General features: G+C 35.7%; 2 protein-coding genes across 2 annotated transcripts; both read right to left on the bottom strand.

Annotated features, from left to right (window-relative positions):
* Positions 1-16,967: 16,967 nt before the first annotated feature.
* Positions 16,968-20,880, bottom strand: LOC127138554 (protein YIP4b). The gene is made up of 3 exons (XM_051065025.1): positions 20,262-20,880; positions 17,607-17,681; positions 16,968-17,434 (listed from the first exon to the last, which is right to left on the bottom strand). Exons 1-3 carry the CDS (start codon positions 20,766-20,768, stop codon positions 17,174-17,176), a joined length of 843 nt encoding a protein of 280 aa, XP_050920982.1. The 5' UTR covers positions 20,769-20,880; the 3' UTR covers positions 16,968-17,173.
* Positions 20,881-31,586: 10,706 nt separating this feature from the next.
* Positions 31,587-39,690, bottom strand: LOC127138553 (mitochondrial outer membrane protein porin 6). Its single transcript, XM_051065024.1, has 7 exons — positions 39,459-39,690; positions 39,087-39,163; positions 38,528-38,595; positions 37,571-37,681; positions 37,236-37,322; positions 36,356-36,564; positions 31,587-32,171 (listed from the first exon to the last, which is right to left on the bottom strand). Exons 2-7 carry the CDS (start codon positions 39,133-39,135, stop codon positions 31,862-31,864), a joined length of 834 nt encoding a protein of 277 aa, XP_050920981.1. The 5' UTR covers positions 39,136-39,163; positions 39,459-39,690; the 3' UTR covers positions 31,587-31,861.
* Positions 39,691-72,089: the final 32,399 nt, after the last annotated feature.

The raw sequence follows: 72,089 nt of genomic DNA, 5'->3' as shown, positions 1-72,089 counted from the left end.
TCCAAAACAGGTGGTTTTTTGAATGATCTTCCATCTTTAATTGTGTCCATTTGAGCATAAAATATATTTTCTAGAGCTCACCCAACAAGCTAGGGTGTCTACTCTGATGCTAATTGACATTTTGTTCCTCAAGGGACAGATGTCGAACATGATGTCCTAGACAATCGTTTCAACAAGATAAACAAGAATCGTCACATTTAACATAGATTCAATTTTACAAGATGATAGAGCAAAAAATCAATAAAGAACATTGTAATTGCTAATCCAGTTTAATTCAACAGCACCTACGTCTAGAGGACTGGCTTCCCACCCAAGAAAGGAAATTCACTATTAGTAGTTTAGTACAACTAGTCTTATATGAACCAACAAACCATGTGTTATTCAAAGCATCTTATTAACACTACCTAATAACTTTCTGTTTGGGACTCCCCCTAAGTATGAGATCCCCTCTCACTTTATCTCAATCACTAAACCCTAGTGATAAACTTCAATTCACAATGTTGAATATTGATATACAACTCAACTAAACAAGCTTACAACTATGTCAAGTTGTTGAAACATAGTGTGGTGTACATATAGCAAAAACAAGGACTCAAATAAACCCTAGTACTCTAAATCTTCAACGTATTTCTTGCTTTCCAAGTAGGTTTTGAGCTCCTTATATAGAAAAAGTATTTTTGGCTTTTCATTTCGGATCTTTGATTTAATTTCTTCCAAAATCTTTGCACAATCTATATGATGAGATTTGTTTCATAAATATCTCCAACAGAGAGATGTGATTTGGTTTGTTTCAAATTCAAATTTAAACCACATTTAAATATGATTTGATATTCACAAATATCCAACATATCATATAATCATATTGCTAAATAAAAGCAATAAAATCTGATTGAATCTTCAATAGAAAATTCTCTCAAAATGCAGCAATTTGGCCTGTTGAGCAAGGCCCATATGTCATACCCACGTATTTTGACATTGCGTCTAGCATGTGTACCTTTTGCACCATAGAAACGTCTTGAAATAGCTTGGCAAACTTGAACACTTCTCCATGTTGTTGTGAGTGCAACTTTCCATTAGATGTATTTTACATGATGTCAAAACTAGGATACTTTAGCGTTAATGTATATTTGATGGTATCCTCTGATTCTCAATGTGCATCACAGAATTATAAAGCATAAAAGCATTTGGAAACAAGTTGGAAAAGGTTCCATGCATCAAAATGCATCAAAAATAACTTTATGAAAAAATTAACCTACAGGTCAACACATACATATTTCAGGTCGACACATAGAAGAAAAAAATGTATATGTGTCGACACATCCGTATTATAGGTAGACTCATGTACTACATTTTTAAAGCATGTAAGCTTTGTTAGATGTTCCACTTCTATAGGTCAACACATGATCTTTACAGGTCAACATATGACCTATAAAGGTCCGCACATGCGTCGAACAGGTCGACTCATATAACTAAATTTTCTTAAAATGCATAATTTTTTTCAAATCTTTTGCATACCTTTTGCCTCCAAACATTCATGCATATAAATATTTCATACATACATTATTTCTAGCAAGGTTTCTAGAGAGTAAAACCTATATGAAACCAGGATTTCAAAGCATTCTCATAATCTTCAACCTTATTCTATGCATACACACAAACACACTACACATAATCATTCTTTTTTTGGGCTCCATCTAGAATTAGGATTGATAGCGTCCAATTTAGGTTGATTGTACTGAAAATTGGGTTCAGATCTTTGAGGGTTTCAAATAAGAAAACCGAGATGGGGTTTTCCTTCAAGATCATTTAGGGTTTGAAGGTTTCAGATAAGATTATGCAATATGGATCTGATCGAGTGAAGTTCTTGAAGAACGGGAGGTTCTTGCAAAGGAGTAGTGTGGGACGATGAACCGCATTGGTAAATCTTGGGTTACAATATTTGCGTGTTAGGGATTCGATCGAGTGAAAGCTTTAAAGAACAAGGAGTTTCTTGCAAAGAAGTAGCGTGAGACGGTGAATCAAATCGGCATTGTTGGGTTACTTGATCAAGCTTTGGTGAAGGGAAGAGAAGGTGTCAGAATCAACATCAAACTTATGGTTTGTAATGTTGGATTGCTACATCTCTCTTGTATATGTATATTTTCGAAGTAAGATTAATAACATTATCTCAATTCAAGTTTGAATTGAGGGCATACATACCCATAACGAGGTCCATTGGAGAATTTCCTAAACAAATCCTTGTGTACTCTCTCTATCTATTTCTATCACTCTTTTATATTTGGTTTGCAAATTGTTGATTTCATCGATCGTGCGATCAACTTGTTTGGATAATATTTTTTATTACATTTTAAAATTGGTGTTATTGTGTTGGTCACCATTCCTTAGGTTGTGATTTGGTTTTAAGGTCAACAATACCACATAAAATTTCAAACAATATCGATTTCACACTAAGTGTTTGACAAATTGTCTTAATTGATTTTTTGTGTGAATTATCAGTAGAAGTAGACTATCCTTGTTAATTTGCATTCAACTGGTTATAATTAATTGTGTTTGGTAAATTTGTGATTCATTATCATACCTAGATTACTATTATGCATATCCGAGCTTTATGATAGCGGGTTTGGTTAGATGATTTATTCAAACAGTCATGCTTTGGTCCTACCAGATGTCTAGCACATCGTAGATGGTATCTTCCTTTCTAAAGATTTATTCTTCATATATGTCCTCATATTCTATATTATCAAAATATTATGTCTCCTCACTCCCATATGTATCATCCTTTTTAGGTTCTTCTTCATCAGATTCCTCTTCCTTTGTCAACTTGCTGAGTAGATCATCCATATTATTCCTCCTGAGTGTACTTGTTGCAATTGTAACTTGAAGGTCCTTGGATATCTCTTCTAGATCTAGCATCATCTCTTTTCTGGTGGCTTTGGACAGTGGAGAAGAATTCTCCCCAACAGCATGTCTTTGGTGCCTTGATAACTCAATGTCCAGGACATGCGTTCCCATAAACAATTTCTTATCAAAGGTTTGTGGTCCATCCCTTTTAATTACAACTTCTTGAGAATAAATTATCTCTGGATATTGACTTAAGATAATTCTATTCAACAAGAAAGGAAATGTTATGGATAACTTCACAGCATATTAGTTAGTATGTTTCAAGGTCTGGTTGAAAACATATTCTCCAAAGTTTAGCTTTGCCTTGGTACCTACATGATAGATTATTTTGGCCAAGCTAGTAGAGACACTGGACTTGTGATTTGCAGGTTCCCAATTAATTGCACCAATTCTATTCAGCATAACATACTTTATACATATCTTCCTACTTAGAAGTAACCATTGCTTAGGCTATTATTGTACATGTGTTGCAGTGAATTCCTTGGCTATCTTTTCAAAGGAAACTTTTTTGGATCCTGCATACTTACTTCTCTTCAATTGTTCATTAATGACAGATGGTGAGAACCTTACACATTTTTCTTTAACATACACCTTCCTATACTCCTGACTCCCTTCAATACTGCACTCAGGTGAGATGTTTACTATAAACTCCATAACTAGATTTTCAAAGCAAGGACCAATCTGTGTCACAGTATTCATTAGCCTAAGGCTTCTCCACTTAGTTCTCTTTCACATGAAATACTATTTTGTATAACAAAATTCCATTTTTGAGTGCTTTATTGGGAATAGAATGACACATTATCCAAAAGAGCAATGTCAATTTTTTGAGCAACCTTTTTTCCTCCAACTTTTCGTCTTTCAAAAGGCCTTATGTCTTGGGCATCTTCCTCAGCATCTGAATCACTAGACACCAGGAGATTTATCTTTAGAGTTATCTTTTCAGTAGCCTTTTCTTTTCCTTCCTTTATTTTAGTCAACTTCTTAGCATATTTCTTAATCTCCTTGTTTAATAATCCCTTTCGTTATGCTAACAAGAGGAAAGTCAACATCCTCACTGCTGATCACTTATTTATTTATTGTCTTCTCGTTAGCTTGATTATCTATTGCACTCTCTTTTTTTAACATATGTCCTTTTATTTGAGGTTGTTCATCACTTGAAGAATCAGATGTAACATCTTTTCTATCCATGGTTTCATTTAGACTTTTATCAAGAACATGTACATTCACAATGATATGGGAGGGTACAGAGAGTGGTACACACGTTTTACCATATGTTATACCAGAAGGTCCAACGTTGGGATCAACATGTTGGTCAACATTGATATCAACAACCTCAATATCATCATTAGTGGTATATGGATCAATATCTCTCATGACAAAGTCCAGATCACGCCCAGATTGCTAAAAAATAGATGAACTTGCCTTTTTAGAAGTTCTTCCCTTCCTGATCCTAGTATGTTTGACCCTATTATTTGGGAAATAAACATGAACGGCCATCCTAAGTGGTACAACATCTTGAATGGATTGATATTTGTCTACCTTGTTGTTGGATTCAAAAACCCTAGGTTTCAATGGTGCTCCTTTTTCTCCTAACATCTTGACTCCTTGGGTGTGAGTGACAGAATTGGGTTTGAAGATGTTGTTAGTATCATATTGTTGACTCGTTTTACTTTCAGATGTTAAATATTGAGAATGATCTTCCAACATCGTGTCAAACATTCTTCCTGTCTCATACTTATTGGTATCCCAGGCATTAATTTCCTTCACACTTATCTTTTTCTCAAGTATAAGTTCCTTAGGGTCCATATGATGTGATTCAAGAGCTTTAGAGGAAGAGAGATATTGAAACTTCTTATAGGAAATCTTGGCATGATTTATCCTTTGAAACTTATAACCAATTTTGTCCTTTTCAGTTCTGATCTTTTTTATGCTTTCCTCATCCTTGAATATTACACTAGTAGTTGGCTTAGATATCCACATGTAGCAGTTTTCTTTGGATCTTGAGACCTTCATTAATACTTGTTGATCATTGTTATCCACAACACACTCAACCTTGTTTAAGCTCACATTAAACCCTTGATCACTCCGTTGACTTATGCTGATTAAGTTTTCAACCAAGTCTTCTACTAGTAACATGTCATTACAGCAAGGAAATTCTAGTCTGACCATCTTATCAATGCCCTTGAGCCTTCATTTTCTTCCATCTACAAATGTTATATATCTTTGTGGGAATGGTTTTACTCCTTCAAGGAATGACTCTTCACCTGTCATATGATTGCAGCACCCACTATCAAAAAATTTAATCATTCTTTGAAGACACTCTAGCAGATGATTAAGTTATGAGGCATTTGACTTCAACCTTGGATTTCCACACTTTCTTAGCGTGATCATACTTCCCTTTTCTTTTGGTTCTTTGTTGACTGTAGGGTTAATATACAGTCTAAATCAGTAAAGCCTTATGTGCCCATATCTTCCAGAATAATGACATTTTATGTCTGAGTTCCTACTCTTTCCATTATAGGAATACACATGTCGTGCAGGATGTTATGGCATGTGGTCCAACATCTGGAACTCAGTTTTATTTTCAAAAGAAACAAACTTCTTAGGATGATTTGTGTCCTTCTTGCTCATGGACTTGGTGTCAAACCATATTCCCTTCAAGTTTCTTGACATTTTCCCAACTTCCAAAATTTCATCCAAGATATCAGACCCATTATTCAACATACGTATAGATTTTGTCAAGTTTTCCAGCTTGGAGTTTAATAGGGATACTTCTTCTTCTAGATCACTGATGGTAGTAGCTTGTTTCACCTTCTCTTGTAGGATACCATTTATAGTTTTCTTCTGATTTCCACTTCCATGCAAGCTTCCCACCACTCGGTGAGAATTTTTTTATAATTAGTAGCTAACTCCACATTTGTCATGTCTTCATCACTATACTTACTTTCTGCCTCATATTTTCCAGAGTAAGCTATCACATTGTTGGCATTTTCCCCTTAACTTTCATCATCAAAGTCAGACCAGATTATGGAAAGTCCCATGTTCTGCTTCTTTAGAAAGGTAGGACATTCTGCTTTAACGTATTCAAAGCCTTCATACTCAAAGCACTGAGTACCCTTGATACTGCTGAGTTTGTTTCATTATTTCCTTTCTCTTGGGAATTGATGTCATACCTCTTGTCCTGGACATTTGACCTCCACTTTGTGTACAGGTTTTTCAAGGATTGGTTTATTTTTTTTCCAAGAAGAGTTATAGCATCGAACAAGCTTTCTTCTTTATCACATTGACTTCCATCTTCTTCAGTGTTAGAAATAAATGTTATACCTTTATTCTTCTTCTATGACCTATCATTGACGGCCATCTCAAAGGTCTGTAGGGAACCAGTGAGTTCATCAACCTTAATATTGCTCAAGCTTGAGCTTTGTCAATAGTAGTCACTTTCATATCAAACCTCTTAGGCAATGATCTAAGAAATTTTCTTACAAGCTTTTCTTCATACATCTTTTCACCTAAGGCAAAAGATGTGTTGACAATACTGTAGCGGTAAATTCATGACCATCAAGCTATGGATAAGCTAGACGTCAATAAAACCAGAGTCGCCACCGCGCTTTTATTGTTTCCAAGGGAAAAGGGAAAATTACGAACAAAACCCAAAGATAAGAAGTTTTCAAATCAAAACTAATAAAATTCCAGAGATTACATGTAAGGGGGTTGGTTACACAGAGGGAAGGTGTTAGCACCCAAAGTATTCTAGGAACTCCTATGGAAGGTTGTACAAATGATGTTTGCAATAAATAGAATGGAGGGATGAGAAAAGAGTTCATTAATTATATTTTTATGTTTGACAAGACCTTCGGACTTGTGCCTACTTACCAACATAAAAATGAGGGATCAAAACCTCATAGTTCGTGGTATCAATTTCAAAGTGAGTGAATTGCTTTTAATAAAAAAATTAAGTTTGACAAGGGCACAAGAGGCCTAAAAATGTTTGAATGAGTGTTAGTTCTTTTTTATTTTGAAATTTTAAGTCAAGTATAGTTAGATTCATTTACATGTTTGATTTAAGAAAATGGGTTTGAAAATGCAATGGCATAAGACCAAAGTTTCTAATTTGCAATATGGTCTAAGTTTAGAAATAAAAAACAAAGAAGATTTTTAAAAGGATGGAGAGGTTTGAAATTAAAGAAGCGAGGAAGAGATGAAGAGACTAATCTTAAGCAAAATTTAAAAGTTAAGAGTTGAAAAGATCTGACCAATGAGCTGCAATTCAATAGACAAGAATGTCATATAGAAACCCAAATTTCCCTTGGACTTTAGAATCAAGCAACATCAATACACACATAGCAAGATGAAGAGAAAGGCATCAAATAAAGATAGCCAAATCCAAGCTTAATAACTCAATGATCTTCTTTATAATTCTCCATGTAGCAGATGACTTCAAAGATGAGCATTAGACACAGGTTCAAAATAACAGCTTCAATATGATCATGTTGTAGATGAACTCAAATTGATCTTCAATATTTGTATCAGATGAAAGCTCACTTCACAAGCACTTGGTTTCATGAAAGTTGGCATTGGCCAAGTCCTTTGCATAGGGAGTGTTGCCTAATTCTAAGTCCAATGTCTCAGATCAAATCCAACAGTCCATGCAAAATATCTTTTTGGGTTTTTATTCTTATTATGTACATTAAGGTCAAAAGACCACAAACACAAACAAGTATATACAAACACAATATATTCACAAAGTATGGCTCAAGTGAGCAAAGTAAAAATGACATTAAAGTAAATAAATTGAATGGTATGAATAATGGCAAATGAAATAAGACTTGAAATTAAAGTGCATAAAAGTAAATGGCGTGAAATTAAATGTTAGTTGTTAGTTGATTAGAAGTTAGTATTGCTTTTGCTTTTTGTTTTGTTTTAGTCATTCTTTGGAGAACACTCAACCCACTTTTCACAAGCATGGATCCTTGAACCAAGACACCTTTCAAAGGAAGGAAAAAAGGCAAAGTTTCCACACAATACCATGAAAGAGGGGAGACTTACAATCTCACTTACTAGAATGATATGCCTTTTGTGTCACAAATTTAGCGCTATGTTAAGCAATCGTAATTGGACTTATGTAGAAGTCACAACTATTTGAGATCGGGCCATAGAAATTTTGGTGTTAATGCATGTTAGAGACATAGTATAATGAACTATGCTCCTAAAACATACCACACACAAAAAAGAATATGCAAAAGAGTGGACCTAATCACATCCATACTCATGTTGATTTTGCAATCAACTAGCCTTAGGATATAAAGATATCATAGGCCCATGACATGAATGAATAGAGAAGGGGATTGAGATGAAGAGGGAGGGGAATGGAATCAACACAAATTGGTCTAAGGAGGACTTTTACCAAATTAAAATCATTCATTCATTTTGGGAGATGAAATGTACATTTCATCAATCCCCTAAATCTAATGATTTTAACTCAACAAAGTCAAATCAACCCTGACCAAGGCCCAACAACACAAGTCAAACTCAACAAGTCAATATTAGAAGCTCAACACAATTTATTTTGCATTTAAATAATTAAAATCAATTAAAATATGCATTAAATTAAATTATGGTTGGTCAAATTCCTAAAACCTCATCAAAACACCAAAGAAATGGCCATGAGATTTATCATATGTCAAACAAGGTCAAAGGACCTTGGAGAAAAAAATTCATAATTTTTGGAAACTTAAAAGTATTTTTAAACAATTAAAAATATTCACAAAATCAATAAAATCATGAAAAATATTAATAATGATCCAAAAAATAATTTTAATTCAGAAAATGAAAGAGGAATTTATTTAAAAAAATTTGGTGAAACTCTCATATTTTTTGGATCAGTATTAAAATTAATATGAATTAATGAAAATAAACCAAATAAAATAAAAAATCAGAAAATGAGAAAAAACGTGGACCACTTGATCTCCCTCATTAATTGGCCTCTAGCACGCATTCCACCATAGTCACGAGTCAATGTGTAACACAAGTGGTAATCAGTTTCAACGCGCGAGATTAGAACAATTCAAATGGATCTTGAGTCTCTGATGGATCCCAACTCACCACCGGAGCCAAAGCTCCGGTCTCCTTCTCTGGTGAGCTTCACTGGACTGGTTCATCCGCAACCATCACCAAAATTAAAAATAAGGACATGAATTTAAAGTAAAAATGTCACTTAGCTCGAATTTGGCCTCAATTTATCCTAACTCCAAGTATATTGAGAGATACAAGGAGTTGAAATTTGAGGTGCACGATCTGAGTTGCTTCTATTTGACCTTAAAGCAACTCAATCTTGTTGCTTACATTGGTAGGACTTCATACAACCAAGGATCCAAGAGAATTATGGATAATTGAGTGAGAAACGAAGAGATGAAAATTGCTGGAAAATACCTTCAATGCAGGTCTGTGCTAGATTGATCTTGCTCTTGCTTGCTCTTGATCTTGTTCATGAAACTTGAAGGAGTAGAATTGAATGTATGAAAAGCTCCGGACTCATGGAGTTTCGAATCTCAAAATAGTGAGATTCAAACTCAATTTCTAAAGGAAATTATCAAGGTTATCCTTTCAAATGAGAGGGTTTTAAGTAGGGGTGGCAAAACGGGCTCAGCCCGCTGGGCATGCCCGTTTTGCCCGCACTTTTATACGGGGAAGGCCAAGGGTTTAGGCCCTCACCCTCAAATGTGTCCACCCCGCCCCGCCCCGTTTTTTTCGCGGACTTTTGCGGGCACATGTATTTACTTAAATTTTTGCATTTTAATGCTTAAAGAGTGCAGTGCCCGCGGGCTTTCCCCGCCCCGCCCTCACTTTTTTGCGGGGCAGGTCTAAGTTTTAGGCCCACATCCTTAACTATGACCGCCCCGCCCGCCCCGTTTTTTTGCGGCCTTTTGCGGGGCGGGCCTAAACGGGGCGGGCATGCCCGTTTGCCACCCCTAGTTTTAAGGTATGGATTCAAAGTTGGCGCACAAGTCTTTCTTTCTGAGCATAGAGGGCTCTATTTATAGCCAAATGGTTTGATATTTGCACACTTGAAATGGAATTCCAAAAATAGCAATGTGCATTGCATGGGTGCATGGACGTGTACAGGCACATGAAATCACTTCTTCTGATCCATAATGAGTACAAGCAAGGCACATGAAATCACTTCTTCTGATCCATAATGAGTACATGCATTGGTGTATGGAATGTTTAAGTTCAATTTGTGCCAAATGATCACCCATGTTCGAGCCATGCGCAACCCATTAAAATCTTGTCCAAAATGGATGAAATTTGACTTTTTGGAAAGGTTAGATCAAGAGGAACAACTTTCACGTTGAACACTTTTTCATTTGAAGCTTGTATCATGATTAATTTTTAGGTGGAAGTTGGGAAAATCAAACATGTCAAAAACATTTCTAAGTGTCAAGCCATATGTTCACTTATTCCACCTTGGCTAACTTTTTATGTGAGCTTCAAATCAGAAAGGTTCCTTCATAAAAGTTGTAGCTCTCTCAAATTAATTCGAAATGGTTACCAATTTGACCTTATTTGGATTTAATATGAAGGAGTTATGCATTTTTGAAGTTGAGGAAAATCATTTGTTCAATGGCATTGGTCCAAAATGACCTATAATGTATCCTCATATCACATGCACATAAAAGTTGAATTAGCTCTTCCTCCAAACATAAAATTTTAAGTATACATATTGAATTTTATTTTTCAACTTGGAAATCTTTCATATCATAAAAATTGATAAAGTTATGGCCTTGGGAACTTGACCTCCAAATTAGGGTTTATACAAAATGACCTATAATCTTTCACCATAAAAAATGACTTTCCAAGCAAAACTAGCTATAGACCTCAACATTAAAGTTGTTTATAATGTCATTTAGAGTAACTTTTATCTTGGAATCATTTTCATATGACAAAAATTGTAGGATATAGGGTCTAGGGAACCCCGGTTTTGATAGGATGAATTCCTCTGGTCAACCACCATCAACCAACTTGCTAGCTTGCAATTATCTTGGCTTTTGGGACTCATGGAAGATCATATATGCATAAAATAATTAAATTTTAAGTATCCTTTTAAATATTTGATCAATTGTTGAAGAAGCTTGTTGAAGAAGTTACATAAGATACCTAGATGAACTAGGGTTTCCAAGGCAAATCAATTCCAAACTCTTGATGAATTCTTGACCAAAATAACATGTGAAGCTCATGGGGATCCATATATGATACTTATATCCATATTAGATCAATTCTTGATTGAGCTCCTTGCAATGATGGTCTTAAACCCTATATATGAGCTTGATAGATCAAAGGTGAGCATGTGTACTACCTACAAAAGAGTTAGACAAATGCAAAGAGATATTTTTGGTATTTTGGTTAGTAAATGATAAAATACAAAGTATGATACAATCAAATAGCGCTTGGTGATTTCTCCCAATGCAAACCCAATGAATGAGGGGTAAGGAGGATGCCAAGGTGTGATCCCAATGCCAATGCTTATTATGAGATAACATTAGGGATCTTAGGGTCAAAATTGGGGTCTTACAAATACCATGCAACCTGATGTGGAATTCACAAGTTGATTTATCTTCATTCATCCTTAGATTCTCAGACTTAGTTGTGAGGAGCTATAACCTTGACATATGAACTTTGGATGTGCCTTCGTGTGCAGTTTTGAGAATCTCTCATGCTTCTTTAGCTTTTGAACATGTTTTGATTAACCTGAACATGTTCTTATCCACACCATTGAAGATATCATTCAAAGCCTTGGAGTTTCCAAGAGCTTCATTATATTTAACATTAGTCCATTCAACTTTTGGTTTCAAGCAAGTAGTTCCATCTTCAGAAGTAACCACTAGATGTTTTCACCCTTTTATCACAACTTTACATGCTTTGTTGCCCATAGATTTGAGAAAAGAAACTATCATAGCCTTTCAGTAATCATAATTTATGCCATCCAAAACAGGTGGTTTGTTGAATGATCCTCCATATTTAGTTGTGTCCATTTAAGCAGAATTTATCTTTCCTGGAGCTCACCCAACAGGCTAGGGTGCCTACTATGATGCTGAACATGATGTCCTAGACAACTGGTTCAACAAGATAAACCAAAATCACCATATTTAACACAGATTCAATTGTACAAGATGATGGAGCAAAAAAGAAATAAAGAACATCGTAATTGGTAATCCAGTTCGATTCAACAACACCTACGTATTGAGGGTTGGCACCAACCCAATAAAGGAAATTCACTATTAATAGTTTAATACAATTAGTCTTATATGAACCAACAAACTATGTGTTGTTCAATGCCTCTTCTTAACACGGCCTGATAACTTTCTATTTAGAACTCCTCCTAAATATGAGATCCCCTTTCACTTTCTCTCAATCAATAAACCCTAATGATCAACTTTAATTCACAATGTTGATTGTTGATTTACAAGTCAACTAGACAAACGTACAACTATGCCAAGTTACTAAAACATAGTGTGGTGTACATAAAACAATAACAAGGACTCAAATAAATCCTAGCACTCTAAATCTTCAATGTATTGCTTGCTTTCTAATGTAGTTTTTGAGCTCCTTATATAGCATATTGTTCTGGGCTTTTCTCATTAGATCTTTGATTTAATTTCGTCCAGAATTTTTGCACAATCGGTTGGATAAGATTTGTTCCATAAATATCTCCAACGGAAATATATGATTTGGTTTGTTTCAAATTAAAATTTAAATCTTATTTAATCTTCGCAGTTGTCCAACAAATCGTATAATCATATTGCTAAATAAAAGCAATAAAATCTAATTGAATCTTCAACAGAAAACCCATCCCAAAATGCAGCAATCAGGCATGTTGAATAAGGCCCAGATGTCAGACCCACATGTTGTGCATCACATTAAGCATGTGTCTCTTCTGTACCATAAAATCATCTTGAAGTAGCTGAGCAAACTTGAACACTTTTTTATATTGTTGTTTTTCAAAGTACAGTCAATCCAAAAAGAATAACAAATTAACTTAAAGCATAATGTTTGTACTCAAACGTAAACACTGTGAATTATGCGTGCTAAAACACATATCAAAAATTTGATCCTTAAAGATATGCAATTGAAGAGGAGACTCAAATATAAACTTAGTTCAAAGTAACGCTTAAAATACAAGCAACAAAACCATATGGGATTATCCCCCTTAATGTATCAGAGACATGTAACTTCAGGAGATGTTGATAAGATATTTGTGGAGTACCTTGATCATCTGGTCACAGAGGATGCACATAGTGTGTTGGCTCCTCGGTCATGGACTTCGAGATTCAGCTACATCCTATCGTTTTTCAAAGTGTCACATTCTTACATGACATTTGATGCATAGGGAGAGCAACCTAGATCAGCTCATTAAGAGATAATATAGGAGGAGCAGGTTGGGGCATACCATGTTATTGATGTGTTATTTGAATGTCAATGTATTGTGACTATTGGGAAAGAGAGTATAGAAAGAGGAAAGTTTTAGGAAGGCACTCCTGAGAGGGTCACTGTAGAGGCCATGATAGCCGAGGCACGTAATGCCTTGCAGTACAATAGGAAGAAGAGGAATTTGGGGGTTAGGGATACCCAATAGTTGATTTTTCCTTTGTATTTTTATAATTTGTATTTTACGAATAATGTATGATTTTCATTTTGACTTAATATATGGTATTTTGATTGAACTACATAAGTGTATTGTTTGGTGAATTATGTATGGTATTTTGATTGTATTATGTGATCAATGTAAGGTTTGATCGAATTATATATGATTTATTAAAATATGTATAATTTATAACAAAAATATTGTCCATGAGAGAAATTTAATGTCTTGAGGATTAATACAGAAGTTAACTTCCGTAATATTCGTTGAGTTATGAAATAAGCACACTATCACGAGTTCAAAATGTGTTTTATGAGTTAGTATGGAACTTAAACTACATACTCACCCTTCCATCAACACACGTAGGTTAACCTCCGTATTAATTTTTGGCAAAATAGGGGTAGCTCACTTACGAAGTGTTTTGGTGTGGGGGGCCTTCGGAGGTTAACTTTCATATTATTGCGTGGGCATTTTCGGGTTTCATAATGGTGGATCTTCACCACTAAGGGTGGGAAGAGAAATCCCCAAATTCGGAAGCTTTATAAGAGAATTGGGGTAATTCAATGTGACCTATAAATTAAGGCATAGTTCATTATACCATATGAACTTTTGGTGGTGTCCATTACAATTCATGTAGTGATCACACACTCTATAGAAATTCAAAAATATCTTTTACACAGTTCGAAGATTAAAATTTGGATGCACTTATTTTACAACAAAATCACTTCATCAAAGAGACACCTCATTTTTCCCAAAAAAAGGAAATTGTTCGGATTTTAATTGCCATATATACCCTATTAAAATATGGTTTTCAATCTCCGGAAGAAAAAAAAACTGCATTGGCTTGGGTGTGTGTTTTGGAGTGAATATGGAGTTTGAAGTTTGAAGAACCCCCCCCCCCCGACAGTTTCACTCTTACCTGAGTGTTTATTTTATAAAAATGGGGTGAATCTAAATTTCAAAATTTGGACAAACCCCAAGATAGTATTTTCACCCCTTGATAGTAACTTTGAAGAAATTTTTCATTATTAATAAACCATACATTATAAGTTATTTATAAATCATATCCAGAATAGACCATACACATTAATCATTCATTAATAAGATCAAATTGTCAAACAAAATATTGGTTAATCATACATTAGTGTTCATAAATACAACAAACCATGCAATATTTCAAAATGTTAATATTAAAATACAAATAAAAATACAACTACTGCGTACATCTAACATCCATATTCCTTCGCTGCCTCCTATAGTGCAATGCGTGTCATGCATCTGTTAAGATTTTATATAGAGTGACCATTTGAGGTGTGTTTTCCTGAAACTCTCATCTAGTTATGGCATATCTCCTATTAGGCATAATACGTTAACATAAAAACATTACATCCACGACATGTTCCGGTCTTGTCTGTTCCTCTTCTAGTATCTTCTTTTGTATCTGGTGTCATATAAGGATGTGACACTCTATAAAACCATTGAATGTAATTGTATATCGTACTTCATGGACTAAGATTTAAAAGTCCGAACTACGCAAACCTAGAACATGAACAGAAACAGAGCAAGTATTACGAACCCTAAGCTCAAAGTTCAAAATTTCAAACTAAATCTAATTAGAACAAAACAAATACAACTATATTGCATGTAACCTAATGTAGCATAATTATAACTTATTTAGAAAATATATGCATCACAAATCATTTTTAAAAAAATAAGAAAAAGAGAAACTTATCAAATATGAGAGATGTATGATCTTGACTTGAATGTACTAGATTAGAACTTGACAAATGTGCTACGTTTGAATGTAGTATAGTAGAAATTGTGAGAAAGATTGAAAAATCTCGAAATAAGAGTAGGCAAGTGGTGAGCTATATTTTCACTTGTGTTTAAATTTGATGAAATGAAAGAGAATGAAGAGTGAAAAGTCTAAGCGCGAATACATAAATGAAAACGTCTATATTTCAATCTCCGTAAGTTTAATCTAGAGATTGAAATCAGGACAAACATTTTAGTCTTTTTTGTATTTTTAAGTTTGGGTTTCAGTGAGATATGTTGAGGCGTGTCTGAATTTCAATATTCGTAAATTTTTAATCGAGGTTTCAATATCCAGACCTAACTTTAACTTAGATTTGACGCGCTTCAGAAAGAGTTGGTTGTCTATTTGGTGCATCTGAATATTGAAATTTAAATTCTAATACTTTTAGAATTTTATCAGGTGTGTGAGTAAGGCATCTGATTTAATAAATAATACCCTGAATATTTACATATTCTATGAAAATTCAAAAAAATATTGATATGAATAATGCATGTCTAAAAGTCAATTTTCAGATGTATTTATTACATTATTGTTCATTTGACTTACACGGTAAATGTTGAAAAAGTGTGTTCAGGAGACTTATGGATGTATCCATTATTACTCTTTGTTTGTTCATTTAATCTCAATCGATAAAGACAAATGAGTTTGTCTAGAAAATAACTTCTAAAAAGATTTTATAGATTGTCTTAAAAATATAAGTATTTAATCATTTAGAGATGACAAACGGGATATCCATCCATTTACGTTCGTACTGCAAAATTCAGAAAAAAAACCGAAACGGGACAGGGCGGACTATTTTCTGGGTGCGGGCCTAAAGTCTTACATTGCTTGTGCCCGTAAAAAATGGGATGGTCCAGTCATACTAAAGGATGTGGATTTAAAATCTTGACCCATCCTTAAAAAAAGAGCAGCCAAAACAAAACAGATATACCCAACATATCGGATTCATATTAAATATTTGGCTTATATTAAATATTTCACTGACGACAAAAAATGTCTATGAAGGTCTGATTGAAAGTTAATTTTTGAAGAATTTTAAAGGAAAATTTTTTGGAAGGTTGCGTGTATATTTTGGAATGTTATATTTTTAAAAAAAATTAAAAACAATATAGGGAATTGATTTTTTGGAGTATTTTGAAATATGTTTGATATTAAAAAAAAATAGTATACCACATTAACATTTAAATAATACTGTCTTTTAAACTTTTTAAAAATATCAAACTCATTTCAAAATATTTAATCATCCCTCCAAAAACCAATTTCCAAACATACCTTAAAAAATTAGGCTTCGGATACCTCGCATTTTTTCACCCGTAGAATTACAAATCAGACATAGAAATTAGGCTTCAGATACCTCGCATTTTTTTCACCCGTAGAATTACAAATCAAACCTATGTCGTATACACTTAAGACTTCGCATGCAAATATAAATTGAGGGGGGCTGGCCACATGCAACCCACTCTTAAAGCTAACTAGCAAGCTAACTAGCTTATTCAGCTAACTAGCAAGCAAATATATATATATATCCTTCTCCCTCCTATAGATCCTTCTCCTTAATTCTACCAGAATTCGTATTCACAAACTAAAGCGAAAACGAAATTTAAACGAGATGGCTTGCAGCAACTTTGATTCCATCATATATTCCATGTAATATTATACAACGTATGTCTCCAAATACTATATCTAGCAAAAATATCAAAAGAAAAGAAGAAGACATCAAGTACAAAAGAAGGGCAACAAAGAATAAAAAGGGTTGATCATTAAGCAAAAATTCCTATTTAGAAGGGAATTCCAAGTAATTATCTGAAACATTGATGCATTTAGTCAATAGCAATGATGAGAAAACCAACAGATACATACATGAGAAAAACTGGGTATAGAGCAAGAGCTTTTCTCCTGGGATTCACTGCAGCACTCATGAAAGGATATGCAGCCCAAGAACTCCACGCTAAAGTCACACATACCACTACCATTTTCAATATAACATTGTTCTTCAACATGCAAATTAATGCGCCAACATCAAGAGGGAATAAGCAATAACCCAGCAGACTCAGACTTTGGAAGAAAATAATGTGTCCACCCTGAAATGTAGAAGAGATGAAGACAAATATGCCAAGTCATTCGACTATTAAACCTTCTTTTAATCATTCTCATACATAAAAAATTATATTTTACAATACTTCAACAACAAATGACATTGAAAAAAATTAAAAGTTGATGCACATAAAATGACGAGATGAAAAGGGCTATTACCAGAAGCAGAACATTCAATGTCAAAATTACAGCACCAGCAGCAAGTAAGGCAAATGCAACTGCAAACACCTCAGACTGAGACGATAAAAAGGAAACGTTAGAAGGAATATATCTACAACTGACAAATTCATTTGCCAGGTTATGCAAATAAGGCAGAAATAAATAGTTCCAAGCTACAAAAATGAGCAGAACATAGTATAAAAGAATAAGGTGCAAGCTTATAATTTGAAGCCCTCAACAAAAATTAAGTTTCAAAGTATGTTGTGTAAAATATTAATACAAGAGCAATACAGGAGTGAAACTAGGTAAAATTATTTACCCTATTGGCTCCATGAACCGATCACTATATCATCCCACTCGACAAACTTAGAGATTCCTAGTCGATAGTTACGTTTGCATGGTCCCAGCAGAAGGGATAAAGGGAAAATAAGTCTATATACAGGCTAACTCATGGAGAAGAAAACGATCCTATTGATAGATACAATTATGTAATTGATACCACCAGCATCTTGCAGTGCTTCGCCATACTAAGCTATAGTACACTAAAATAGTTGGACGCACTTTGGCAACTGATAGTTAACTTTCCATGGTCCCAGCAGAAAGTATAAAGGGAAAATAAGTCTATATACAAGCTGACTCATGGAGAAGAAAAATATTCTACTGATAGATACACTGTGCAATTGATACCACCAGCATCATGAGTGCTTCACCATACTGAACTCATAGTACCCTAAGATCGTCAGACGGACTTTGAAAATAGCAAGTCTATTGATAGTTTGATACTTCGTACATTTATAGTCAAAAGTCATCCCTGACTCACATACATCTATCACAGCCAATGTGTTATCGATAGCTTTAGGCTCTACTTGGAAGTTTAGAGGCGAGGGAAGGGGAAGGATTTGGGGGGAGGGAAAGAGAGTGAAAGAGATAGAAATCTTCAACCTTATTTGAGAGTGATTTTGTAGAGAATGCTTATGATTTTTTTTAGTATTATAACAAAACTCAGTGTTATCGATTCGATAGTGTACTGAGGAACACCAAAGATCCGCTATGTGAAACTGGAGAGCGTGGTTGAAATAAGTTAATTCTATATTAGCAAAATAAGCATGATGTATACAAATTTAAAAAAAAAGGAATGGAGGTGTTTAGCTTACATATTTACGAATTTTGATGAATAGGTCTTACTTGGCACACATACAGGCTCTTCCGTATTATTATTTTAAAAACCCTAAATCTTTACTTACTATTGCCGCTGCATCAGCTAGCAGAAACTTGGAAGAGCGACCTCTATTGCCCTAATAGAAAAGCTAGGATAATATTGTGGATTCATCAAAAATCGCTATGCATATGATATAGAGCCGCTTTTTGATTTGACAACATTGCTAACCCTGAGTTGCTGTAGATGATTGTTTTTTCCCAATCCAGAAAACAAATGACATGAACTTCTAGGTAATGAGATTAGATCCCAGTTCTGTCTTTGCAAGAGATAACAAGATGCATTTCAAAGCATACCTTTGAAAATTGCAATCTAAGCAGTTTTATAGAAAAACAGTAAAGAAACAGCCAATGTTATATTTCTGTCAAAATGCAATCTAAACCAAAATTAATATATATGCAGACAATTTTTATTTTATTTTTAAAAAAAAGGCTAACAGATTATTTACTTCTTAATTTTAAAAAACTGTATGTTCCAATCCCTCTGGTTTAAATTCACAGAGAAAGGGAATGAATATATAATAAGTGTCGACAATATGTGAAGAACCACATACTAAACAACAAATTGAAGAGAACCCCAGCAAGAAATTTAGATTAATATGAGTTGGGATAAAAATGAGTATAATTAAACAATATAAAAATAATTAACAGATTACAAATAGGGAAATCTCTTGAACAGACACAGTTCTATATATCAGCTGCTCTGCCTGTTGCTGGGGACCATACGAATGGACCCAAAATACATATGATCCGCTATGTCCTTATAAGAACGTATCTAGATTCAAGTCAAATCCAAACAGGACAGCAATTATTTCATCTCACCGACTAATATAGAGGAGATAATCCACACTAAAAGACTGAATCAAAACGGAACAATTTACTATATAATGCAGATATTTCGTAAATCAACTTGCTTGTTCTCATCATCCTCAAAGTCCATTGTGTAGATAGTTTCATTATTATTTGATGTTGCAAAGTTTTATCTAATCTTATTTATCTTTCTTTGTTTTGTTTTTTTGTCCCTTTTAAACAAAATTAATGTATGAAAGAGAGAGTACACATTTGGACTTTCATTGTCAATCTTTATTCTAGAGCTTTATTCCACTCCTCTCATTACAATTATGCAGATATTTCGTAAACCACCATCCAATTCCCTAGTAATGCAGATACTTATCTGTAGATATGCAACTAATTTGCATCAAGATCATCAATCAAATTTATATTCACTCTCTTCATTTTCTGTTTCCATCCATACACATACAATGAAACACAAGATCCATTCTAAAAGTGATTCTAACACACATTAACAATCACTGATCTTCAAGATCTAAATCAATTACTATAACAAGCTTCCATATGAACATCATCAACAGACAAAAGCATAATGTAATTCCTGATCTAAATTGAATCAAACTAATTAACAAAGAAAGAGTGAAATACCTTTTTGACAGACGCAGACCAAGAAAGAATGAGACCAAGGAACACAATGAAAAAGAAAGGTCCCCATAGATCCCAATCACGCAACGCCTTACCCGGATCTTCCCGATTAGGGTTAGGAAACACAACAAGCTTCAAATTACTAACGATCCGCGACAGATCTCTCTTGATCGTATCCCAAACCGGTTCGGTAAGCGTGTTCGGAGCAGGTCCGAATCCAGAATTAGAGATATCAGGACGAGTAGAAGGAGGAGGTGGAGGAGGAGGGAAAGAGGAAGAAGAAGAAGGAGGTTTTGGAATTTGAGGTTGGTAAGAGGATTTGGGAGGAGCGGGATTAGGGAGATTGGAATTGATGAAAGGAGAAGAGGATGAAACGGGAATCGAAGCGCGTGGTGGACTTGGAGGTCTCGCCGGAAGAACGGTGGCCGGAGAAGCATAGATGAGATTCTCGATCTCGTCGATGTCAGATTGGGAAGATGCGTGAAGGGGGATGGTGTCGCTGTGTGACATTTTTCACTCTTCGCGACGCAACAAACTCGATCAGCTTTTCTCACTATATTGCTTTTCCTCTCAGCTTAATTTAGCTTCTTAAACAAAAACTATTTTGGCCAGTGTGAATTCTTTACAAGAAATGTTTTTTATCTACTTTTTAGTCTTTTTATTAAGAAAAAATAAACTATTTTTTAGAGACATTAACAACTAGAATTCATTTATAATCTTATTTAATTTAATTTAACATGTACATATAGCGACACTATCATAGTAAATATGAACTATTTAATGCAAAAGGTGTATATATAATAAGATTTATAAATTTTAAAGAGATTAATTGTTATGCACGGTAAGTGTAAAAAGTTTTACACTGTCAATGCATCACAATCATCCGTTTGTATTATTTTTTAAATGTTTAAAATAAAAGTCAAACCTTTCAAATAAATCAATGATTGTGATTAGCTGATAGTGTAAAAGTTCTTTACACCGTCAGTGTATATCAATTAAATTCAATTTTAAATTACATCTACAAGACCGGCTCAATCCACTCAAACCCAATATTTTAAAGATATTTTTTATGTTATTGCATATTTAGACCTTTATTAAGTGTCATCATAATGGAGTATGCCTCTTTCATCTCTCTTAGTCATTAGATCATCATACATTAGTCATGTGTTTCATGTCAGACGGTTACAGTGATCTCCAGTATATAAGTGTGACTTTAAGTCACGTTGAAGTAAGATTCAACTCACATTTACAAAATTTCATCTCAATCTCATACTAACATGAGTGTTAAAGTAATGCCAACGAACATCTTTGATCATTAGTTCAAATCCTCCAAGACAACGTTATATCAGTTATTTCTCATGTCGACGAAGATTATCCCCTATAATAAGATTCACATGCTTCAACAACAATTCCTCAACTGTCACTTTAGAAAAATTGTCTTTCCCCACTTTAATTTCTAGTTCCTCCACCTCAGTCTTGTCTTCCTTCACCTCATGTTTCGGTTCCTCCTCCTTATATTTTGGTTCCTCCGTCAATATATTATTTTCAACACCTTAAGCCTTATCCGGTGCAATAAAACATGAGGTTTATTCGCATATAAGAGAACCATGAAAAGATTTCAACTGGGATTGAAACGCAAAATGATGTCTTGCAATTCGGTCACTCCTGAGCTAACCTGGTGGTCACTCCCGTCAATGTTGGTTCGCAACCGCCAAGAATTCTAAAACTATCAAGGAAGTCTCATTATCCTCCTTAGAATGATTATCCTTCTCCATTACATGACATTACTGGTGAAGGTAATAGTCACACACCACCTGCTAGTCATCGCCCAAGGAGACCTTTATTTCTCCACAGTCTATGGAGGAGACAATAGCATAATACCCCTAGATAGATTGTCACTCATCATTAACGAAATTGTTCCTAAAACGAATCACATAATGCGTCATCCAAAACAAATTAATTAATTTTTTAAGTACATTATATAATTAATATTTTTATTTATTTGTGATTTTTTAGTGTATGTGAAATAACTGTATATCTCTTTTTTCTGAAGGAAGATTGTATTGGTATATTTGTGAAGAGCCCAAAACAGGCGACATGGGATGAGAAATATTGTATCGCCTAAATTGCGTACTAATCACCCATTTATTATATTGGTCCCCCATTTCTCAATTACGTCTCTCATTTCCTAGTTAACTCGCTCGAAACATGGGAACATGGGAAATAACGTGTCTCATGTCTACAACGGTGAGGATAAGGAGTTAGGAGGGAAATTTTTCATGTTTTCCTAAATAATAGGGGATTAACAACCTCATTTCTCCGCTCCTAGAAGTAGGTGTTACTAGGGATTTGGGCTTCAGGCCCACTGTCTCTTTATAAATACCTCAACCTTGAGGTAGAAAGACAATCTCATTTTTTACATATATATCGCATATATAGAGTTTCTCACTCCCTACTTTAGCTAGCTATAAACCCTATAGCAAATTGTAAAAGCCTCTAACAATCATTAATAATTGGGTATTATCACGTATTGTATTTTAGCAAGTATAATTAGGGTCCACCGTGGGCCCGGTAAAACTAACTTGGGCCACAGTTGAAGTATTCAGTCAAATTGTTGTCCTCACATTCAACCTATGAAATTCAGTTCCTTAGGGGACAGATGTCGAACACGATATCCTAGACAACTGGTTCGACTTCTTATTCCAAAATCCACATAATTAACACAGTTTAACTTGTACAAGATGATGGAGCAGAAAGGCAATAAATAACACAATAATTGGTAACCTTGTTCGATGCAACAACACCTACGTCTTAAGGGTTGGCTTCTAACCCAAGAAAGGAAGTTCACTATTAGTAACTTAGTACAATTAGTCTTACAAGCAACAACAATCCATATGTTATTCAATGCCTCTTCCTAACACTACTCAATGACTTTCTATTTAGGTATCCCCCTAAATATGAGAACCCCTCTGACTTTCTTCTCAATGACACAATCCATGATTGGAGATTACAACTCAATAATCAATAGTGAATATTACCAATCAACTAGACAAGCCTACAACTATGTTAAGTTACTGAAACATAATGTGGTGTACATACAAAAATAATAAGGACTCAAAATTAAACCCTAACACTCTAATATCTTCAATGTATTGGTTGCTTTCCAATGTGGGATTTAAGCTCCTTATATAGCAAAAGTATTTTGGGCTTTTTCCTTGGACCTTTGATTTAATTTCGTCCAGAATCTTTGTATAATTTGTTGGATAAGATTAGTTCCTTAAATATCTCAATCAGAAAGATATGATTTGGTTTAATTCAGATTTAAATCATGTTTAAATCTGATTCGATCTTCACAACTTTCCAACAAGTCATATAATCATATTACTAAAAAAGTTAATAAAATCAAACTAAATGTTCAACAAAAAATTCATTCCAAAACATAGCAATCAGGCATGTTAAGCAAGGCTCAGTTGCCATACCCACATGTTGTCACATCGCGTCTAGCATGTATCCTTTCTGCACCAGAGAAACATCTTGAAGCAACTTGGCAAACTTGAACATTTCTCCATGTTATTGTTTTTCAAAATGTAGTCAATCCAAAAGGAACAACAATTTCCTCTTTTGGAAAATTATGGCAAAACAACTCTTCAAGATAAATAACACGCATTCAATTAAAATAAGTGACATTCAGCAGAACTATTGCATACAATTTCATCAACAACCGCATTCATCAGAGTTGTAGCACAACCGCCAAAAATCTGTAGCATTCATCACAGATACATGCCACATAAAATAATGCTCCAAAATCAACTAGACAGATATGCAATCATTCACAACTTATTCATACATGGCACTCAGTCAGCTCATAGTTAGTAGCATATAATCCTACCAACTAATAATTATCAGCATGCAATCATTGACATACTTAGTCATGCATACCAGAAATAGTTAGTATTTAATAATAGGATAATCAAAATACTACTAACTCAAAACCTCACTCTAAAAGAGCCAGATGTCATGCTTGATGCTCCAGCATGTGAGCACACCATTAGTACTTACCCATATGGTCAGTACTAAACAAATACATGTTGCCTCAACAACATCATATTGCTCCACCATTTTTGTCATAATTTGGCAAAGGGTTAGTACATCAAAATATCACATAGAGGTCAGTCATGCATGGGTTAGTATGTTAGCACATACACAGATAAAACATGAGTAGAACAAACAGAACAACATCCAGAGATGCACAAGTATTAGATTTTTTATTGCACATAAGTTCAAAGAGGCTCTATAGCCTTTAATCCAAAACATAACCAAAAAATGCCGAAATACAAGGCTCAAACAAACTAATCAAGATCATGTAAAAGAGAATGGTATTCACTCTTCATGCCTAATTGAATCCATGAACTTATCCCAGACTTCATCTAACTCAGAGTAACTTGTGTCCATCAACTCTTCAATAATATCTTATATCTTTCTTATCTTCTCAAGGTTCAAATTTGTGATCATTATCTTCTTAGTGCCAATTGTTCCACCCAAAGTTTCAACAATGGTGATGTTATTCCTATCATCTCTAACTTCATTTGCCTTATTTAACCAATACTCCAACATTCTTAGGAACCTCAATTTCTTTGACAGGTACGCTCCCACTAGATTTCTTAAAGGAATCATCAGAATTTTGATTCATGTTGTAAGAAAGAGCTTTAATGATCTGAGAGTAGGATAAGGCAAGATGTCTATTTTTCTTGCTTGTAAAGACAGGTCAGTTATACCATACTTGATATAAAAGAATCTGCATTTTTTTTCGTGCCAAAGTGGTCTTAGGGGATAGAAACGATTTTTCTCTTTTGGCACAACTCCCTAGCATTAATTGATATAGTCCCTTACATATGCAAATATGAAGGACACATGTTAGTTCTTCAAATTGATTTCCATCCAAAGCTTTAGAGAAAATGTCTCTGTCCAATGTCATGACATTTTGTCCCACATTATACTTCTTCAATATTTGCTTCATCTAGAGCAATTGCTTACCACTGCTCTATGTATGAGTGTATTCATCTTCATCAAAAGATAAGGTTACACTACTTTTATCCTTGTTTGCCCAAGATATTATGTTGTTGACAAAAGGGAAACATCCATCATATGTACTCTTTATATCAACTACATTATCACTAGTGTAACTTATCATGAGGTTCTCCTTGTTTGTCACATAAACTTCCTCCAACAGTTGTACCACTTCTTCAAATGTCAAAACTTCTTTTGACAACTTCCTTTCAAGGCATATCCTTTTATAAGACCAACACATCCCATTCAACACTTTGTCATTCATCCTTTTCTGAATGTTGAACACGACGACCAAGGCATTGGCTACAACATCTCTCTTTGATATTAACATTCTAGTTTCTTCACAGATACCAATAACAGCTTTCTCGTCCTTCCTTTGAGTTAGGAACTCTGTGACCACTATGTTACTCAATATGTCTGGTGCATCTTCAAAAACGTCTTCCTTATCATCTTTGTGCATTTGGTTATTGCACTTCCATAACTCATATTGAGTTTATTTAGCCCTAGATCTGATGGTCACTCTATTATGAGTGTCGCAGGTTGTGTTCATTGCTTCAGCAAAAAAGTAGTGAGGAAGTTTCTTGGCATGTAACATAACTTTGGGTGAATCTTGCAGAGTTTTATTATTCCTTTCCACCTCCCCATTTTTCTAAGGAGTGATAGGAGCTGAGAACTCATGACCAATACCTTCTGAAGCACAGTACTCAAAGAATTTTGAGTTTTCAAACTTTGTCTCATGGTCACTTATGATTTTTACTATCCCAATCCCTTTTTCTCTTTGAAGAAGTTGACATAGCTATTTGAACACCTCGAATGTGTCTGCTTTTTCTTAATGAACATTACCCAAGTGTACCTTGAGAAGTCACACACACACACACAAAAACATGCATTTTCCCTCATAGACTTTCTACTTACATAAGTCTCATCAAGTCCATATGCAATAGTTCACGAACCTTTGTGGTGGCAATATGTTGGAGCTTCTTATGAGGCTTCTTGGTCTCCTTTCCTATTTTTTACTCTCCACAAACTTTTCCTTCTTCAATCTTGATATTAGGCAATCCCTTTATAGCTTCTTCAAAAACAATCTTCTTCATGCTCTTGAGATTGAGGTGACCAATTTTTTGGTGTCAAAGCTTAGTATCATCAATTTTTGACATCAGACATGTATAAGAGTTTTCTCTGATCTAAGATATCCATAAATAGAAATTTTCTTTGGACCTTGAGCCTTTCATAACCATTTCTTGCCCTTGGTTAGAAACAACACATTCTGATTTGTTGAAACTCACTTTAAGACCTTGATCACATAGTTGACTTATATTGGTCAACACATTCTGATTAGAGAGATTGGAATTGATGAAAGGAGAAGAAGATGAAACGGGAATCAAAGTGCGTGGTGGAATTGGAGGTCTCTCCGGAAGAACGGTGGTCAGAGAAGCATAAATGAGATTCTCAATCTCGTCGATGTCAAATTGGGAAGATGCGTGAAGGGGGATGGTGCCACTGTGTGACATTTTTCACTCTTCGTGATGCAACAAACTCGATAAGCTTCTCTCACTATATTACTTTTCCTCTCAACTTAATTTACCTTCTTAAACAAAAATTATTTTGGTCGGTGTAAATTGTAACACCCGAGGTCGGAGAGACCGAAGAGTGGTTACATGTAACATCTGAGGGCGATAGGAGTGGTTGTTGATGCATGAGGCATGACAATGAGACACTCCTAGCAGCTTCTAGGGGAAAACCGAATTCACATCGGAATGAGAGGGATCCTGAGGCTATGCAGGTATGAGACTGCATGGTTGAATGAAGGCTTATAAGGATTAATTTGTACTACCTATACCAATAAGATGCATCTTTTTTTTGGTAGCCTAACAGATAAGAACTTCATAGTTAAGCGTGTTTGATTTGGAGTAGTATTTGGATGGGTGACCTCCTAGGAAGTTTCTCAGGAAGCGTGTGAGTGAGGACAAAATATGCTGAAGAGACCCGTATTGGTTTGTGGGGTCAGTCGGTAATCCTAAAAGCAGTCTGGGGCGTTACAAATGGTATCAGAGTCATACCTCTCCCAGTACGATATGGTTCGGGGACGAACCAAGCGGAAGTTGGTGGGCGTGTAACATCCGAGGTTGGAGAGGCCGAAGAGTGGTTACATGTAACATCTGAGGGAGATATGAGTGGTTGTCGATGCATGAGGCATGACAATGAGACACTCCTAGCAGTTTTTAGGGGAAAAACTGAATTCACATCGGAATGAGAGGGATCCTGAGGCTATGCAGGTATGAGACTGCATGGTTGAATGAAGGCTTGTAAGGATTAATTGGTACTACCTATACCAACAAGATGCATCTTCTTTTCGGTAGCCTAACAGATAAGAACCTCATAGTTAAGCGTGCTTGACTTGGAGTAGTATTTGGATGGGTGACCTCCTAGAAAGTTTCTCGGGAAGCGTGTGAGTGAGGACAAAATATGCTGAAGAGACCCGTGTTGGTTTATGGGGTCAGTCGGTAATCCTGAAAGCAGACTGAGGCGTTACATAAATTACTTTACAAGAAATGTTTTGTCTGTACTCTTTTTTAGTCTTTTTATTAAGAAAATAATAAAATTATTTTTTAGATACATTAACAACTAGAATTCATTTATAATCTTATTTAATTTAATTTAATATACTGAAAATATCATAGTAAATATGAATTATTTAATGCAAAAGGGGTATATATAATAAGATTTATAAATTTTAAATTATATGTCATTTTTTTCTATATCAATAATATTTTTGGTTAGTCGCCTACAAGATCGGCTCAATTCACACAAACTCAACATCTTTAAGGTACTTTTTAAGTTGTTGCATATTTATACCAAGTGTCATCATAATGGAGTATGTCACTTTCATCTCTCTGAGTCAATTGATTACCATACAGTGGTCTTATGTGCTTCATGTTAGACAACCTAAAGACAATTACAACGATCTATTGTATATAACTATGACTTTGAGTCACGCTTAAGTACGATTCAACTTAGATTTACAAAATTTCATCTCAATCTTATACTAACTTGAGTGTCGAGGTAATGTCAACGAACATCTTTGATCATTAGTTCAAATCCTTCAAGACGGCGCTATATCAGTTATTTCTTATGTCGATGAAGATTATCCCCCTACAATAAGATCCATATGCTTCAACAACAATTCCTCAACTGTCACTTTAAAAAAAAAATCTTTCCCCACTTTAATCTCTTGTTCCTCCACCTATGTATTGCCTTCTTTCACCTCATGTTTCGGTTCCTCTTCCTTATATTTTGGTTCCTCCGTAAATATATTAGTTTCAACACCCCTGAGCCTTATCTAGTGCAACAAACACGAACGGGCTTTTATTGAACATTTTAAATTTACATAATCAATAAAATGCGAGGTTCGTTCACATAGAAGAGAACCATGAAAATATTTCAATTGAGATTGAAACGCAAATCGAGGTCTTGCAATGAGGCCACTCCTGAGCTAACTTAGTGGTCACTCTCGGCAATGTTGGTTCAACTTCCAAGAATTCTAAAACTACAAAGGAAGTCTCATTCTCCTCCTCTGAGTGGTTATCCTTTTCCACTACATGACATTGGTGGGGGAGGTAGTAGTCATACACTGCTAGAAGGAATTCATATTCAGTAGTAATATATTAGTTTTGTTAAGCTTAACCTAGCTAGTGTAGGTTAGCACTTTTGCCTACGTGACATTATTGTTGTGTATATATAAATAGTGTAACTGTTAATAGTTAGTAGTGCAATGTACTAAGTGTGTGCATTGTGTACAGTGAGTGTGTGCGTAACCACTTTTTGTAACTGTTTTGTAAAAGTAGTGGAAGTTTGTTATTCTCTATCTTCTCTCTCTTCTTACATCTTCATCTTCTTCACCTTGTGCACTAGCAATTGGTATCTAGAGCTCTGGTTCAGATCCACGGGAAAACACTGGGAAACACGAGCGAACGGTGAGGTATTGTGTGATTAATTGTGTTTCTTGAATTCGTGTTGAATTTCTAATCGAAATCGTAACAGAATCACATTTCTTGATTATGCGGGATTGGGAAACACTAGTGTTTGGTGAGATCTGAGTGATTTGTACAAGGTTGAAGATGAACGAAAATGGTAATCTGAGTACTAAGCTTCCAGTATTCGATGGCAGGAACTCGGGTCAGTGGATGACTCAGATGCATGTGTTGTTTGATGCTTAAGATGTTCTTGATCTCGTCAACAACGATTACGTTCCGGTTGCACTTCCATAAAATGCAACGGATGCGTAGAGGAATGTTCAGCGTGATCTAAGAAAGAAGGATCATAAGGCGTTGTTCTACATCCATCAGTGTGTGGATGCAAACGTGTTTGAGAAATTCGTTGATTCGGCGACGACGAAGACTGCATGGAACACACTGGTACGGTGCTACGCCGGTGATGCATCAGTGAAGAAGGTGAAGCTTAAGTCTCTACGTAAGCAGTATCAGAATCTCAACATAAAGAACAATGAGAATGTACCTAACTACATCTCCAGAGTAATTCTTATCACAAATAAGGTGAAGTCTTTTGGAGAAACTCTCTCTGAAGAAAGTATCATTGAGAAGGTACTTAGGTGTATTACTCCTTAGTTTGATTACATTGTGGTAGCAATTGAACATTCTAAGGATCTTAGCACCATGAGAATTGAAGAGTTGCAAAGCAGTCTAGAGGCACAAGAGTTGTGTCTGAAAGATAGAAACTATGAAATGGAGATAAAGCAACATACATTAGATCGATCGCCCATTTCTTTATTACGTCGTCCACTTCCTAGTTAACTCGCTCGAAGAGTGGGGACGAGGAAAATGACGTATCCCAAATCTACAACGGTGCAGAGAAAGAGTCCAGTGGGAATTTGATCACGCTCTCCTTAATAATGAGGGATTAATTATCTTATTTCTCCGCTCCTATAAGTGGTTGTTACTTCTGAGGATCTGAGATCCAAATCGAGAGGCTATTTATAAATACCTCAATCTGAAGTAGAAAGACAATCTCATTTTTTATAAAGATATCGCATAGTCAGAGTTTCTCACTCCCTGCGTGAGCTAGTTCTAAATCTTATAATAAACTCTAAAAAGTAACCACTCTTAATTATTAAAGATTGTCATGTTATGTATTGTATTTTTAACAAGTACAAAATTGTATACCTCTTTATAATATATTCTTTTATAATTGGTTCAAAAACTAATTTATATTGAGTTGATGATTGATTTATAGTGAAAAATTAATTGATTAAAATTAAAATATTTAACCAATTTACAATATAAATATAAAAGAATACGAAAATACATGTAATTATTAACATATTTGATTTTATGTATAAAAGTACTAGCATTCATGGTCAACCGATAATATCAGTTAAACCAATAACTTTAATTGAAAGACTTTGTTATCTCGTGTAAGTAAACCATCCTCCATCTATTTGTTGGTAGAATTTGTGCGAAATGTCACGGGTATATTAATTGATTGATGGTCATGTATTGGATGATGAATGCAATGGTGTAGAACAACCCTTTTATCCCTTAGAAAAGTGATAAAAGTGAAGATGTTGCATTGAGTAGAGTTTTAACTTGAATTAGTGGCTGGTTATTCTCTCCTAATCAATGGGTAACCAATTGGAAAAAAATAGAAAAATATTTTTATAAAATTATGTCTAAGTATTGGGAAATTCAGAATTACAATAAATGCAAAATGGAATATGCCCCAACAATGTGTGCAAAAGGCACCAGCCTTTGGAAGGCTGGAACTTGGACAATTGTTGAATTTAATATCAAACTCATTCAGAATTTGTGTTTTACCATCTTCATCCAAGAATAATTGTAGGATGATGTAGTGAAGGCAGGTTTGGCGTAACAATAAAAACTTCATAGCACAAGTTTTTTTTTACTTTTATGAACACAAGTTGAATTGCATAAAATATGAGAAGTCTTGTCTATTACAAATAGACTGTTATTAATCAAACTGGCCCTTTACTAAACATCAATATCTAAAATGTTAACTCAAGAATTAGTAATACAAACATTGAATTTATTCATACACCATATGAATCCATCTCCAACATCTCATTTATTCTTATTCATACTGCATTCTTAGTATAAAACACCCAAATTGCAACCATTAAACTGTTATATGTATTATTCTGTAGACGAGGTGCTGGTGAAATAGAATGATAAGCCACAGTTAGGTATGTTACTCAATGAAATTAGACATCACACATCCACATCTAAATGAATACAATTTGGCCCCAAAATCATAGGCCAGATATTGAATGGCACTGCGATAAATCGGCTACAAAATTAGTCATTATGTAAGTTTTCAAAACAGTATCTCTTTCCCCCCTGCTGCTTTAGAAAAATGCACAAATGATACTGATTCCTTTGGTTTACGTTATGATATATGATGGGGCTTAAAACATCCCACCAGGGGTAATAATGGCAACAATGTAAAATGATAGAATTGTGAAGTTAATAATTTGTTGAATAAGATTCAATTGGCAAACCGGTTTAAGGCTTGAGAGCGAGAGCAAGACCAAATTTGGCAGGTGAACCAAAGATCTTTGTGGAGTCATACTCAGCAGACAAGGTTATGAGTGAATTTGGCCTCCACGCTCGTTGGCACTGGAAGGCGGCTTTGCCATCATCACTGAATCGAGTCTTCAAAACTGTTTTTGGATCTATTGACTGTGAAGTCCCAATGGTAAATCTGTTCTCAGAGGAGGACAACCTGTGAACAAGTTCGGCAGCCACTGTTAATCCATCTGGGCGGTCCACATAATGAATGTACGATGCCTTCAGGGCCTCTCCTTTATCAGCCCTGCAAAAACAGTGAGTTGATGGTATTGTTATATGAAAGATTCTCTATCAAAGCAGATAAACACATTTCCTGAATCTTGCAGCTTTTGACAGCAATGACAACTTTCACAACTTTCACAAATGGTAAGCAAGAGTAAGACACTAACAAAAAGGAAAGGAAAATAATCTAATTGCAAAAATGCATGCGTTTTGTTTTATTTGATGAACTGTAGTTTTAACCAATTTAATATTCCAGAAATAAAGCCTATTAATACCCTCAAGTCTAGTGCACTGCAATTACTTCAGCTCAATTTTTAAGTAGCAACTCAGAAGTTTTAGGTTTCAGAGTCTTGGTTATTTCTGTTCCACTGTCTCGTTCTGCAATTGATTCCACTTCAATCTTCTTCATCCCTCGCGATTTCGCAAACTTCAAACCATACTACATGGCATAAGCTTCAGCAGTATGCGGGTCTCAAAATCAAGTTCTCTTCTCAGTCGCCGCTTGGGAAGGTAAAATGTAAAAGGGTCGTTGTCGTTCTTTTGTTCGAAGCACTCAACTTCATTTGCAAAATATCTAAGACATAGATCCAAAATTAACCGAGATTTCTCAGCTCTTTGATCGATTTAAGGCTGTGTTTCTCATAAACAACTTTGATTCGAGTTCCAATATCCTTTCCAAGCTTGAGGTAACTCTACAAAACCCTACTTTATTTGTCACCCTAGTTTCAATTCCCTACTTTAAAAAAAATATTTTTAAAATGAAAAAACATTCCAACACCACCCTTTTCTTCTCTCAACCATTGATGTAAAGTTCAACATGACCACAAGACAGAAAGCAGTTTTTGATTGTATGTAAGTTGCACATGCTCAGGACTTTCACCTTGTTATTCCTATTGATGGACTAGGTCAACATATGTCACTGGTGGAGTACCGTACTATTCTGAGATACCGCCTTATGATTCTCTTATTTCCTATTGATGAGTTTTGCCCTGTTTGTCGCAAGGCCTTTGGATACATTAAGGAAAAACGTGATTCATTGTAGGGAGCCTGAAAGCTTCAAATATCGACACGATCTAATTAGAGGTGTCTGATTTGATATATTTCGACGGGTCGGAGTATCTGCGAAGAAAGAGGTGTCTGTAAATTTCTTTATTGACCCATATGAGGGGATATCGACACTTAGGTCAGCAGATGTTCTGGTGTATAAATGGGTAGGAGAAAAACATGCATGTGGGGACTTGACAGGGATTTCTCCACCGGTGGGATTGAGGGATTAGAGCTTTTACTATGGCACAAACAGCCATCAAAGCCCGCTTCCAATAAAGCTGTCAAACATGAGACAGTGTATTCCGACAATCAATCTGCTTGCATACCATTTGTGTTTGACACTTTTGGTTTCCTAGCGCCAGAAGTAGTGGATTTTTTACAAAATCTAAATTATGCATAATAATAGAGCGCCATAACCCAAGGTGTTTGATAACTTAATCATTGAGCCCAAGTCACATACTAAGAACTTCTAAAAGGTTGTGGAACCCAGAGGAATAAGAGTTAGTTACGATTCTCCTTATTTTTAGGGAGGATATTTTGTTATAAAGGAGAGGGGAGGGATTAGATAATTCATTCATAGAGTTTGTTAAAAATTTGTTAGGAGAGAATTCTTTTTGGTTTAGGGGGCCTAGTTCTAGTTTATGAGTTCATAAAAGTCTGATTTACTTTCTCTTGTGCCATTTTCACCATTGTAGAGCCTTGAGCTCGCCACTTTCCAGTCAATAATATACAGTTTTTTTCTTGATTTTTTTAATTCTATCAATAGAATCAGAAAAATAAGAAAAGAAAATGTATATTATTGACCGGAAAGTGGTGAGTTCAATGCTCTACAAAAGTGAAAATGGCACAAGAAAAAATAAACTCTTAAACCAGAGAGAAATCTCTCCCAACTATTTTTTAACAAACTTTATGAATGAATTCTTTAATCTCTTCCCATCTCTTTTATAAGAGAATGTCCTTAAAAATAAGGAGAACTCTAACCAACTCTTATTCCTCGAGCTTCCACAACCAATGGATTATCACTTTGCCTCATTCCATACCTTTCCATCAGAGCTTGTTTCAGTTTCAACAAGTCAATTCAACTTTTGTTTCCCCAAGAGGTTAAACCAATGGATTCCATGCTCAATTTTGCCAATCGAACCTTCACCTCTTTTGAAATTCCTTGAACTTCGAAGTAAGTTTAAGCATGTGTGATCCATCCAATAAGATCGTCTTCGTTGAATTACGGCAATTCAATCTTCTTTACTACAATCTTGAATTCTGACATTGGTTCATTAATGGAAGATGAACATGGTGCGTCTGGTATGGGACAGTTCGGCAATTTTGTAAATTATGTCAACATGGTCTGGTATGGGACAGTTCAGCAATTTTGTAAATTATGTCAACATGTTATGACACAATTCTTCCATGCTTGTCATATAGATTCTTCAATCGTCGCCGTTCTCATCTCCAACGAATCTATACGATTTGTCATCTTTGGTGGCATTCGTGATCCTGATTCACTGGCTTTCCTTGTTTGAATCTGGTAGGTAAAACCAATGATAGAACCAAAAGAATCAAGAAAGAAACAGAATAGTATCGACAGGAAACTGGTGAGCTCAAGGCTTTACAATGATGAAAATGGCACAAGAGAACGTAAACCAGAGTTCCATGAACTCCTAAACCAGAGAGAATTCTCTCCTAAATGTTTTCTAACAAATTTTATGAATGAATTCTCTAATCTTTTATAACAAAATATCTTCCCTAAAAATAAGGAGAATTCTAACTAACTCTTATTCCTCTAGCTTCCACAACCTTTTAGAAGTTTTAAGTGTGTGACTTGGGCCCAATGATTGAGTCGTCAAACGCATTGGACTATGGTGATCTATCATATACAATATTGTATCTCCTAGATCAATGAATCCAATTTTTAAGATGATTGATTTTGCCATTCAAAGAGATATAACCGCGCAACTGATTGTCAGTTTGTCTTTTATCTTTGTATAAACTTAATAATAATAACATTAAGAAAATAAATGATAACCTAAAGCATGTTTAATCTATTCATTACTATCAAACATTAGGACAATAACAAATTCAATAATTATTTTAGGCAAAAAGATTTAAATCAAGTAAAATAGTAATTAGAACTTCATTTTATTTTCTAAAATTCTAAAATTATTAAGTATTAAAATTTAGACAAAATTACACCAGAGGTCCTTTAAGTGATTTTTTTGTAACAGGTTAGTTCTTTAAGTTTTTTTTGTAACATGTCCTTTAAATTACAAAACATGTGCGCCGTTATCCTTTTTTAACAGAGTGAATATGCTAATTTTGGATGCACTTATTGAGTGGTATGAAAATGACGAAGTGCAACCAAAAATACAACAGTCACATATTCCTAAATGTTCAAAATGTGAGAAAAATGACGTAGAAATCACCCTAAGGCTTTGTTTGGATTGATGGAATCGGATGGAGCGGAGCGGAATGAGATGGAGTGGAATGATATTCCATTATTTGGATCATTTAAAATGCGATGGAGCGGAATGGAGTGGTATGGATTTCATTCCATTCTATCACTTACCACCATATTTCTTCCTCTCCAATTTGGACGGAATGAACAACTTGCCTTATTCCGTTCTAAAATTTCCAAACAATGGAATGAGGCATTCGTTCCACTCCACTCCACTCCGTTCATTTTATGATATCCAAACATAGCCTAAAGGACCAAGTTGTTACAAAACAACTTAAAGAACGAACATGTTACAAAACAACTTAAAGAACCAACATGTTACAAAAAAAATAACTTAAAGGACCACGGGTATAACTTTGCCTAAATTTTAGCTACCAGTGGATTGAAAGTCATGGAAAAAACATGATTTGGACGAAAGGCAATTTTTATTCGTTCTTTGTCATTAAAATATTTTGTTTAACAAGTAACAAATAACAAATCATGTTTTCAGAAGATGTAATGGTAGATCTAGCCATGCTTATAAGGTTCACAACATTGTTTAGTATTTCTGATAGGACTTCTCAGATTCAAGCATTTCTGATAGGACTTCTCAGATTCTAGTTGAAAATAGTATAACGCATGTTACTGAAACATTAAAATATATCAACATGTTATCATATGAACTATGATATAGAATAGAAGTGGGAAAGTTCGGTACCAACACTTACAGCATAAGTGTTGCAGAGAAATCTGGTTTATTGAAAGTAATCCCGGCATTATATTTTGAGAATGAAGCAGATGTTGTATTGAATCCAACTTCAGCACCCATAGAAACATCTTTGCTTCCAATTGCAGCTGAAAGCTCCAATTGAGGGGCTGGGTTCAGGCCAATACTGGAATCAATAGCTGCATGAGGATGAAGATACTGTACATCCAACTGACATAATATTCGACAGTCAGACGCATCATAAAAATGCCAAAGAAAATACATTGCAGACATCTTGCTATGCATATGAAAAGGATCTTTTGGAAGGAAGCAAAACCTCAACAACACCATGAGTTTGGGAAGGGTTAAAAATTGACAAATATAGGCGGTCACACACCATGACTGCAATGATTGTTTCATTAAGCTACTTCCATTTATCGTTGTTACCGTTATTAATTTATTGATAACTTTAATCACAAAGAGACAATCTATGATCCGTATCTCTTCATACACACAAAAAAACATCTTTCAAGTTTAACTTAATAATATGGTATGTTAGCCTATCAACTTGCAATTTCAAATTATATGCTAGTAACCTATTGTAGTCAAGTTAATCAACAATCACCAAATATATGCCAGCAACGATTTCAGCATAACTTAAGGAATGCAGCCCCTTCTATAACTAAGGAACTTATTTGAAAAGCTTCCGCGTTATTGCTAGTATGCATTAAATTGTAGGAGAGTAATGAAATTTATGAATCCACAAAGATAGAGAATTAAAGGTTTGGTAACACTAGGTATTTTTCGGAGCAAATATAAAACACCGTATACTTAAATTCAGTCTTATGAAGCATGCATTAACTAACATTAACACACATTGGGAAAGTTCGGATTTTACTCACCTTTCCTGACTTGTGATCTGGTATATTGAAGCTCAAAGCTACTTTTTTCCTATGGAAAACATCGTTCAAAGTCACTTTTGTAGATACCTGAGGAGGTAAATTACATAAACATCATAATGATTAAGAGATGGTAAAGACTAAAATGAAGTATCTTACTAAGTTGCTAACTATTGGATTCAGTTCAAATCACCATTCATAACTGAACCAGTTTTAATTTTTTTAAGTTTGAACTTTTGCATAAATGACTAATCAAAAGATTAAGAGAAGCAGTAGTACATATATTATCATATATAAAAGGAATAATATCTTATGGAGAAAAAAACTCTAGTTCTTACATTAGAGTATGTATCAACTTTCACATCCACTGTAACATTTCCATTCTTGTAAAGCGAATTTATGTCCCCAACAAAATACTGATCCTTCTTAAACCCTGTAGCTGTAAGGCCCTGCCAAATGGAAAAATGAATTTGAACTACATCAGTTTCAAGGACGGAATAAAAATTGCTCTCAGCTTCACAATACATTTCATACAATATAACAGTAATACAAGTTGCCAATTGCCACAAATATGTATGCTCTTTAGCACCCAGCCCCATAGGAATATATAAACAACCAATGCCGGTACAACTCTATATGGTGGGAGGGGATAGGTTTAGATAGTCAACACACATGATTAACTACTTAGAGATTTACAATACATGATGTCTCCCAATGCTTTAACATATCTGATATACTACCTTAAAAAGGATAAACAACAATTTCTTGTAAATATACATATTTCTATATGGTATCTCAGAGTTAACTCAATAATGCAGCCAATTATATTTGATATTTTGATTATAACAATAAAAACAGAGTAAAAGCTCGTATTTCAATGAATAAAATCTAACACACTTACGTGAATCATCAATTATGTATATTATATAAAATATATTCATTATTCATCCCTGTTTATTTTTCAGTTGAAAGTTTAAAGAGAAAATATAGACCAGTGGATTTGATTAAAAAAATTATCATTATAATATGCGCAAAAATAATCATGTTAATATTGCATGCACACACAGACAGAGAGAATCACTAACTTTAATGACGTTTTAGTTATTGAGCCCAAAAAAAATCCATTTCAATTATATGTTCAGTATATGTTATTGTGCGCGTGATTAGAACTATGGCATATTCAACAAAAAGGATTTATATTTACGCATCAACTACAATGAGAAACTGAACTCTCTACCGATAAGAAAAAGATATATAAATAATTATAGTAATTAAAGAACCGGGATAAGAATTACCAATCCACTGGAACTTGGAACCGACAGGGTAAACTTGTGGTTGAAGTTATAATCCTTGTACAAGAGGTCTGCAAGCATACCAAAAGATTCACAACTTATTACAATCAATATATTTTAGAAAACTTAGATGTGATGTGACTTAATAGGAAATATAAAGAAGCCAACATCCAAGTTAGCTAGCTTACATAGTTATAATATTCATACATCAGACCATGCCCTCAGAAGCCTGGTGTAACTAATACACAGGTACGGCGATACAATGAGAAAGTCTGCAATCTTGTAGGTTGATAAATTCTATTGGACTTGTACAAAGTATTTGGGTTAAGTGACATATCGATTGTGGCCAGCGGACATTGGCAGAAAGCCAAAGTTGTGAAAAATCCGCAGTGGTACATATTATATCAATGAGTTATTCGATATTCTAATGAGATAACCTATTAGAATCATGAAAGAGCAACAAGACATTGCTAAGGTGTGTATAAATAACAGTTGGTAACCTAGGGTATGGGTTCATATGAAAAACAGATGAAAATAAAACTGAATTCAAATGCATGATTACCTCTTGCTCTTTTGCCAATCTCAGAAAAAGGTGCTGGACCATTTGCCATAATGAATCAGAATGAAATGCACCAAACCCTGCAATAAATAGTCAAATTACATCACAATTGCAAATTTTATGGGAATAAACAAGATAAACGTATCAAAAACAGATTCGCAACGGATCTGAGTCCACTATGGAGAATACTACACTTTCAATTGCGCCAATTTAGCACATAATAGCAGAATCGCGGTGCGGAGTGGAGCTCTGATATGCTGCGACGCGATTCAATAACTAGTTGCAAAGGCGGCTACGGCGGCCGCAAAACGAGTTGGAATTGAATCCAAACAAAATAACTGGAAAAAAGACGAAAACATGGACAGAGTTTCTCACTGTTTGTGGCGGCGGACGAGCAGGTCCGGCGGCGTTTTCCGGAAGCTTTTTACGGCCAGTTAGGTTCAGTGCGAGTTTCTGATACAAGGTCAAAGTGGCAGGCGCTGCATATGGAGAGCCGTTCAGTTTTTGCTTCTTTTTTTTTTCACCGAGAGGTTTTGTTACTTTAGGGTTTTAACTTTTTAAATTATTTTTTATACAATCTTGATTTTATATTTTAAAGAGAAAATGTGTTTACTTTTGTCAATAGTTTGTCTTTTTATCTCAAAGATTTATGAAAGCTACAATTGAGGAGACTTTTCGATACGATGGAATACGGGGTGTATCTATAAGGTTAGTACTCTGACGTTAAAATCGGTATGTAAATGATGAAAGAGTATTCAAATTGTGTTTAAAACTTGTTGTTTGAAATGACATCATCCTATATATGTGGAAAGAAAAATATTTGTCTTGCTACTTTTCCGACATGGAATGCACTGTTGGATGTGTTGGAGGTATGCGTCTCCTACTTCCAAATCACTGAAAATCTGTTGGTCAGACGAATATCCAAGAAGCTTGATAGATACCTAATTTGAATCGAGACGTGACGTCTAGTGGTGGTCAGACTGAGGGGAGATATGATCGACTCGGAGTCGTTCGGGGAGTTCTTTTCTTATGGTGGTTAGACCTCTAGAAGTGTGATCGGATCGAGATGGATATGGTCAGTCTGAAACAGTTGCCCCCTCAAACCCTCGTGTTTCAAGAATAAGCGCGAGGATTTGAAGATTTTGAGATAGTGGTTCCTGGTCATACATTCTTTGCTTCAACTATTTTGTAACTTCATATGTCTTTAGAGAAGGGATTATGATCTTTTTAGGAAACTGAAATACGCAAGTATTACGTTAGATATAAGTGAAGGAGAATTGCCATCCAAGGCGCAACGGAATTTAAAAATTTCTCCATTTAGTGATCCTTACGAATGGGCATGATCAGTGATAGAATCGTTACCTCTTGTGGCGATCACGAACGTTGAACGATGACAACGTCTCTACTCAGTCCACACGAACGGATTCCTTCAATCACAGTGCTAGCTGTTATGAATGAAGGCTTTGAGTGAGAGAAAGAGAGATATGAAATTCCAACTCTTCAGTTGTGTTGTATTCCCATACAATGCTTCTGCACAAGAGTTCTATTTATAGAACCACTTGCGTGGGCTCAAGCCAAAAAGCCCACTTAAATGTATTTTGGCCTATATCTCATAATATGCCAAAATCACTTAAGTATTTGGTACCTTACCATACTTCGTATTCTACTTAAGTACACTGTACCTTACGATGTTTCTTAGTTGCTCTATCTCTCATCAATCCGTCCTTTGTGTGTGACCCTGTAGGTTTTCGCGACGTTGGCAATTATATTAAATCACGCATTTAACATAATAAACAGTGAGCGGTATCTAGCAACACATCACTGCTACCTAAGACACGAAAATGTCATGTGATCTGACAAAACCTCATGTGATAATAATTATGTGTATAATTACCCCTTTGCCCTTATGTCTATATTGAACACAAGGTATAGACTGTGTCATCCTTGTCCAGTTCAATATTGGGCCCATAGACATTTATCCTGTTACGCAGGATGGACAAATTTCATCTAGGACATTCATGTCCCTCAGCATGCTTTGTGGAGTACCCATCAACTGTCTTCATGGTTATCCAGTTACGGACAACGTTGGATCAGCAATAAAGCACTCAACTCTACATCTATGATCCATAATGGTTTCAGGTCGAAGAGTGGTATACACTATTATCACCATGAGAATAACTTATGACACTTTGCATAACTTTCTATATAGTATTCTCATAGCGGGTCAATCCGGTATAAATATTACTCCTAATATTCATACCTATGTTTAAGACTTGATAACTCTTTATCCATGATCCATGAGATGTGATCATCAGTCTACAAACATAATAGTCTTAATGCTTTAATGTTATCCCACTTCACACTAAAGCTCGACTACGGATACTTTAAGAATAGTGTCCTTATGTTTAATGTGCTCTCATGATTAAGTCACACTTAATACATTAAACGGACTATCTATTCCAGGGACTTTATTAATCAACCATAATAAAGAAAATGTATTTTATTATTAATAAATAATTCGATACAAGTACCAAAAGTATTGGCCTCTAGGGCTTACACCAACAATCTCCCACTAGCACTAGAGTCAATCAGGCATACCCCTTATGCCCATTGATCTAGTATGGCCATCATGCTTCTGCTGCGCAAGAGGCTTTGTCAATGGGTCAGCAATATTGTCAAGTGTAAGTACTCTACATATTTTCACATCTCCTCTATCTATTATCTCTCGAATGAGATGATAACGCCTAAGTATGTGTTTGGATCGTTGCTGAGATCTAGGCTCCTTAGCTTATGCGATAGCACCATTGTTATCACAATAGAGACCAATGGGATCCACAACGCTAGGGACTATGCCAAGTTCACTAATGAACTTCCTGATCCAAACAGCTTCCTTTGCTGCACTTGAGGCAGCAATATACTCGCCCTCGGTTGTAGAATCAGCAACTGTATCTTGCTTTGAACTTTTCCAACTCACAGCGCCACCGTTCAAGCAAAACACATAACCAGATTGCGATCTAAAGTCATCCTTATCTGTCTGGAAGCTAGCATCGGTGTAACCAATTACAGTTAATTCTTCCTGACCTCCATATATCAAGAATGAGTCCTTAGTCCTTCTCAAGTACTTAAGGATATTCTTGACAGCTACCCAATGGGCATCACCAGGATCAGATTGGTACCTACTCGTTGCACTTAAAGCATACGAGACATTTGGTCGAGTACATAACATGGCATACATGATAGATCCTATTGTAGATGCATATGGAATCTTATTCATGCGATCCCTTTCTTCCTTAGTTGAAGGGGATTGTGCTTTTGACAGACACATGCCATGTTGCATAGGTATGAATCCTTTCTTGGAATCATGCATATTAAAGCGTCTCAGCACTTTGTCTATGTATGTACTCTGACTTAGGCCAAGCAGTTTTCGTGATCTATCTCTATAGATTCTGATTCCTAATATATAGGCTGCTTCACCTAGGTCCTTCATAGAAAAGCATTTCCCCAACCAAGACTTTACTTGTTGCAGGGTAGGCACATCGTTTCCAATGAGTAATATGTCATCTACATATAACACCAGGAACACGATCATGCTCCCACTAACCTTCTTGTAGACACAAGGCTCATCTTCGTTCTTGATGAATCCATATTATTTTACCGTTTCATCAAAACGAAGATTCCAGCTTCTGGAAGCTTGCTTCAATCCATAAATTGATCTTTGTAGCTTACATATCTTTTGGGCTTCTTCTGGTATGTCAAATCCTTCAGGCTGTGTCATGTACACATCCTCAAGAAGATTTCCATTAAGGAAAGCAGTTTTGACATCCATCTGCCATATTTCATAATCATGATATACAGCGATAGCAAGTAAAATCCGAACAGATTTAAGCATTGCAACTGGTGAAAAGGTTTCATCATAGTCAACACCATGAATTTGTTTATATCCTTTTGCAACCAGTCTTGCTTTATAGGTATGTACCTTACCATCCATGTTAGTCTTCTTTTTGAAGACCCACTTGCATCCTACAGGATTAACTCCTATAGGAGGCTCTACCAAGGCCTAAACTTGGTTTGTGTACATGGAATATATTTCGGATTTCATGGCTTCTAGCCACTTCTCAGACTCGGGACCAGTTATGGCCTCTTGGTAGGTCACAGGCTCATCTTGATCCATGAGTAATACATCACCTTGATCTGTTATGAGATATCCATATCTCTCAGGTAGGTGACGTATCCTGCTTGACCTACGCTGGTCTTGTTCTACTTAAGTAGGTTGCTCTTCCACAACCACTTGTGTTTCTTGCTCTAATTCCTCCATAGGTGTATCGATGCTTTGTGATTCTTGAATTTCTTCAAGCTCTACTTTCCTCCCACTGGTTCCTTTGGAAATAAAATCCTTTTCTAGGAAAACTCCAGTTCGAGCGACAAACACTTTGCCCTCAGAAGGATTGTAGAAGTGATACCCTCTTGTTTCTTTAGGATACCCCACAAATAAGCATCTGTCAGATTTGGGCTCAAGCTTAGTTGAAATTTGTCGTTTCACATAAACTTCGCAACCCCAAATCTTCATGTAAGACATATGTGGTTTCTCACCACTCCATATCTCATATGGTGTCTTCTCAACCTTTTTGGATGGAACACGGTTAAGTGTGTAAGCTGTTGTCAACAGCGCGTGTCCCCAAAAGGAATTTGGAAGATCGGCGTGACTCATCATGGATCGGACCATGTCCAACAGGGTTCGATTTCTTCTTTCAGATACACCATTCCATTGGGGTGTTCCAGGAGGAGTGAGTTGGGATAGGATCCCACACTCTTTTAGATGGTCATCAAACTCTATGCTTAAATACTCACCACCTCGATCTGATCGAAGAGTTTTAATATTCTTACCTAGTTGGTTTTGTACTTCATTCTTGAATTCCTTGAACTTTTCAAAGGACTCTGATTTGTGTTTCATTAAATACACATAACCATATCTACTGAAATCATCAGTGAATGTGATGAAGTACTGAAAACCTCCTCTAGCTGGTATGTTCAGTGGTCCACATACATCAGTATGTATGAGGGCCAAAAGATCATTAGCTCTTTCACCTTTTCCTGTGAATGGAGACTTTGTCATCTTTCCAATTAAACAAGATCTGCATGTCTCATATGATTCATAATCAAAAGAGTCCAACAGTCCATTTTTATGGAGTTTGGAAATGTGTTTCTCATTTATGTGGCCTAATCGACAATGCCAAAGGTAAGTTGGATTTAACTCATTAGGTTTCATCCTTTTAGTATTAATGTTATAAACTGGCATTTCAAGATCAAGGACATATAATCCATTGTTCATTTGAGCAGTAGCATAGAATATATATTCAAATAAATTGAACAACAATTGTTCTTTATTATGAATGAAAAACCGAACTTGTCCAAACAAAAAACGGAAATAATATTCCTGCTAATTGCTGGTACATAATAACAGTTCTCTAACTGAATTATTAAACCACTGAGTAGAGTCAATTCATAAGTTCCTACGGCTAAGGCAGCAACCTTTGCTCCATTACCAACTCGTAGGTCGACTTCACCTTTTGCCAAATCTCTACTTCTTTTTAGTCCATGCACATTTGTACAAATGTGAGAACCACATCTAGTATCTAATACCTATGATGCAGAAGTAGATAAATTTATTTCAATAACAAAAATACCTGAAGTTGGAGTCTCTACTCCATTCTTCCTATTTTCCAGGTACTTTGGGCAGTTCCTCTTCCAGTGTGTGGTCTTACCGCAATGGAAGCAGGTGCCTTCTTTTTCTATGCTTCCACTAGGCTTCAAAGCAGCAATAATGGGTTTGGGTTTGGCAACTTCCTTGCCTTTCCCTTTATCATGTTTGAGGATAATCCTCATGTTTCGGTACCAATCCAGAAAATTTGTCCCAGACAATTTTTCCTTCTCAAGGTTTGATCGCAATATGTTGTTAGAGGTGTTTGTTGTCATGGTTATCTACATAAGGATTAATGAAAATATAAGTATCATTTACATATTTAATTAGGCCTTTAATTAAACATGCTCCCACTATTTTATTCAAAACAAATGACCCTCATCATTTGATTCGGAAAATCCCATTGTAAGATTTTCTAGTGGGTCGAGATCCATATTTCACTTCGTTCTAAGTCCGCGTAGGCGGATTACACAAAACTAGGTTATTTAGGTAGGAACTCCTTCCAATTGTATCTCATACAACTCTCGAAAATTTCAGTTGGGTGAATAACTCCTTATTCCAATCCATCATATGGATCATTCCCAACTCTTGCTTCTAAACATATATATAATCTTATTATAATTTGTTTAGTTAAGTTTGACCCATTGTTTTAACAGTTGGATATTACAATTATCCCATCGCACCTTACTAATATAGGACATGCACCTCGCGTAGGCGAAACCTACATTATCCGATACTAGTCTTGATGAGTGTTAAAACTTGGAAAGCATAAACTTAATATTTAATTTGAGGGAATTGCAATTTTTCTGATCTCACCGGCTTATTTATCATATAAATCGCCTCTCACATGCATCAACATACATTCACATGCATCAACATACATACATACATAATGAAACAGTTATGGCCCCTAGCGCAATTGTTCTCCCAAGCCAATAAGAGAACCTAAGCTAACCTAACAACAATCTAAGCTTCTCCAAGCAAGAACTTCAAGGTTGTCCTCCTTTGGCACTGACTTCTTTGCTTTCTTCATATCATTACATTATATAAAAGAAACTTGTTTTACATACGAGGGAGTGAGATGAGAAAAGAAGTTACATTTGGGAGATTAAGAGAGAGGCACGACACGCAGGTCGTATTTTAAAACCCAAAGCAAAATAAAGGAAAACTAAGGCCATAACCGATCACCACAAGTCCTATGGATTTTTATACTCATACATTTGGTATTGGTACGTGGAAATTCAAAATTTAAGGCATTTTAGATACATTGCATTCAAGAGGAATCCAAAATTCAAATCCAAATCGCTGGATGCAAAAATGGAAAAGAGCCTTATTTCTTAAAGTACAAGTTGCAATGGAAAGCCAACCATACAAAGTCAAAGTACAATACAAGAAAAAACATCACAATTAAAGTTACATGAAGAAGTCTAAATTGGACATACAATTGACTTTTGGTCAACTGTTAACTTATGGTCAAACAGTTGACCAAGTTTGACCCTAACCCTAAGTTGACCCTAGACCTATTTCCAAGCCATCTTCAAACATCTTCATTCATCTTCAAGCAATTGCATCACATGTGTTCAAAAGCTTCATGTATGGCTTGACACCTTCATGACAAACCACCAAACTTCATGCCCAAACCTGCACCACCATAATGCGCCATCATCCAACTTGCACCAGACCATACAAACATCAAAACATCATCACATTGCATCAAAACTAGTTCCACAATACATGGTACAAGTTCAAGAAAACCATGAACAATGCAAGTCAAGGCAACATAATGCAATGCATTCACACATGTCATGACAATGCACCAAATGCCATTCAAAATAGGCCTTCAAACAAAGCATTCATCAAGCTCTAAATCAAGGTTCAACATACACAAACTAGATCCTAATAATGTCCATACAGTTAAATTCATATAAGGCAATGCATTCCAAAATAATTTGCACCATTGGCCAAAGGCATGTTCATGTACACAACAAGTTGAAAGCATACATTAGCTCAATATATATATATATATATATATATATATATATATATATATATATATATATATATATATATATATATATATATATATATATATATATATAGATATATATATATATAGATATATATATATATATAGATATATATATATATAGATATATATATATATAGATATAGATATATATATATATATATATATATATATATGGTACATATTGAGCTGATGTATGCTTTCAACTTGTTGTGTACATGAACATGCCTTTGGTCAATGGTGCAAATTATTTTGGAATATATATCAAGCATACAACTCATCACCAATACAGTTCAGCATAAAAAAACTAGCAATGCATTCAAAGCTCAAGTATTAAAGTCAGAATCAACACAAGAATACAAACCACACTTCAAAATTTGATCTCAAACCCCAACTGTCATGACAGCTAACTTGATCGCTCACCTTAACTTCACCTTTAACTAGTAGTCCAAATCATGCTACAAACCTTCATTTAGCAAACTTCAAACTAACCATTAACTAACTTACACCTCGAGTTAGTAACTAACTTGCTTCCTAAGCTTCTAACTTCTAACAAATTACTAATAAACTAATTGCATTCTAATTTCCAGTAACCACGTGGCCCTGTACAATTACCCAAAATTCTTTTGGATCCTATTTTCCCTCCAACCAACTTCAAACCCTAACAACCTACAACTAACAAACTAACACACTCCCTATTCAAATTTTACACTAAATCAAAGCCAAAAGAAGCACATCCCTCTCGACTTTATCACACTCCAACAAAACCAAAACTTGACTAACTTTTAAAATTCATTACCCACTGTCATACCCCAATTTTGTTCCTACCCCGATACAATTTCATCTGATCCATGACCCTACTGCACATGCATACATTCATTATTTCAAAAAAAAATATTGGGTAACTGGTTACCCTAATCAGGTAACCGATTACCTAGACCAAAAACTGATTTTTTGGCCATTTTGGGACTGTGTAACCGATTACACCTGCGCAAACAGCAGAAATAGCTCTATTTTTTACACATAGGACCTTTTGGTTCACCCACTTCAACCCCTTTGTTTCCCCTATAAATAAAGCACTATCCCCACTCATTTTTCAAGCTTGAAAGCCACAAAACCTCTTCCCAAATCACCTTCAAAGCTCCCTCTTTTCAACCTAAACCCTAACTCACCCAAACCCTCTTTTCTTCTTTGAACCACCCAACCACCATGTAAAAATCCACAATCTCCACACAACAAAAACAGTAGCAAACTTGTGACCTTCACTTACATAATCATTCACCATCACCATATAAACATACACCTTCCTTCTTTTCTATTTTCCTACCACAACAACCATAGCCACCCTCTTCCAAGCTTTTTGCTTCATTCTTAAACCCAAACACAACAATAACCTAGTTTTGACACCACACTCTTGGTAATATTTTGGACTCAAACTCCTTAATATTTTTTGGTTTTGTTTTATGTTTGAAAATCAGTTTTTACTCTTGGATTGTGTTTTGAGAGAGATTTGAGTCAACTTTGACACAAGTGTTTTTTTTTGTTAGGTTTACACCCTTTTGGGGATTTTTTTGCTCTTACTACTTTTTATCCATCATTTTCAATCAAACCTTGTTTCTTGTTATCATTTAATATTTATTGTTGACTTGTTTTTTCATATTTATTTGGTTGATGAGTTCTATTAGATCCTGACCATGGTTGTTTAGAGTTGATTAAATCTTCAATACTTCAAACCTATTAATGGTTGATCAATAGATCATTCATGATACTTTGAGGCATTGATAGATTACCTCTACTTCAACCATATCTGGGTCATTTGATAGATAGATGAAACCATTTCCTAAACCTTGTTTCTTGTTATCATTTAATATTTAATGTTGACTTGTTGTTATATTTATTTGGTTGATGAGTTCTATTAGATCATGGCCATGGTTGTTTAGAGTTGATTAAATCTTCAATGTCTCAAACCTATTAATGGTTGATCAATAGATCATTCATGATACTTTAAAGCATTGATAGATTGCCTCTATTCCAACCATATTTGAGTCATTTGATGCATAGATGAAACCATATCCTCTACATTAACTTGCTAATCCATTTTCTTATTGTTATTCTACTAACTACTAACTCCTAACATTTATATTATTGCACTTTAATTCCTTGTAATTTATTTTATTGTCACTAACCACTAACCACTAACTACTAACTCCTAACATTTACATTATTGCACTTTACTTCCTTACAATTTATTTTATTGTTCATTTACATTCACTAACCATTATTATTGTGATATTACCATTCTTTATCTTGTGATTTACTTTTATGTCATTACCTTGTAATTTACGTTCAAGTACTCATTATCATCATCATTGTACAAACTCATCATGCATGTTTATTTACTTGTTATTTATTTTATTGTCATCATACATTAAAAATAACAAAAACATGATAAAATGGTTGTCATACGGTGAACTGGACTTTTTTGTGGTTTTAATCGCAATGTCGCGGTTAGCAAGAGTCGCCGCCGACTTTTCTTTTATCCAATAAGGAAAGGTGGAAAAGAACAGGAAAAACCTTAATTTAGATTTTGGGTTCGGGAGGTACATTATATAAAGGGAAGGTGTTAGCACCCTTTGTATCCATGGTTATCCATGGGCTCTTAATTGCTCGATCACTTATATTATTTTTGTCTAAAAAAAAGTGTTTGTGAATTGTTTAGAAAAATTGTTTTGAAAAGAGAATTTAACTTTGTAATGATTCTTGTATGAATGTATACAAAGTGATTATCTCGTTTAGTTTTGAAAATTGTTTAGAAAAATATAACTCGGTAATGATTCTAGTATGAATGTATACCAAGTGGTGGTTTTCTGAAGGTATTTTGAAAGGTGTGAGGTGTGAAAAAAATGTTTTAGGTTGTGAGCCAGCAATTAAGAGTTATACCGACCCAAGGTCTTTATGAGTATTTCCTATCCTTATGAGGGTAAAACTGTCCTTATTATTGAGAAATAAGTAGTTTTATCCTTTGGATGTAAAAGGGTCATCGTAGGGTCATCGATAGGTCATTGAAGGCAACAGTTACGAGGATATCTTAGCATTCGAAGGGACTATCATCTTTTAACCGTAGGCAACATCGGAGGGTCATCGAGGGACAAAGTTGTATATTCGAAGGCAACATCCGAGGGACTATAATTTATTTTATGATGATTTAACCGAAGGGTCTTTGCTAAGGGTATCCCCACGTTCGCGGGACATGACCGTAATATCGTAATCGTAAGGCAACAAAGAGAGGTCCAAGATCACTTATTCAAAGGCAAAGTTTTACAATTAATTATATAATTAGGATGAAACTCCACATTAAAATTATTAAAAATAATATATTAAAAAATTAATACATTAGAAATTAATACATTAAAAGTTAATTTAGGATGAAACTCCACAAGGGTATCCCACAAATAAAGTGGAATACCTAGCCAATAACCTTTTCCTGGGATATGTGAACCTTTACGAAACTCAAAAAAAGAAACATGTCAGAACACCAAATCAGGGTGCAATCGAAGATTACACCGGAGAAATATCACAACAATAAATAGGATAGGATGAATAATGCATGGCTATGATAAAACATAAAAAAAAAACAGAATAGAAAAGTCAGCTACTGTCTCGTTCGCCTCTGCCTCGCCTAGCGAAGGCCACGGATTTTGAATTTGAAAACAGCCCCATGTTAGGAACTTTGAATTTTATGGCATTTTATCACAGGAATAACATGGTCAAACATTCAGGGTATTCAGGCATATTTAAATTCCCATACGAAAGCAAATTATATATCAACATTTAATCATGATGCATTATATATGTAGATATGGCCAATTGAAAGTATAAACAATAGAGATACGCAAAACCTGTTTGCCAATTCAAGGTTGAAGGGATTGACCACTTGTAGTATCGGAATAAGTTAGGCAGCGGGAATTGGACGGCGATGGCTTCGGTGCAGATGGGCTGCCTTCAGGGTTTCTTTACTCTGAATTCTCCGGGTAGGCAGGGTTCCTATGCCAAAGTTTCTATCTGTCCTTCTCTGTTCTCTTTCTTTCTTTTTTCTCAAGGTTTTGTTCCAAGGAAACCTCAGAGTGTTTTGCTTCTCTTCCTTCTTTCTCCAGTGAATCTCCCAGTGTAACTCCAAGTCTCACTCCCCCTACTGAAACTTCAGTATTTATAGACTAATTTCGTGGGTAATGGGCTTGGACTGAGGGAGACCCAAGTCCAAAATAATTTGTTATATTTTATTTATTTATTTATTTTAATTATTTAATTAATTAATTAATTAATTAATTTTTTTTTTTTTTTTTTTTTAGGAAAAATGATGGGTAATTTTTGGGGTATGACAGCTGTCCCTGTTCAATATTCTTGAACCGAGAGAGTTAGGATGGCGTGTATGCCATTCGTGGTCTGGAGGTGGAAGATTATTGAACACTAGAATGCCCCAAAAATTTGCATTTGAGAATCGACAGTTGGTCTTGATGGAGATGGGCTTAAAGATGCCATCCGGGAGGTTTGATGACGAAAGCTTCAGATCGCGCCGTATATTAGGCCAATTTGAAGACATGGGTGCCACACTGGGTCGTACGTTAGACCGTATAATGAGTCATCCATTAGGCTGCCGACTTCGCTGGGGAGTCGGAGTGTGTCATATGCTGTTGGGGATAAAGGATCAGAATGGACCATACGCTAGATCGTATCTGAGTTGCAGAATGAGCCGTACGTTAGGCTGAATCTGATGACGAAAGGGGTAGTCGTACGTTAGACTACACTTCAGAAATGTACCGTATGTTAGGTAGCATCTGTGGGGATGGACATCCGAACGGGTCGTACGTTAGACCGTCGCAGAATGAGTCGTCTGTTAGGCCGCATCTGATGATGAAAGCGGTAGTCGTACGCCAGACTACACTTCAGAAATGTACCGTATGTTAGGTAGCATCTGAGGGTTGTAAGATCCAAACGGGTTGTACGTTAGACCGCGTTGGGGTTGTTGGAGTTCAGAATGGATCGTACGCTAGATCGTATCTGAGTTGCAGAATGAGCCGTACGTTAGGCTGTATCCGAAGAAGAAAGTAGTCGTACGCTAGACTACACCCCTGAACGTACCGTACGCTAGGCAGTATCCGAGGATTTGAAGGTCCAAATGGGTCGTACGTTAGACCGCATTGGAGTTGCTGAAGAAGTCGTATGTTGGGCTGAATCAGAATGAACCGTACGTTAGGCTGTATCTGATAACCTGTATATGTTGTACTTGCAATAAATGTTTGGGATGGGCTTAGAGATGCCATCGTTAGGAGGATATCGAAGTGTTGTCAGAATGAATGTTCCCATGAACTGTATTTGAAATATGTATCTGAATCTTGAATGTGATTGATAAAGGTGTCTGTCTGAATGAACCTTCTACTTTGACTATATCAGGAGGATAATTAACCTGCAAAGAAAAAGTTAGCTTCATGCTATGTCATGATGCATGAGATGTTTCGTGTTATGCTAAAATAAATGTGAATGTTGTATGCATGCGTATGCTGTGAAAGGATGTAATGAATGAGTTATGCGTATGAGAAGTTCTGCTTGGGGACTCTACTGGGGAAAATAAATCCCCATCTACTGATTTGAGACATTTGTGTCGATGACCCTTTCTCGGCTGGGGATGCTTGATTTCTGTCTGATGGTGGAAATATTCAGCAGAGTCGGGCTGGAGATGGATGAGATGATCAGCCTGTCTGGCGATGCCGACCTCTGTTGGGGAATAGCTGGCTGTGCCGGGGAATACTGCCAATTTCTTCTGGGAAAAATAGGCTTGCTGGGGAAGAGAATTGGTAGCGGATTCATTGGAAGCATGGTTAGACCTTCTCCTCGATCCTGAAGTCGGGTAGTAATTGTTATTGCTATTCTACGCATATATTTTGGTAAACATTTATCATATTCAAATGCACATATTAATTCAAATTAAATCAATGGACATTTACGCAACCAAAACAGAAAAGTAAAAACAAAAGCATCTTTTTTTTGAAAGAGGGTTGTATTGATTTTGAAAGGAGGCCTATAAACAGGCAATTTGTGTACAAGGAGACAGAAATCCTAGTAAGAGGAAATTGTCGAAAACAAAGAGAAAGCTATGTGGAAGAAGTCCTATTGATTTTAAGCCTACTACTGTCATTATGTCTTCGAGCATCTCATCCCTTGCTGTCGGATAGAAGTGATTGGCTTGGTCAGTCCCTCGAACTTGGATGAAAGTTGACTGAGAACGGGACATAGTCATACGCTTTAATCCCTAATTTTTGCTTGGACCGCCTTTTCAGGTTTTCAGTCCACCAGGATACCCTTTTTTGCCCAAGCCGCCTTTTCAGGTTTTCGACTTGCCGGGTGTACATTTTTTTTTATATATCCCTAATTTTTTCCCGAACCCTTTTGGTTCGCCGGGATGCCCTTACTTTTGCCTAGATACGTCGATCTAGCGGGTCTCTTTTATGCGTAGTATTTTTTAACTATGTCCGCGTTCACGGGATGTGGGAAGTCTTCACCATCCATAGTAGCGAGTATCATGGCTTCACCAGAGAATACCTTCTTAACCACAAATGGCCCTTCGTATGTGGGAGTCCATTTGCCTCTGGGATCACCTTGTGGTAGAATGATACGCTTGATCACCAAGTCGCCAAGTTGGTACACCTGTCTCTTAACTCTTTTGTTAAATGCCTGGGTCATGCATTTCTGATATATCTGCCCATGACAAACAGCCGCAAGTCTCTTCTCATCAATCAGATTTATCTGATCGAGTCGAGTCTGAATCCATTCATCTTCATCTAAGCCCGCCTCTTTCATGATTCTTAGAGAGGGAATCTGAACTTCCACTAGTAAGATGGCTTCCATTCCATAGACTAAAGAGAACGGAGTTGCCCCTGTCGTAGTGCGCACTGAAGTGCGATAACCGTAAAGAGTAAAGGGTAACATCTCATGCCAGTCTTTGTATGTTACTGTCATTTCTTGCATGACCTTCTTGATATTGTTAGCAGTCCCCACGGCGCCGTTCATCTTTGGCCGGTACGGAGAAGAGTTATGGTGTTTTATTTTGAACTGCGTGCAGAGTTCAGTAATCATCTTGTTGTTCAAATTAGTACCATTGTCAGTGATAACTCTTTCAGGAGACAGCAGGTTTCTCAAATAGGTATTTGATAGAATCCATCTTAGAAGTCAATAAGGTGGTATGATTCAACATATACTGTCTTAGTCGGCGAGCAGCCCAGGCCAAAGCACAGCAAGCTTTCTCGGGCTGTGAGTATCTTGTTTCACAGTCGGTACCTTTTGCTAAGGCAGTATATGGCATGCTCTTTTCGACCAGACTCGTCATGTTGCCCCAACACACCTCATTGAATTTTCTAACACGGTCAAATACGTAATTAAAGGTCTTCCTTCAACTGGTGGCATCGGAACTGGAGGTTCTTGGCGATATTTCCTGATTTTGTCATAAGCTTCTTGGCATTCATCATTCCATACCATCTCTTGATTTTGTCTCAGTAATTTGAAGATGGGTTTGCAGGTAGCAGTCAAGTGTGGAATGAATCGGGCAATGTAATTCGAGTGCCCCAAGAAACCTCTGACTTCTTTCTTGTTTATTTCAGTACCCAGATTTACAATTTCAATTGATTCCTCATGCGGCTGTATAGTCTTTTCTTCTCGCAGTAGTCGGGCAAGTTCTCCAGGGACTTCACAATCTTCCTCGCTTCCATCCTCGGCTTGGTAGATCGGATTTTCAAAGTCATAATGAACAGTAGCAGAGTCATTACCAACAGGATCCAGAGTGGATATGGATCGGCAAATTGTTACGTGAGTGTGTGCAAGAAACATAGCTTGTTTGAAAAATGACAGGAAAGATAAAGAGCGCAATATTTGAATGCAAAAAGTCCATTGATCTATTGAATATGAATATGCTTATGAAAATGACAAACCCCTAACAAATTAGCCATTGTGCCTCGGGCATAGACACAATGCTTTAAGAAGTTTGATTGTAAAAGAAAATTAAAATTTGCAATTCTAGAATAAACAATAACAATTACTCCTGACTAAAGGAAATCGGGATAATGTCTTCAGTCTTCCAATTGTTGAGTCCGTCACCAATTGTTGGGAAAATCCAGCTATCTAAGTCGCAATCACTATCAGCATCTTCCATAGCATTAATCTGATTTTTGACTATCTTTCCAGAGTTAAACCCCAAGCCAGCTTTATCAGACTTGTACGGTACATTGATCAGTTGACCCCAACCAGCACGATCACCATTTTCAATCGCGGCTTGAGCATCTTTCAAAGAGATCATGATAGGGGGAGCACGAACAACCTTGGGCACAAGGGGAGTTGGCTTAAGGACAGGACTGGGTGGAGGAACCACTTCAAATGACTGAGAAGGAGTCTCAAAGAATTCACCATCCATCTCGACGTATTTGAAGGCTTGCACACTACTGACAATATACTCTTCTTCTCCACATACAGTGACAACCATGCCTGCTATTGGATACTTCAGCTTTTGATGAAGCGACGAAGCTACCGCACCTGCCCCGTGGATCCAAGGGCGCCCCAACAAGCAGGAGTAGGCGGGACGAATGTCCATCACGTGAAAGGTAGTGTTGAAGACTTGAGGTCCTATCTTGATAGGGAGAACCACTTCACTATAGACAACACTCTTCGCACCATCGTAAGCACGCACCACAACATCACTAGGTTTCAGTTCAATGCCTTTGTAGTCAAATTTATCGAGTACAGCTTTCGGGAGCACATTCAAGGAAGAGCCGTTGTCGATCAACACGTGAGCCAGGGTGATCCCCTCACACTCGATGGAGATATGCAGAGCTTTATTGTGATTCTTTCCTGCTGGCGTCAGGTCAGCATCGAAAAAGCCTAGGCCATTGTCAACAGTCAAATTAGCAACATAATGTTCGAATTGATCGACGGATGTTTCTTGAGGCACATGAGCGGTCTTCAAGAATTTCATCAATGCATTGGCATGGGATTCAGAGGATAATAACAAGGACAACATTGAGATTTTAGACGGAGTATGCCCCAATTGTTCCACTACATCAAAATCGCTCTTACGGATGATTTTCAGCATCTCTTCCATTTCCTGTTTGGCAACATCTTCAGAAGTAACTTCGACCGATGTCTCTGACTGAGGAGGATTGACTGGTCTTTTTCCTCGAATTTCGGGAGCGGGAGGTGAGATTTCTGGGGAGTAGATCCTTCCACTTCGAGTAACTCTACTAGTCCCCACAATATCATTAGGATTAGCAGAACTACCAACTTGCTTTATGCCATGGATGTAAACGTCGCCTCCATAGTTCCACGGAATAGCTTTGCTGGAGGAATATGGCACGGGGCCAGGTGCGGTAATAATCAGGGGAGCCACTTTGGGCTCAGCGGTAATCTTCACAGGCACTCTAGTAGCGGTAATCTTCACTGGAGCTTTGGACCTAGCAATCACAGATACCTCTTCAATAGAGTTGTCCACCTTAGGAACCCTTTCAAATAGAATTGTACGATCATCCATCAGCCGTTGAATGCCGTTCTTCAACTTCAAACAATCATTGGGTCGGAGTACACAGAGATCGCAATCTTCAGCACAACCTGGAAATAAACCAGCTTGCAATAAATTCTTCTTAACGATCAGGAGAGGAGATGCTAAATCAGCAACGTCAGTAACGTGAGAATTGTTGTCCACAACATTAACATTCTGGTCATGATTAGGCATAGGTGCTGTGATGACATTGGGGGTCGCCGGAGGATCAAATTCAATTTCTCCAGCGTCGATCATATCCTGAATCTTGTTCTTCAACAACCAGCAATCATTCGTATCATGCCCGGGGCTATCGGAGTGATAGGCACACCTGGCGTTGGGATTATAACGAGGAGAAGTAGTGTTGGGATTTGCAGGAGGGCCTCTGAGGGTAATCAAATTGGCCTTTAACATACTCTGCAGTGCTTGGGTTAAAGTCATATTGATCTTGGTAAACTGTCTTCTCGACCTGTCTTGTCTGTGTTGGAAGTTCTGAGATGGCGGTGCGGCAATTGTAACTGCCCCAACAGTATGGTCACGATTCTTCTTGTTATGCTTCCTCTCACTGTACACAACATTTGATTCATTCTTTCCCTGATAGGACTTTTTGGTGCTTGCAGAAGTAGCTGCCTGTATCTTTCCACTTCGAATGCCGCTTTCAACCCGTTCACCTGTCAAGATAAGTTCAGTGAAACCTGACGAGGAACTTCCCAGTAGATGGCTGTAGAATGGGCCAGTCAGTGTACCCATGAACATGTCCACTAACTCTCGATCAGTCATAGGGGGTTTGACTCTGCCAGCCAAATCTCTCCATTTTTGAGCATATTCTTTGAAACTTTCTTTAGAGCCCATAGTCATATTTTGTAGCTGTAGCCGAGTAGGCGCTAACTCAGAATTATACTGGTAGTGCTTGTAGAAAGCTGTTGCTAAATCAGTCCATGTGCGGATGTTAGAGCTCTCAAGCTGATAATACCACTCTAACTGTGTGCCAGACAGACTCTCTTGGAAGAAATGGATCCACAGTTTCTTATCAGTAGTGTGCGGCTGAATCTTTCTCACATAAGCCCTTAGATGCATCTGAGGACAAGAGGCACCATCATACTTAGTGAAAATGGGAACCTTGAATTTGCGGGGAATGACCACATCAGAGACCAGACCCAAGTTTTCGAAATCCAGACCGGGCACTTTCTGCCCCTCCATAGCTAGCATACGTTCTTCCAGCAACTTGTACTTATCATCCTTCGGAGAGTACTGTTCATGTTCATAATCTTCATCGTCGTCCTCAGAATTGACGAGATTAGGATTCTCATCTTCCGAATCATTCTCGGTCTCTTCTTCTGAATCCTTCGGAATTCTAATCTTGACTCCTGTAACCTGTCCCTTAAGCCTTCTCCCCGGGTTGATGTAACCCACAGGTTTCTGGTCCTTCTTCTTCTCCATCAAAAGAGCTTTCAGTTCTTCCTGCCCCTTAGATAAGCTCATCATCATTTCCTGGAATTGAGCATTCTGGGCCTGGAGATCTTTGACAGTTTGTTCGAGAGCCATTGTTCAATCTGTTTGAATCTGCTGGAATCTGTTGGAATCTGTTTGATAGGAAAATCGTGAGAACACTGATCCTTTAGAATACCTGTTATGCGATGCAATGCAATGTATGAAATGTTTTCAAGGACTTTCGGGATTTAACTTTGCATAAACTAACAAAAAGAGCTTTTTTTTTTCTTTTCTCTTTTGTTTTTGCTTTTGTTTTTGTTTTTTTTAGCAGAGTTAAATCCCTAAATCCTTGAAATGGTTAGTACAATGCCATGATGTTATGATGTTATGATGTTATGTTGTTAGATAAATAACAAGCACAAGCAAGTCACACAACAATCATTCCTAGGTTTTAAGGCTTGCGTGAGTTCCATAGGTAAATACCCTCCCCACTGAAGTTTGGTTGGTTCAACCTGTCTTAGAATAGTAACCGGGTTCTAGAAGGATCTCAAATCATTGACCTTTCCTTAAGTCCACTTCAGTGCAACACCAAGTGGTTGACCGAAGCTTCCCTAAAGTCCAATCTCAAAGAGTGTAGTATCGAGTCTCAACCAACTCCAGTCGGAACCGAAGCCAGTTATCTCACTACTTTCTAATGGCCAGGATGAGTCAATTAGGGTTCTAAAGGTCTGGTTAATGCTTTTATGACACCACGCGAATGCCAAATATTTCCTCAACTAACATGAGGAACATCAGGACATCCAAAGTGCCACATTAACCGTAGCCATCATTTTGACCATTCCAGTATACGCCGGACAGTCGCGATGATCTCTTGCTACTTACCTAAGGTACACTAGATCCGGGTGTAGGATCTTTCACTCAAGCATAACATACCCAAGCAATCCCTTAAAAATAAATCAGACAAATTGAATAAGTGATCTTGTTTTTAAGGTAACCTCTCTTTTTAAGTTCCCCAGCAGAGTCGCCAGTTCTGTCATACGGTGAACTGGACTTTTTTGTGGTTTTAATCGCAATGTCGCGGTTAGCAAGAGTCGCCGCTGACTTTTCTTTTATCCAATAAGGAAAGGTGGAAAAGAACAGGAAAAACCTTAATTTAGATTTTGGGTTCGGGAGGTACATTATACAAAGGGAAGGTGTTAGCACCCTTTGTATCCATGGTTATCCATGGGCTCTTAATTGCTCGATCACTTATATTATTTTTGTCTAAAAAAAAGTGTTTGTGAATTGTTTAGAAAAATTGTTTTGAAAAGAGAATTTAACTTTGTAATGATTCTTGTATGAATGTATACAAAGTGATTATCTCGTTTAGTTTTGAAAATTGTTTAGAAAAATATAACTCGGTAATGATTCTAGTATGAATGTATACCAAGTGGTGGTTTTCTGAAGGTATTTTGAAAGGTGTGAGGTGTGAAAAAAAATGTTTTAGGTTGTGAGCCAGCAATTAAGAGTTATACCGACCCAAGGTCTTTATGAGTATTTCCTATCCTTATGAGGGTAAAACTGTCCTTATTATTGAGAAATAAGTAGTTTTATCCTTTGGATGTAAAAGGGTCATCGTAGGGTCATCGATAGGTCATTGAAGGCAACAGTTACGAGGATATCTTAGCATTCGAAGGGACTATCATCTTTTAACCGTAGGCAACATCGGAGGGTCATCGAGGGACAAAGTTGTATATTCGAAGGCAACATCCGAGGGACTATAATTTATTTTATGATGATTTAACCGAAGGGTCTTTGCTAAGGGTATCCCCACGTTCGCGGGACATGACCGTAATATCGTAATCGTAAGGCAACAAAGAGAGGTCCAAGATCACTTATTCAAAGGCAAAGTTTTACAATTAATTATATAATTAGGATGAAACTCCACATTAAAATTATTAAAAATAATATATTAAAAAATTAATACATTAAAAGTTAATTTAGGATGAAACTCCACAAGGGTATCCCACAAATAAAGTGGAATACCTAGCCAATAACCTTTTCCTGGGATATGTGAACCTTTACGAAACTCAAAAAAAGAAACATGTCAGAACACCAAATCAGGGTGCAATCGAAGATTACACCGGAGAAATATCACAACAATAAATAGGATAGGATGAATAATGCATGGCTATGATAAAACATAAAAAAAAAACAGAATAGAAAAGTCAGCTACTGTCTCGTTCGCCTCTGCCTCGCCTAGCGAAGGCCACGGATTTTGAATTTGAAAACAGCCCCATGTTAGGAACTTTGAATTTTATGGCATTTTATCACAGGAATAACATGGTCAAACATTCAGGGTATTCAGGCATATTTAAATTCCCATACGAAAGCAAATTATATATCAACATTTAATCATGATGCATTATATATGTAGATATGGCCAATTGAAAGTATAAACAATAGAGATACGCAAAACCTGTTTGCCAATTCAAGGTTGAAGGGATTGACCACTTGTAGTATCGGAATAAGTTAGGCAGCGGGAATTGGACGGCGATGGCTTCGGTGCAGATGGGCTGCCTTCAGGGTTTCTTTACTCTGAATTCTCCGGGTAGGCAGGGTTCCTATGCCAAAGTTTCTATCCGTCCTTCTCTGTTCTCTTTCTTTCTTTTTTCTCAAGGTTTTGTTCCAAGGAAACCTCAGAGTGTTTTGCTTCTCTTCCTTCTTTCTCCAGTGAATCTCCCAGTGTAACTCCAAGTCTCACTCCCCCTACTGAAACTTCAGTATTTATAGACTAATTTCGTGGGTAATGGGCTTGGACTGAGGGAGACCCAAGTCCAAAATAATTTGTTATATTTTATTTATTTATTTATTTTAATTATTTAATTAATTAATTAAAAAAAAAAATTTCTCTTTTTTTTTTTTTTTTTTTTTTTTTTTTTTTCGTTTTTTTTTTTCGTTTTTTTTTTTTTTTTTTTTTTTTTTTTTTTTTTTTTTTTTTTTTTTTTTTTTTAGGAAAAATGATGGGTAATTTTTGGGGTATGACAATGGTAAGACCAAAAATATTCATTCCACTCTTAATCAACTTGGACTTAGAGGATTTCATCTTAGGACCTTTGCTTGGAAGTCTTCCTTCCTCCCCTCTCCCTTTTTAAGGTTCTCATCCATTTCTATTTTTAATATTTTATAACCTAAAGATAACAAACAAACATAAATTAACACTCAAAATGCAAATTAGAACTAAAAGGTTCCCGTTGAGTACAACGGACGTAAGGGGTGTTAATACCTTCCCCTTACATAATCCACTCCCGAGCCCGAATATGGTTGCGATGACCATTATTCCATTTTCCGAAGGTTTTATCGATATTTTCCTATCCCTTTGTTGGGATAAATAAAGTTCGGTGGCGACTCTGTTCGAACATAAATTTTTTCGCGACCATCGCGAGGAATCGTATTTTTCGAGATGCGACACCCACCCTTGATTAATTCAAGCCTAAGATCACTATCCCAAGGCTAGAATTAAATCTCACTCAATCCCTAACTGAATCAGTTAACCCTCCCTTCTAAAACCTCTAAACCCTCATATATATTAACCCTAGCCAATTGATTCATCCCTAAGTCACATTCACTCTATTGTTACTCTGTCAAATTCTCACCCCACACCTCACTCAAAGCTTTCTCAACCAACCTCTTCAGAGTTATCAATCAAGCTCTGAATAAGATGAAGCATAACTTTCATCCACAACCATAAACAGTTTTATCATCATCAAAACCTCAATAACTAATTTTGATTCAATCCTAATACCTAATCTCATCACTCTATTCTAATTCTATTCAACTATAAGCAACAACTCACAGCATAGTGATTCAAGAAAGAAAAAAAGGAGAAGAGAAGAAGAAAATTGGAGTTTGAGATCAAATATTTGTACCTGAAATTAGCTGGAGCCTCCTCTTTGGGTTTCTTGACATCATCTCCAAGTTTTGTAAACACTCACTAGGGCACTTCTCCTCCTTGTAAGTAAACACGAGCTCCTCTAATTAATGTTATTTTCTGTTGATTCTTGATACCACTTTGTAGCCCATGTGTTGTTGAACAAAACCCACATGGTTATAGCTTGAGGTCATGAATGAAAGCCATTTAATTTAAGTTTTAAATGTTCCAGGTTCATGTTAAGTTAGGATTTCAAAGTGTATGGTTAATTTCTAGTGTACTTGAAGCATGGGTGTGAATAGAGGAGAGGGAGACAAATCTAATGGGGGTGGTTAGCTTTGATTCTTGGCATCACCGGCGCCAGAGGTGATTTCTGGCGCGGCATCAACATTTTTAGGTGATCTTTGAGAGCGGGAGGAGTGAGAGATGAGATCTGAAGGTGAGTTTGTCAAATGAGAAAGTGTTTCTCTCTTTTCCCTCTTGTTGACTCCTCTCACGGCCCATAGAAATCAGGCTTATAGCCTTTTGCTTCCACGCACCCTTTCAGGGTCCATACACCTCATCTGAAATAGTAAAACAAAAAGGAAATAGATCGGGCCAGGTGGACATAGGTCCTACGCCTAGTAACTATTCACACCCAATTTTCTTAATTCTGCACCCCGTGGCAGAATCATTTATTAATTTCTTTTCATTAGTAAATTCTTTTTTTAAATATTTTTTTAAATACACTAAAATGACTTCTAATGGTAATTAGGTTTAGTCTTAATTAATTTTAGGATTAATTTCTTAATTAGGATTAGATTAGAATTAGCAAAAAAAAAAGGATTCCATGGCCTTAATCTTGATTTCTTTGTCTTTAAAATTTCATGAGTTTAATGGTGATCACTTTCTTGACTTACTTAGTTTGTATGTATTATGATTGACCTATGATAGAGCACGCTCCCTTAGGAATCTATTCAATTAGGTGATTACAAGTCTTGTGATAATTTAAATTGAATTAATAACACTATAACTTGTACCATGCATGGTCCCCTAGGTCAAATACAAATCCCTCATTCTAAAACCTTGGAAATAGGTAAAATATTTGCATGCCAATATTAAGCTTCATTTCCCATTGTTGCTACCCTAATTCTTTTAATCCTGTCTTTTTTTAATCATGATAAAACTAAAATCTCTTTTTGCAAATAAACCAAAAATACTTTAAAAATATGATACAAATTGTATGCCATGAGCCTTAAGAAATGGAGAAGAATGAGAGAATTTATTCCTATCCTTATTCTGAATATATTTGGATATAGGACGAATGACCTAGTTGTTCAAAGTACTCACCCTCATTCATAGACTTTAGTGCAATTCAAATCAAGGCAATTTCCATAATCAAAGGAATAAAAAAGAGGAGGGTGTAGACTATCTCTCCTCTAATGGTTCAAACATTATTATAGAGATCACAATCTGAATATTCGTCTTCAGACTAAAATCAATCACAACCAATATAAAAAATATTCCATAATCATTCTCTCTTGGTTCTAATACAACTCTTCTTGGTTTTGACACCCACTCTCTTCTTTTATCCCGTTTGCCTTGTTAATCTCCAGTTTAGGAAAACTCTCTTTCTTTTTCCTATTTGCCTTGTTAACCTCTGGTTTAAGCAAACTTTCTTCCTTTTTCCTGTTTGCCTTGTTAATCTCCGGTTTATGCAAACTCTCTTCCTTTTTCCTATTTGCCTTGTTAATCTTTGGTTTAGGCAAAGTCTATTCCTTTTTCCCGTTTGCCTTGTTAATCATTTGGTTTAGGCAAACTCTTATTACTAATCTCATTTGCCTTGTTAATCCACTAGTTTAGGCAAACTATTATTCATTTTCCCATCTTCCTTGTTAATCTCCTGGTTAAGGCAATCTCTTATTCTTCTTCTTGTTTGCCTTGTTAACCTCCGCTTTAGGCAAACTTTTAGAATTTTCTATTTTTTAGTTCAGACGCCACCTTTACAATTCTTTGTCCTTGATTCAGGCCAAACAACAACTTATTTTCATAAAAGAGCTTTTATAATCCATTTCTTAGCAGTCAGACTAACATCTTAGAGCATCTGAACCAGGATCAAACAACTAATGTCAAAATAATTCTACGATACGATTATAACATTGTTCCCTAAAATCAACAAATAAACAAATATTTTCTACCCCACGAACTACAGAGCTCTGATTTTCTCATTGCACTATGGGAATACGTAGGCACGGGATTTCAAAATCTTAGCGAGCACATTAATTAAAAACTTATTTTCCTCTTAATTAAAACCAATTGTAAGTAACCTTTAGATAATAACATTCATTCGCACGAAACAATCAAAATGGTTCCCGTTGAGTACAACGGGTGTGAAGGATGCTAATATCTTCCCTTTGTATAACCAAATTCCGTACTCTTTTCTCTTCCCTTTGGGTTTTATTGATATTTTCCCTTTCTCTTAGAATAAATAAAATTCAGTGACAACTCTATTTTATTTTGAGCGTGCGATATGCTCGAGTAATTTTCGTGCCGCAAAACCTTGGTTGGACCCAACTGCTAGGAAGCTCTTTCGGCAAACTGGGCGCGTGATGAAAGTACCCAGACGGAGAGAAGTGTAAATAGTTTGGCATCCCAACGAGATACTTATTTAAGGGAATTACATAAAGTCAATGCTTCTCTACATAAGGTATGATCAGTAAATTAGTAAGCGTATTAATCTACCAATGCAGTAGTATTGAGAAATCCCAAAGTATCGATCTCAAAGAGTGCGTTATATTATAATGTTCGAGTTTATGTTTAGTTAAATAAAAACAATTGTATTTTTAGAGGGTTTGTATTTCAAAATAGTAAATAAAGAGTAAAGAAGAGCAAATTTAATAGAGTATAAAATATTATGAGTAAAGCATGCAAGGAATTAAGGTTTGATCATGAAATCATTAACAATCCTAAATTGACCTTATATACAACTTACTTTATATCTACAAATTACCAATTCTCCAAGGTGTTTATTCCTAAGGCATTGGTGAATAAAACTTTAAACATTCAAATTAACTCATATGTCCATAATGAATTACAGATGAAATTAAACATTTGATTATCAAGAATATGTTAGTTTCTATACGGTATCCCTGGTCCTATATGATACCTAATACAAAATGCTTTAATCAAGCGTTGTTGTGGAAAGTCCTTCTTCACAGATAACTGTACATTAATTCTCAGTTTGACCGAAAGAGAAAGCATTGAACTCATACATAAGTAAATTAGGTAGAAAATAAAACATAAGTCACTACAAGGTCCAGTTCAAAAAAACCAACAAATTCAAGAACAATGACTCATCCCTAGCATGCGGAGGTTTAGCTACTACTACTAATAATAATAATAAACATCTTAAAATTTTCAAACATTATACAAATATGAAAGATGAAGAATCTTAAATGGTGAAATTCCTTGAAGAGGATATTCCACCTTGCTTCTACTATTTTCTCCAACTCCTAATTTGTATCTTCCAGTAAAAAATCAAGATCCTCCCTAAAAAAACTTGTTCTCCCATAAAATAATCAAATTTGGATTTTTTTATGAAAATATGATCTACCAATATAACAACATAAACTCCAACATATATTTTATACAAACGCGTGCAGAAAATATGAAGATATAACAAAAACAAGGTGTCACACTTTTTTCTCAACATTCAATCTTCAATTTAAGAATGCAGAATTAACTTCGAAAAAACATAACAATTATTATTCAAGTAAGCAATTTAGAAAATATCCTCATTAAAAATTAAAGTATCGGATGAAACAACTTAGAAACCCAAATAAGATATGTCCGACCTAATGTTATGTTATTAGAGTAACACTACGGAAAACTAAACAGCCGATAAGGTACGGCAAAATGAAATAGGAAAATAAAAACAACGAGTGGGTCAACTATGCCATCCTCCAAAATGGGTAACGTCTTAACGCTCATCAGTATCTACCTGAGAATCTGCAAAAACATACATATAGAGCAACATGGAAATAAAATGGGTGAGAAATACATTCCATATATAAATGGTGCATAAAATAGTAAGGATAGTTTTAATCATCAAAATTCACCAATCATAATCACAAACTTAATATAACAACAATAAAAAAATGCAATTATGTATGTAATGTTCATATTCTATACTCTGATCCATGTGGTACCAATCTTTTAGATATTCAGAGATATGTTTTTGAGGTATCCAACTCGTTATTGGACCAAAGTCCTACTCGTCACTTGACGGAAGTCATACCTATCTTCGATATACATGGTGCATGAATGTTACAACTAATATGAAAATCAACATCCACAATCCTCCAAACTCCAATACTTGAATGAAATTAAAACATAAATCATTTTATTTTATTTTTGACCTTTCCCATGTGCCAACTGTCGATCTCCATGTGCCATGTGTCCAAAAATATTTGAGGGAAAAACTGAAATGTTCTCTTCCCCTTTGGATATTTAAACGTTTCTTCCCCAAATCTCTTATTTTTCACCATTTATCCTCTGAAAAAAGAAACTCTAAAGAGCCATTTACAACTTCGTTTATCTTCTTCCTCGTATTTATTTCAAACACTTACTGAGAATCAGCCATGGCTCTAAAAAGCACATTCAATCTTGCCACACGTGCTCTCATCACAGCTACCATTGATGAACCTCTTTTCATCAATGACCATGCCTATGTCCCGAAGCCTCCCATGGAAGATGGGAAAAGAAACATCTGGTATTTTGATGCACTAACTCCCTGCTGAATTTCAGGTACCATTTTTGCTTTCATCTTTCTTAGGCTCGTTAAGAAGATTTTGATAGAAATTTGTTATCAATCATTAAAAGAATTTTCGGTTTGATTGTAGACTAAATTAAGCATCATCTAATTAATTAAAAAATTATTAAAATTCTCTTAATCAATTGAACACTCCCATAATTAACTGGTTAGGTCTCAAACATATTTTTTTAGTGATTTAATTTTAAAAGTGAGAGGTTTCTTAAGGGTTTTTTAGCGTGTGTGTGTGTGTGTGTGTGTGTGTCTGTATTGTGTGTGTGTGTCTGTATTGTGTGTGTGTGTGTGTGAATAAGTGATTTATCCATAATGTTTTTTAAAAAATGTCCTTGTTTATTTAAAATACACTAGTCATTTAGATGGACACGATCACACGAGCTTTCACACTTCCTCTCTCTTACACACTGAAGTTTCAAGTCTTGGAATCATTATATTTGACTTTAGAATCACACAAGAGTCTTGAATATTTTGTATGAGACTTGAGATATCTTTATGTTGATTGTCATCATCTAAGAGTTTGAAAGCTTAAACTATCGACGGTCCTTTAGAATTTTAACAAAGTACTAGTATTGAAGAGATAAGCCATGTTTTGGCATATGACAACAATGATTCAAGTTTCGCTAAATATTTTTTTAAAATAAAAGATGGTTAAAAGATAGAAATTTTAACATCATATTTTATCAATATAAAAATAATAACATTCTTCCTTCACCGACAACTACGACTATCAAGTCGGCATAGATGAGGCACAATATCGATGGTTGGGCGACACCAACACAAAGATGAGAGGGGGAAAGTAGATAAGTAGTAGCTTATATTGATTTAGAGTTTATTTGTGATTTAAAATAATAAAAATAGACATGTAATTTAATATGGTGCATGAGATTGATTGAACTAAAAGTATTTGTTGAAAGGTCAGTACCTTACCCATGTCAAAGTTAGGGGATCCAAATATGTAACCCTAGAATGAAGGTTCAAGACTAGAATCACACCAATCTGACACCCAAAGCCAACCTTCAAATATCAACACCTAATGAGTGTATGCTTAGATATACTTTTTAACCTCCTTTTGAGCAAGTTTTCTTGAGGTTGGTATAGTCGACACTCATATGCCTCTCACTGGTTGCCTTCTTGGATAATACCATGTTAGATAACCATTTTGTTTGATTTATTTCTTAAATGAAATTCATTTACGGTAATACATCTACGATGTTCTTGGCATATTCAACTTTCTCGAGTGATTGTCGTCGTATTCTTTAGGCGATGTACTTGGTAGAAGGACACATGTTCAAGTGATGACATACTACACTATGACTGATGTTCGACATCTCCTTGAGGAAAATTGAATATGTATGTATTGGATTTTAGAAATTTAATGAGTTTGTTGTATTCCATATATAAATTGAGTATGCACCTAAGAGGGGGGGGGATTAGGTACTATGAATTTTTTTCCGATTTTGTCTTGTTTTAATCATATTTTCTTGGAGATTACTATGTGATGAATACGGTAAATGTTGAAAAGATAAAGAACACAGAGAGATATCCTGGTTCCCCTCACATATCGAGAGTACTCCAGTCCCCTTTCAACACGAAAGAGATTTTACTATCTGCTATGACTTGTACAAGACAGACACAATCACCAAGAACAACCTCTTGTGATTCACCAAGTGGATATGAGAATAATCCTCTCAAACTCAACTCTCTTGCTTCCAACAATCCTAGACAACAAGGTGGTTACAAAACAAACATTCTTATTTTCAACAAATCTGAAAAATAAGATATGGATTACAATAATGTTTTTTGAATGTAAAGTTTGTAGTATAATGATCACACTAAGTGATATATCAATGTACTTGATCTTCTCTTCCAATGACAATAATTCACAAACAAAAAGATGTTAGATTGCTCAAGTATTTTCTGGTTTGAATGATATGAAAATATGCATAAAATATCTTGAATGAAAGTTGATAACAAGAAATGTGAAATCTGAAAATTCTAAGAGTTTGATTGGAAGAGGTGAAGTTTGAATTTGAAAGATCATGTATTTATATGTGCATAACACCTCTAATGAAACATGGTAATATTCTAAAAAAGATCATGAACAATTGTCAAGTTGAAATGAAATGATTCCATGAAGTGGTGCAAGAAAAGGTGTTAGAAAAGCTACTGATTTTTCAAAAACGCACAGTTGGAAATCGATTTACATAGTGGGGAAATCGATTTCCCTGTGGCAACGTTTAAATTTTTTCAAAATCTTATAATGGTAAATCGATTTCCCTAAGAGGTAAATCGATTTCCCTGTTGCAATGTTACAAATAATTTCAAAAACTTTAAGTGGTAAATCAATTTCCTTAAGAGGTAAATCGATTTACCTAGTTGAAAAAATTAAATTTTTGCTTATGTAAATGTAATGCTTAAGTGGTAAATCGATTTCCCTAAGAGGTAAATTGGTTTACCTGGTTGAAAAATATGTATTCTTTGCATTTGGGAAATGTGTAGGCTTCAGTGGTAAATCGATTTCCCTAAGAGGTAAATCGATTTGCCCAGTTTGAAAATGAGGAATTTAAGCCTAAGTTATTTTCCATGCACTAGGAAAGGTTATGCAATGAATGTTGGAATACTTTAGCCTCTAAGACTTTAGCGAAGGTAAATATTCCTATTATACCTTCTTGAAATGTAATAGCTTAATTTCTTGAACCAAGATTCTTTATCATTGAGTAACATATTTTTCTTCTTGTCACTTGGAGTTTTATCTTCATCAAAAATACATTTATCATAGAGAAGCTTGACTTCACATTCTCCCCCTTTTTTATGATGATAAATAATCCTCTTTGATGCGTTGCAATTTCCGAAAAAGAAATTTTCTCCCCCTAAGATGTATAACTCATCCTTAATTTGTGAGGCTTATAATCATGTTGACTTGATCATCTTGAAGGAGTATATGTATCATTTGTACCTTAGGAAATTCACAAGCATACAAGCATAATTCATAACACCTTCTCCCCTTTTGACATTATCAAAAAGAAGAGAAAGATGGGTGAAGGATAATATAATGACAAGTATAAAATATAACATGCATCATAACTCGTAAATTAGCCAAAAATGCATTCCAAAATTGAAATCATAAGTAATGCAAATAAACAAAGTTATGGTACCAAGTACCTTACATTAAAATAGTTCAAATAAGAGACATAGTTAAACATGATGAAAACAAATATGCTACAAGCAACATAGAACATGAACAATACACACAAAAATACACATTAAGGTTGGTCCATATCATTGGTGGTGGTGTTGTAGTTGTTTCCTTGGTATGGAAAATTGTTGTTGAATGGGCATATACATAGGAGCGGGAGAAGCCGGGTTATTTGGATCATATGGAGGTATATTGAGACGCGAGTAGAGATAAGAGAAATGTTGGTTCATATCGGTTTGAAGAAGGTTGATACGGTTGGTGGTGGCTTCATGATTGAGCGTAATTTGATTGTTTGTCGAAGTCCATTGGTCATTGATGGAGGTGTTACAGTTGGTAAATTGGGTTGTCATGAAGTCAAAGAGATATTGGTTACTTAGACAATTTGGAGGAGGACCATTTGGAAGATGAACATCTTCACCATCATCACCTTATTGAGGATTCTCTTCATTTTCTTCATTATTGTCACCAATAAACATAATTGTCTTTGTTTCCAGATTATACTGATAATCCATCCGCTTGTCCATATTATTGATAGAAATCTTGTGACTTCTTGTATCCATAAGACTATACTCAACATGATCAAAATCAACATTAAAATATTCCATAATACGAGTGATGGACCAAGCATATGGAAGAGACTTAAGCTTGGTGGTGTGAGTCATCATATGGTGAAGAATGAGACATGACCAATTAAGCGTAATGTCATTCTTAATAGCATACAAGGCTTGCATTTCCATATCGGTAATATTGCAATGATTGGAATTTCTAGGAATTATAACATAAACCAAGAAATAATGTAGCAATCTATCATTGATGAAGAAATTTCCAGTACTCCAAAAATCCTTTGGTGGTTCTTCCCCACCATGTGATTCAACCCTTTTTTCATGATATTCTCCTTCTAATATCATACTCAATCCGAAATAAAATTCTCTTTTATTATAATCCTTCCATTCTTCATCCTCCGGATCATATAACATGCGACCACCAGAAGGAATGTCCAAAATTTGACCAAGTCTCTTATGGGTCAATGCAATATTTTTCCCTCTAACATGTGTAACATACTTTCCATTCTCAATACACATGTTACAGTAAAACATTCTCACTAAATCTGGATAGTAAGGTCCAGAAGAAGTGATAAGTGACCCTAATCCTAGAGAAATTAATTTATCTTGAAAATTAAAACATTCTTCAGGAAATGAGGAAATATCACCGTATTTGGGGGTTTGTATTGTCTTCTTTTGATAATACTTATGATATCTTTCCAATTCCTCTGGGGTGTGGTCTTTGAAGAAATGTTGAACATCCATGGATGAGTATGAAGCTTTTTCTTTCCCTTTTCCAGTAGCTCCAGCTTTCCTGTTCAGTTTTGATGCCATGAGTATAGGTTTGGAGATGATGGAGATAAGTTTTAATGGAGTTTTTGGGTGATTTTGGGAAGATGAAAATTTTGAGTTGAGAGCACAAAGGAGGCAGATTCTGGCTGCTAGGGTAAAGTGAGGTTTTTGGAAAAAAAAATGGCTTTTAAATGAGAGAGAGAAGGGATGTGATTGGACCAACCTGTAAAAAAACATTTAAAAAAATCTGAACGTGCAGGGGTAAATCGATTTACCCCTTAGGTAATTCGATTTACCCCATAGGTAAATCGATTACCATACGGCCAGAAAGCAAAAAAAATGAAAATTTTCAGGGGGAAATCGATTTACATAAAGATTAAATCAATTTACCCAAATCAAAATCTGTAAGAAACGAAAATCAGTGCCACTGTTTCAGGGGGAATGGATTTACATCATGGATAAGTCGATTTACCCAATCCAAAAAGAGCCAAATGCAAAAAACAATGCTACTGTTTCATGGGGAAATCGATTTACATCATGGGTAAATCGATTTACCCAGAGAAAAAAACTAAAACAAACATATTTTCAACAAATTTTCATGCATATTACACACAATGAATCATGTATAAGAAGGGAGTAGAAGTAAAGGGCCATGAAATAAATTGCAAAAAATAAATAGTTGAGTTAGAAACACATGTGCACCTTTGATTATTGATGTAACATAACATTAGTTGAATAATCTATGTGTCTTTTTCATCCAAAATTCCAAGTTCTCTCCGAATTTTGTAGAAAGGTTCTCGTGCCAAAGGTTTTGTGAAAATGTCAGCAAGTTGATTATGAGTATCCACAAATGTAACTTCGACATCTCCTTGAAGCACGTGATCATAAGGAAAATGATGACGAATGTCAATATGTTTGGTTATTGAGTGTATGACCGAAGTCTTTATAATATTTATCGCACTTGTGTTGTCACAGTGTAGAGGAATGCATAAAGATCGAGTTCGTAGTCACGAAGTTGTTGCTTAAGCCA

Source organism: Lathyrus oleraceus, chromosome 4, assembly GCF_024323335.1.
Source record: "Lathyrus oleraceus cultivar Zhongwan6 chromosome 4, CAAS_Psat_ZW6_1.0, whole genome shotgun sequence".
NCBI classification, from domain to species: domain Eukaryota; kingdom Viridiplantae; phylum Streptophyta; class Magnoliopsida; order Fabales; family Fabaceae; genus Lathyrus; species Lathyrus oleraceus.
The sequence above is the reverse complement of the archived record's forward strand: the minus strand, read 5'-3'. Positions and strand labels throughout refer to the sequence as shown.

Excerpts from the sequence above, each read along its gene's own strand:
- LOC127138554 (XM_051065025.1), bottom strand. The coding sequence starts at position 20,768 with ATGTCACACAGCGACACCATCCCCCTTCACGCATCTTCCCAATCTGAC. Across the intron at positions 17,682-20,261 it reads GGTCTGCGTCTGTCAAAAAG|TCTGAGGTGTTTGCAGTTGC; the intron begins GTATTTCACTCT and ends TTATCGTCTCAG. Across the intron at positions 17,435-17,606 it reads CATTGAATGTTCTGCTTCTG|GGTGGACACATTATTTTCTT; the intron begins GTAATAGCCCTT and ends TCTACATTTCAG.
- LOC127138553 (XM_051065024.1), bottom strand. The coding sequence starts at position 39,135 with ATGGCAAATGGTCCAGCACCTTTTTCTGAGATTGGCAAAAGAGCAAGA. Across the intron at positions 36,565-37,235 it reads CAGATCACAAGTCAGGAAAG|TTGGATGTACAGTATCTTCA; the intron begins GTGAGTAAAATC and ends ATATTATGTCAG. Across the intron at positions 32,172-36,355 it reads TTCTCTGCAACACTTATGCT|GGCTGATAAAGGAGAGGCCC; the intron begins GTAAGTGTTGGT and ends CTGTTTTTGCAG.